This window comes from Nicotiana tomentosiformis, chromosome 8, assembly GCF_000390325.3.
Source record: "Nicotiana tomentosiformis chromosome 8, ASM39032v3, whole genome shotgun sequence".
NCBI classification, from domain to species: Eukaryota; Viridiplantae; Streptophyta; class Magnoliopsida; order Solanales; family Solanaceae; genus Nicotiana; species Nicotiana tomentosiformis.
The window spans coordinates 87713936-87786024 of NC_090819.1; the positions used below are offsets into that span (position 1 = coordinate 87713936).

At 34.9% G+C, this 72089-nt stretch overlaps 7 protein-coding genes, 1 non-coding gene and 1 pseudogene across 8 annotated transcripts; 2 read left to right on the forward strand and 7 right to left on the reverse strand.

The window, feature by feature from the left end:
- The first annotated feature begins 3380 nt into the window (after positions 1 to 3380).
- LOC117274796 (small nucleolar RNA R71) lies at positions 3381 to 3487 on the forward strand. The gene has a single exon (XR_004504986.1). It is a non-coding gene; the product is annotated as a small nucleolar RNA R71 (small nucleolar RNA).
- Positions 3488 to 14212: 10725 nt separating this feature from the next.
- On the reverse strand, positions 14213 to 15581 carry LOC138896683 (protein PXR1-like; annotated as a pseudogene).
- A 10019-nt stretch (positions 15582 to 25600) lies between these two features.
- LOC138897787 (uncharacterized) lies at positions 25601 to 26071 on the reverse strand. Its single transcript, XM_070183801.1, has one exon. It carries the CDS (start codon positions 26069 to 26071, stop codon positions 25601 to 25603), a length of 471 nt encoding a protein of 156 aa, XP_070039902.1.
- A 115-nt stretch (positions 26072 to 26186) lies between these two features.
- Positions 26187 to 26630, reverse strand: LOC138897788 (cilia- and flagella-associated protein 45-like). Its single transcript, XM_070183802.1, has one exon. The coding sequence runs from the start codon at positions 26628 to 26630 to the stop codon at positions 26187 to 26189; it is 444 nt and encodes a 147-aa protein (XP_070039903.1).
- A 3853-nt stretch (positions 26631 to 30483) lies between these two features.
- On the reverse strand, positions 30484 to 30954 carry LOC138897789 (uncharacterized). The gene has a single exon (XM_070183803.1). The coding sequence runs from the start codon at positions 30952 to 30954 to the stop codon at positions 30484 to 30486; it is 471 nt and encodes a 156-aa protein (XP_070039904.1).
- A 115-nt stretch (positions 30955 to 31069) lies between these two features.
- LOC138897790 (cilia- and flagella-associated protein 45-like) lies at positions 31070 to 31513 on the reverse strand. Its single transcript, XM_070183804.1, has one exon. The coding sequence runs from the start codon at positions 31511 to 31513 to the stop codon at positions 31070 to 31072; it is 444 nt and encodes a 147-aa protein (XP_070039905.1).
- A 6184-nt stretch (positions 31514 to 37697) lies between these two features.
- On the reverse strand, positions 37698 to 42582 carry LOC138897791 (uncharacterized). The gene is made up of 2 exons (XM_070183805.1): positions 42516 to 42582; positions 37698 to 39407 (listed from the first exon to the last, which is right to left on the reverse strand). The coding sequence occupies exons 1-2, from the start codon at positions 42580 to 42582 to the stop codon at positions 38194 to 38196; spliced, it is 1281 nt and encodes a 426-aa protein (XP_070039906.1). The 3' UTR covers positions 37698 to 38193.
- A 5676-nt stretch (positions 42583 to 48258) lies between these two features.
- On the reverse strand, positions 48259 to 49007 carry LOC138897792 (uncharacterized). The gene is made up of 2 exons (XM_070183807.1): positions 48951 to 49007; positions 48259 to 48873 (listed from the first exon to the last, which is right to left on the reverse strand). The coding sequence occupies exons 1-2, from the start codon at positions 49005 to 49007 to the stop codon at positions 48259 to 48261; spliced, it is 672 nt and encodes a 223-aa protein (XP_070039908.1).
- A 16098-nt stretch (positions 49008 to 65105) lies between these two features.
- LOC104088846 (aspartyl protease family protein At5g10770-like) lies at positions 65106 to 69629 on the forward strand. Its single transcript, XM_009593590.4, has 2 exons — positions 65106 to 65466; positions 68182 to 69629. Exons 1-2 carry the CDS (start codon positions 65196 to 65198, stop codon positions 69495 to 69497), a joined length of 1587 nt encoding a protein of 528 aa, XP_009591885.3. The 5' UTR covers positions 65106 to 65195; the 3' UTR covers positions 69498 to 69629.
- The last annotated feature ends 2460 nt before the right edge of the window (positions 69630 to 72089 follow it).

The window sequence follows — 72089 nt, forward strand, 5'->3', positions numbered from 1 at the left end:
CCTTCTTTTCAATTAGGTACTTGAGAGCAACATGGTCAGTATAAACAATTACCTTCGAGCCTATCAGGTATGACCTGAATTTGTCAAATGCAAACACCACTGCTAACATCTCCTTCTCGGTCACTGTGTAATTTAGTTGGGCACCATTCTAGGTTCTACTTGCATAGTAGATTGGATGCATGACTTTATATTTTGGTTGCCCAAGAACTGCTCCCACAGCATAGTCACTTGCATCACACATCACCTCAAAATGTTGCTCCCAGTCAGGTGCTACTATGATTGGTGCAGTCACCAGCCTCTTTTTCAATTCCTCAAAAACTACCCCGCAGTCATCAGAAAATACAAAGGGGTGATCTTTTTAAATCATTACATAAAGGGTTAGCAATTTTAGAAAAATCTTTTATAACCCATCTGTAGAAGCCGGCGTGACCAAGGAAACTTCTTATGGCTTTTACGGAAGTGGGTGGAGGTAACTTCTCAATTACATCAACCTTAGCACGGTCCACCTCAATGCCCTTACTTGACACTAGGTGTCCCAAGACTATACCTTCCTGTACCATGAAATGATACGTTTCAATACTCTTTTCAAGTTCATAAGGCAATTATTGAATGAGTTCCCCACCATTGAAAATTCATTCATGAAAACCTCCATTATGTCCTCTACCATATCTGTGAAGATGGCCATCATGCACCTTTGGAATGTGGAGGGTGCATTGCATAGGCCAAACGACATTCTCCGAAAGGCATAGATGCCATACGGACATGTGAATGGCGTATTCTCTCTATCTTCTGGGGCAATAAAGATCTGGTTGTACCCCGAGTATCCATCCAGGAAGCAAAAGTAGGACCTCCCTGCCAATCTATCTAACATCTGATGAATGAATTACAGTGGGAAATGGTCTTTTCGGACGACATTGTTCAACCTTCTGTAATCCATATAGATTCGCCATCCTGTGACTGTTCTTGTTGAGATCAACTCGTTGTTCTCATTTTGCATTACAGTCATTCCACCCTTCTTTGGCACACACTGAACTGGGCTGATCCAGTTGCTGTCAGAGATGGGGAAAATGATTCCCGCATCTAACCACTTGATAACTTCTTTCTTCACCACTTCTTTCATGTTGGGGTTCAACCTTCTTTGATGTTCTCTAGAAGGTTTGTGCCCATCTTTCAGTAGAATCTTATGCATACAAAATGTTGGGTTGATACCCTTTATGTCTGTAATGGTCTACCCAATTGCAGTCTTACACTCCTTCAGAACCTACAAAAGTTGTTCTACCTGCATATCTAACAAACCAGATGAGATAATAACAGGTAATGTCGAACTAGGTCCTAAGAAAGCATACCCGAGGTGAGAAGGTAGCAGTTTTAGCTCCAACTATGGTGGATATTCAATTGATGGCTTATATGAAAGGGGCATTTCTTTCTTCTAAGTGTAATGCTCGAATTTGAGCTCTCTTTTCGAGTACCCTTGGCCTTCAAGAGCCAAAACTCACTCCGCCAAGTCCTCACCATCTACCTCTTCTAAGTTCATGAGGCAGGCTGCTAGGGGGTCTTTTGCGTTCAGTGCCAAATCTTCCTCCCCAAGAATCACATCCATAACTTCAATTATAGAGCAATTAGCAAACTCACTGGGTCGCCGCATAGATTTTTGCACATTGAATATTATTTCTTCATCGTTTAGTCTCATATTTAGCTCCTGAGTTTCATAATCAATCAGAGCTCTCACTGTGGCCAAGAATGGCCTCCCCAAAATTATGGGAATCTCTTCATCAACTTGGTAGTCCAGAATGACAAAATCTACTGGAAATACAAACTTTCCAACCTACACAAGTACATCATCAAGTATACCTGATGGCCTTTTCACTGTTCGATCGGCTAGCTGTAGTAACATGGATGTGGGTCTTGCCCTTCCAATGCCTAACCTTTTATAGATAGACAAGGGCATCAAGTTTATGCTCGCCCCAAAATCACACAATGCTTTGGAAAAAGCATAGCTACATATGGTGCACAAAATTGTGAAACTCCTTGGGTCGGATAGCTTCTCCGCTATAGGTCTTGTCACAACATCACTACAGGTCTGAGTCAGTGTCACAGTTGCCAAGTCTTGAAAGTCGAACTAGCGAGACATCACGTCCTTTATCATTTTTGCAAAACCGGGCATCTCTCTTAAGGCATCAATCAGTGGAATGTTCCCCTAAATATGCTTTAACATATCCATGAATTTATTATATTGCTCATCCTTATGATATTTGGCCAACCTCTGCAGGAAGGGTGCTGGCGGTCACTTCTTTCCTATGACTTGAGTTAGATCTTGATCATACACTTTTTCTAATGCCTTTTCTTGCACTTTCTCAGTTTCCTTTGCAACCTCTTTTTCTTTGTTTAGCTCCTCTTGGGCTGGTTGCACTCTTACTTTAGTTAGCTTAGTTGACTCATCTACCTCAATTGGTAATGGCATAAGTATCTCAGTTGGTCGGCTTTCGCGAGCAATTTCTTGCTCTAGATCAAGATCTCTACCATTTCTCAGACTGATCACCATCAGTTGCTTCGGGCTCTGCACTTTCGGATTGACATGTGTGTCTGCAGGTAAAGTCCTTTGGGGATGATTGTTCAGAGCCATAGATATCTACCCTAATTGAATCTCAATGCCTTTTATCACTGAGTCATGTGCTTCCACCTTCTCTTACATTTTTCCATTGGACCCAATCAGTTGTTGTAGCATTCCTTTAATTTTAAATAATCCATCATCTTGTCTCACTATCTGTTGTTGAGGCTGTTGATAAGCTAGTTGTTGAGTTTGCTGATTGTACCCATGTTACCTTTGGTAAGGCACGACTTGACCCTGTGGTCACGTAACTCCAGGATTGTTGTTGTTATTGTATTGCTAGTTTGCTGGTATATATTGCTAATTTTGCTGACCCAAATTCTGATCACCTTGCCTCTGGCCTCTATAATTGCCCACATAGTTCATATTCTCTTGGTAGCTTTGATTGTCACTTTCATATTCACCACTCCACGAACACATATATGGTTGGTTAATGCATAGTATACATAAGCTCCCATTAGTCGTGTCAACTATGTGTACATGCTTCTGGCCCGATTCATCAATCTTCTTGGTGAGGATACTCATTTGCGTCATCAGAGTGGCCATATTCTCGGCTATGGATTTGTTTGGGTCTAAAGCTACTGAGTGAACTACATGAGTGATTGTAGAGTCTATTGTCATCCATCCTGAGTTTTGAGCCATTTTATCAAGTAAGACCTTACATTCCCTGAATGATTTGCTAAAAAATGCTCCACCTACTGAAGCATCAACATTGGCCTTCAAGCTGTCTGCCAATCCCATGTAGAACCTTTGTCCCAACATCTGATCTGGAATGCCATGATATGGACACTTAACCAGAATCCCTTTGAACCTCTCCCACGTTTCTTGTAATGTTTCAGCTGATTTCTGCCTGAAGCTCAAGATCTCATCAACTTGCTTGGCAGTCTTATTGGGTGGGTAGAATTTATTCAAAAACTGCTTGACTAATTTCTCCCAAGTAGTGATGGAGTTTATGGGGAGCGAATTTAGCCAAGTCTGAGCCTATCCCGTCACTGAGAATGGAAACAACAACAACCTTATTGCTTCCAGTGTCATATTTGGTTGCCTTTGCATGACTCAAATCGACATGAAAGTTTTCAGATGCTGCTGAGGATCTTCAATGTAAGACCCTGAGAACAGTCCCTTATTTTGCAACAAATGTAGCATGTTGTTTGTGATTTGAAATGATTCTGCTTATATCTAAGGGACTGCAATTGTGGTTGCTAGATTTTAAGCGGTGGGTTGTGCCCAATCATACAAGGCTGCTTCTGGAATAAGAGGTGCCACACCCTTATTGTTCGGGTCATTCGCAATGTTTCTGTTGTTTTTATTGTCATTGACGTCCCCTATGTCTAGTTCGATTCGTTATGTTGAGTTCTGATGTCGTTTGTCTTTCTTGTTTGCTCGATTTAGTGCCTTGAAAGCTTTCTCAGGGTCCGGTAATACTTCGTACAATTCACCAGTTCTTGAGAAGTTTCTAGGCATGGACCTGTAACACACAAGACTACAAACGTTAGAGTTTCAATATAATGAATTTCAAGTTGAGAAAGCTTACTAAACTACGAATTCTAGCTATTCTTCTAGCCGTAATTAATAACATCGTTAATTCCCGACAACGACGCCAAAATTTGATCACGACAAATTATGCCTCCTAAGAGGTCTAGCGGTCGTTGCAAATATAATCCAGTTTACAAGTCCGGAGTCGAATCCCACAGGGAATTAACCTACTAATCACGACCACTAGTTTCACCAGAATTCAAGTAATCAACCTTTAGAAATATTAAAATAATGGTTTGAGTGTTTACTAACTAAGAACAAAGCATTTAGAAAGTTGTAATTTTATTACTAACAAAACAAATATTGTAGACAAGATTGGAAAAGTCTAGGGTTTTGATCTCCCATATTGTCGGAATCTCCTCCGCTATGTTTCCTATATATTTACCCAAGAATTCTCTACCGATTGTGAGTACTTTAAGTGTCGTAGATCTCTCTCGAGCAACTACCATAATTTACTAGACGTATTATCTCGAACTACGCTAGCTGACACTAATTCACCGTTCACTATGACCGCACCAAGATTTAGTTCTCTTTAATCCCGCCTTTAAACCCTCCGTATTGATCTCTCAAATACGTTAGGAGTATTGTTGTTCAACAACTACTTAAATACGTATATTCTCTCGAGCAGTACACACTAAATAGGCACAGTCAATTGAGGGCCCTTCAACCAACAACAATAATAATATAGTTGAACAAGTAGAGAAAAACAAAGGGAAAATTTATATTAAACGCAGTGAAAAAATCATCCTTCCATAGGTTCCATCAAACCCTAGATGAGAATTTAGCTACTCATAGTTGTTTGCACAAATACAAGATTAGAATTCATAACAAGGGAAAATTAGGAAGAAAGAGGAAACAACGCGAAGTTGAATCCTTCTCCTTGCTCCAAGCGTGTTCTTGCCTCTCCAAAGTCTTCTCCCCCTTCAAAAAGTAGCTATCTTTCATATTTATATGGTTTAGGGTTGAGTTGGGCCGAATTGGCTTCTCCTAATTCGGATTAGAAAAGCTGAATTTTTCTGCTCCGGTCCTGGTCTGGCGAAGTGAACCTCACTTCGCTGTCCAGGACTTTTCTGGTTTCTTCTGCTCCGGTCCCGGTTTGGCGAAGTGAACCTCGTTTTGTTGTCCGAGACTTATCTCTTCAACTCTTTTATCACCAATTTTTCTCCCATTTGATCCTTTCCGGGCAAGTTTATACCTACACATAAGAAATACGTAATGAACATATTTTTACTTCAAAAGCGATGTGAACTTCCGCAACTCACATACGAAATAACACAGAAACACATTCAAAACATATATTTTTTTATCCTTTATTAGGAACACCTAGGCATACTTAGCTAAGAAAATATTTAAAATAAAAAAAAAACTTCCAATTCATTTATGTTCTATGGTCGACTAACTTTTTTGTTTCACATATGTTACTGTCACTTCACCAAAGCACATGGAAATGCGAATCAGCTGTTCTGAAGTATCTAAAAATAGGGGTGGTGGTAGTTTGGATAAACCAGAAATCCAAACTAAAATCCTAATTTTTTAGATTTTTCATTTGGATTTTCGGATTACGGATTTAATTTTTATTATTTTTGGATTTTGGATTGGATATTGGATTTGATACTTCGTTTTTTTGGATATTCGGAAATTCAATTTTTTTATATTTTATAGTCCGTTATCCGAAGGGGAGCCTTGGCGTAACTGGTAAAGTTGCTGTTATGTGACCAGAAGGTCACGAGTTCAAGTTGTGGAAACCGCCTCATGCAGAAATACAGGGTAAGACTGCGTACAATAGACCCTTGTGATTCGGCTCTTTCTCGGACCCCGCGCATAACGAGAGCTTAGTGCACCGGACTGCCCTTTTATATTTAGTCCATTATCCATATACAAATAGTAATAAGTTCAAATACCATACCCAATATATATTATCTCATATATTCAACATTAATCAGTAAGTTACTGTCATATATTAGTTTTAAAGGTCTACTTCCAACAAATTAAAAGTCGACTAACTTTTTTGTTTCACATATATTACTGTCACTTCACCATAGCACATGGAAATGCGAATCAGCTGTTCTGAAGTATCTAAAAATAGGGGTGGTGGTAGTTTGGATAAACCCGAAATTCAAATTAAAATCCTAATTTTTTAGATTTTTGATTTGGATTTTTGGATTCCGGATTTAATTTTTATTATTTTTGGATTTTGGATTGGATATTGGATTTGATACTTTATTTTTTTGAATATCTGAAAATTTAAATTTTTTATATTTTATATTTAGTTCATTATCCGAAGGGGAGCCTTAGCGTAACTGGTAAAGTTACTGCCATGTGACCAGGAGGTCACGAGTTCAAGTTGTAGAAACCACCTCATGCAGAAATACAGGATAAGACTGCGTACAATAGACCCTTGTGATTCGATTCTTTCCCGGATCCCGCGCATAATGGGAGCTTAGTGCACCAGACTGTCCTTTTATATTTAGTCCATTATCCATATACAAATAGTAATAAGTTCAAATACCATACCCAATATATACTATCTCATATATTCAACATTAATGAGTAAGTTACTGTCATATATTAGTTTTAAAGGTCTACTTCCAACAAATTAAAGGTCGACTAACTTTTTTGTTTCACATATATTACTGTCACTTCACCAAAGCACATGGAAATGCGAATCAGCTGTTCTGAAGTATCTAAAAATAGGGGTGGTGGTAGTTTGGATAAACCAGAAATTCAAACTAAAATTCGAATTTTATAGATTTTTGATTTGGATTTTCGGATTACAAATTTAATTTTTATTATTTTTGAATTTTGGATTGGATATTGGATTTGATACTTCATTTTTTTGGATATTCGAAAATTCAAATTTTTTATACTTTATATTTAGTCCATTATTCGAAGGGGAGCCTTGGCGTAACTGGTAAAGTTGGTGCCATGTGACCAGGAGGTCACGAGTTCAAGTTGTGGAAACTGCCTCATACAGAAATACAGGGTAAGACTGCGTACAATAGACCCTTGTGATTCGGCCCTTTCCCGGACCCCGCGCATAGCGAGAGTTTAGTGCACCGGGCTACCCTTTTATTTAGTCCATTATCCATATGCAAATAGTAATAAGTTCAAATACCATACCCAATATATACTATCTCATATATTCAACATTAATTACTAAGTTACTGTCATAATACTTTCTATTTGGACATGGTTTTACTATTGCTATTTCGTATCGGCCATATTATATCTCTATTACATTTTTTTGATAATAATTTCATTACTTGAATATATATTTGGATGATTGCAGTGAGAATGGGGAACTTTACAAGTAATTTACCATGAGTATTTCATTTGGATATTCATTTTTGTAAAAAGAAGAAGCATCTCAACTTATAAGCTCAAAATCAAAAATTTAAAATATCCAAACCGATTAATCCAAAACCGAATTTAAAAATCCGATCCAGTCCGAGCTTATTTGGATTGGATTTGGATTGTCATTTCTTCAATCCGCAAATCGAAAATCCAAACCGAAATTTTCATATCCAATCTGAACGGCCCGAACGCCCACCCCTGTCTTAGAATCTAACTTTTAATTTTGTAGTTTGAAAATCGAATATATTATTACTTTGAAATATAAAGACCCGCACACACGAAAAATTGCATAAATGTAGTCTTTCTGATATTATTTTTGTTAAAATGACAATATTATGACTAGATATCTATTCAGAATTGTTCCTAAAAGTGGAGAGGGGAGCCGAACTTGTTGAAGAGAACTTAAGAGAATATTTAACTAATGTTCTTTAGCCTTAATTGAATAGAAGTATAGAACTAATGGACAAAGACTCTTAATCCAATATCCATTGAACTCCTAATAATGGTAAGTGAAGTGAGCCGTGACCAATACTTCCTTTAACTTTCACCTCTCAACATCATTCTCTAAGGGTATGAAAGGGATAAATTTGCAACGTAATTCACGCCAAAGACATATCAATCAATTATAACAGAGATAAGGGACAATCCTTTCTTTTCTTGCAAAGAACAACAAGATAATGTACGCCTAAATGGCTAATCAACGAAGATTCGAGTCCCACGCAAAGCAATATTCCATTGCATTGTGAGAAAGCACGAAAATGACCTGAAATTTAGACCCACTGCCCATTTGTTTCCATCAAATTAGTTAGTGTTTATTTTAAGGAATCACCTAGTTAGAGTCTTGGATTGTTAGATGGTTTATTTTACTGATATAAAAATAAAAATTATACGATTGAAGCTGACATGGATTCTTACCTTCAAATGCTATATTAGTAGAATTGGAAGAGCCCCAACCCTCACATTTTTTCACAAGGGAATGCATAAAATTTAGATAAGGTGATCTGCTCTAAAACAAAAATCTAAATGGTGATGGGCAATATCAATCGTAAAATAGCCACGATTAATTTAATAGGACTGAACATTTTCCCTAAGGACCAATAGGCGAATCAATGTACAACGTGGCCAATTCTACAACATGCACACATAGAAGCCAAATTAAACCATGACCTTTGCATATATGTACGAGATGTCATCTATTAGTAGCTTCAAACGTAACATCCTCCGGCCTTCATATCAAAATAAAATAAAATAAAATAAATGAATTTAATTGATTATGAGTGCGCAAAACATGGTTAGTTGACCAAGTCATATATAGCCGCTTTATTCCTTAGCCTTTCCCAAGATGTACCATACATTCAGTAGTTTCACTTCCCACATTTCTATTCATCACATAAATGGAACTGTATTTCATTGAATTAAAAGCCAAAAAATGAAAACTAAAACCTCCAGCCAGTATTTTCCTTTCTAGATGGAATATTGGCTTGTTAGTGGGTAGGTCATGTGCCACTGACTAGTTGACCAAAAAGAAGGGAGGTGCAATTGACTGTTTGTGACTATGAGCAACTTAATTGATGAGATTTTCTCCATCTATTTTTTCTTTTTCATTTACTCTTGCAATTTATCATTGACTTTGAAGGTCTCCATTAAGAAGCTTCCCCTATTAGTTTATTCGATAGTATAATTTATGCACTTTTTCTGGTCCCACTAACCTAAAGATGCTGCCTTGGTTGTTTTTTTGGTTTTTGTTCTGGTTTGATGTTCGGTACTTGTATTGAAGCTCGATTATATTCGAATTTGTGTTGCATAGATACTCATTCGGGAGGAAGCGCTTCCTACCAAGGATTTTCTTCATACCCAGAGCTCGAACCCAAGACCTTTGGTTAAAGGAAGAGCAGTCCCATCCGCTACACCACATTCTTCGGTGCTGCCGCCTTGGTTGTGGCTGTTGCAGCTTTAGATTAATTTCTTTCTCTCCCTAATTTTTCTGTCTTATCTATTGTCTTCAGGCGCTGATGACTCTCAAATTAAGGTCGTTTTCCTATATTGGATTCTCGATCCCTTCTCATCCTGACCATTTTACACTTTGTTGAATCGGTCAACTAGGATCATAGGCAAACAATATGTAGAGGAAATGGTACGATATTATAACATGTTGCAATTTAAAATAAAAATATGATATTACAAAGTACTATTATATTATTGATCTCACCCGTCCAAACATAAAGATCTCTTGTGAAATAAGCCATAAAAGGCATATTGTTTCTGTAGTTATTATTTCACTTTCTTTAACTAGTTCTTTAGTTATATAATTGTCTTCTTGTCCAGTATTTATCATTATTAGGTATTTTCTTTGATCTATTACTCCTGTTATATAATAGTTGTGTAACTCCGGTTCTTTTATTAATCTTTGTGGGTTTGTATATTCTAATCTTGGTCATTAGTTCTAGTATTTCGTTCATAAGTAATTTGTCAAATATTATATTTTTGATATCATTATTTAGTGATCTAAGTATGTGTAAAATGGTTATTTTATATTCATCAGTGTTATCTAAGATGTAAGGATGATCCATTTTTATTTGATGTTTTGGCTAAAAATATTCCTTTAATCTCTTCGTTTATCATGTTTATCGTCATCCTATAACAAGTTATTAAGAACAATTCTTTTAGTCACTACCATGATTTTTTGCTTCAATCGTTTTACCCTAACAGCGCCTCAACTCTGGTTACTTCCCTACCACGGCCTTCTGCCTTACTGGTTTCACCCTTAGGATGGCATAGTCTGGGCTTAAACTACTCTCAGCATAATTATTCATGGCAAACTTACTAAAATTATTCTAAATAACAGTTATAACATGATAACAATTATGATAATCTAGAGATTTCAGGAATATATGTATTTAGCTATACATATTTTAAAAAAAACTTACTTGATACTGTATATCGGGGATTTCTTCTTTCATAGGTTTGGATTGCTCCATAGATTAAAGATGTTAATTTATTTCACTGAATAGATTTTTACAAGAGAGGTTACAAGAGAGTTTTTTCAGAAGGATGTGAAAGGGGTAAGGTAAGGTGTGTCCCTCTAAGCCTTAAGGGCTGTCTATTTATAACGGAAACTAATCCAAACATCGTCCTCCTAACTTTACACTTGGACGGTCTAAAATTAAAGTAAAAGACGCGTTCCCAACAGTTTTTCCACTGACAGTGGTAGTGATAAAGTGGGACTCACAACAACAACTTAAAAACTAAAAGACGGAAAATAATTTACATAAAGTCAAAAGTTGCTTTAATAATTACATAGCTTTTTTCTTTATGTCATTTTCTGCTTCTTCTTGGGTCCTGCCGATCCTGCTAGCTGTCCTTTTGTTTTTGTCTTGTAGCTTTTGTTGTAAGATTCCTTTGTCTCTTTCTTGATATTTTGTTGCGTATCTTTTTAGTTTTCTTCTTCTTCAAATTTGATTTCTGGAACTATGTTTTTCTCTCCTTGACATTTCGAACATATGTGCTCTGAGTAGATTGGACTAATTTGTTTGCAGTATCTTGTCATTAAGTTTTGAGAAATAAATTCTCCTCTAATAGCTCTTGTAATGGGTGCTTCTTCTGGTTGGATTAATATTTTAATCCATCTCCGTATCTCTTCCATGTCGTTTTCCCTTAGGTTTTTTGAATGGGTGTAGATCATCGTGTGTTCTCGGGATTGGTATCCCCAAATAGGTTTTTCTTCTACATAATTGTTGACTAGTTCACTTAGAATGGTTGATAGTCCTATAATTCTTTTGTTTGAGTAGAATGCTGGTATATCAGGTTTGGGTATTTCTGGTTGTATTTGTACATTTTCTGGGATAATCATTTCTCTAGTTAGTCCTAATTTAATAACTTGGATTATTGGTTTTATCTCGTTATAGAGTATCTCTGCTGGTGCTACATAAAATTTTATATAAAATAGGTCTCCTTTGGTGATTCTCTTGTAGGTAGTAAAGGCACTATATAGCTCTGGTATTGTAGCTATTTCTTGTCCGGTTTGTGTGTACACTGTACTTAATAGTCCGTAATTGTAACATGTTTTAACTAAATTTGCATTCGTCCCTGGTTGGGCAATCAGTCGGTTGTATCCTTGTAATGGTTGTGTTATATAGTCTGTTTTTGGGTTTTGGATTGTTTTTGATCTCGGATTTAGGTTTAAAAAGGTTTGAATCTTGTGGATATTTTGTATATAGCTGTTGGTAATATAATCGTAGGTTTGTTTTTCCTGGTTTAAGCTTTCTCTATAGCTAGTTGTTTGTGGTGATGGTGTCAAAGGATTTTGGGATTTTGGGGTATATGGCTTGTTGAACATGGCGTTCATATTTGTATTTGTATGTTTTCCTTTTCTTATTGCTGATGTTGATGTACCTGCAGCTGTATGTAAAATAGTGTTAGTTTGTAGGTTTTGGGTTTTTAGGTGTTTCCCAACGTCACCTCCTAGGTCCGCATGTTTTGAGCCATGCTGCTGGCTTAGTTCCGCATGTTTTGAGCCATGCTGCTGGCTTAGGTTTTTTGCTTCTATAATCTGCAACCTCTTTTCTACTTCCGTCATTTGTAGTGATAGTGTAGTAAGTATTGAAAATAGGTCTTGTGTAGTTTCTTCTTCATTTGTTTGTGTACTTTTGTCTTGATAAGTAATCTGCAATCACATTCTTGTCAGTAGGAATTATTTCTATTGTAAATGTGAAATTTAGTATATTTAATACGAGTCTTCGTATTTCTTTCGTTGTAACTGAGTCTTGTACCTTTTTGGTTATCCACCATTTAACTTGTGTGTTATCTGTTCTAACAATAAATTTGTTATATACTATATATGGTTCAAACGATAATAAACACTTATATAAAGCTAATAATTCTTTTCTATTTATTTCCCATTTTAACTGTGGTTCCGTAAATGATCCTGAATAATATCTACAGTGATGTTCTATTTTTTCATCCTTATATTTGTATTTAAGTACTCCTCCATAACTATGGTTACTTGAGTCTGTCTCTACTATATATATAAATTCTCTATTTTCATCTGGAAAATATAGTTTTGGTAATTTTTTACACATATCTTTTATTTTTTGTATATATGTTTTGTCTTTTTCATCAAAGTGATATTCTATATCTTTCTTTAATTTTTTCTGTAAAGGTTTTAAATTTTCTGCCAATTTAGGTATATATTCTCTAACTTGGTTAACTAATCCTAAGAATGATTGTAATTTCTTTTTTGTATCTAGGGTTTCATTTAAATTTATTATTTTTTGTACTATATGTGTTTGCATTTTAATTCCATTTTTATCTATTTGAATTCCTATCTTCTCGAGGTACTTGCTCTTGAAGATGTAGTTTGTGGGGATTCATAATTTATTCTTTTAGATGTGCTTAGTCTTTCTCTTACTATTTCTAAATCTCCTTCCATATCTATATCTTTGTAACTATAATCATTATTGTCTATGACTGATATTATACTATCAAATGGGTTTTCTATCTTTATTTTTTCAATCTTATTTCGTGCTGTTATTTTGTGATTGGTTGTTAATATATATAAATTTTTACATTTTGCTGTAAATATTTTACTTCCTGGTGCCAGCTCTATTCCTGACATTTTCCAGTACAATACTAGTGATTTATCTATATTAGCATCTTTTAATGCTACTGTATAGTTAGCACTAATTATAAATTTAAATTTTTGGTATATCAAATTTCCTTTTATTGCACAAATTATACTCTTTTCTATAGGTTGTACTATTCTATCATCTGCTAAATATATTTCTATTGGTGTATCTATCCCTTCTCTAAAACAGGCTTTTATAAGTATTTCTGTTCCTCCTAAGTGTACATATTTGATCGGATTTTTTGCTTTTATATTCTGAATTTCTTTATTTATTGTTCTTTTATTTATTATAGGTATTTTAGCTTTTCCTCTAGTATATTTACAATCTATTATATGTTCTTTTTGACTTATTACATAATATTCTTCTTTTTTAATTTTGAACCAGTTTTTTATTGTTGGTACTTCTAATATTTTACCGATGCTTAAATCTAAATCTTTTCCTTTTATTTTTTCAAAAATATCATTATCAAATATTACTTTTTGTTCACTTGATTCTTCATCCTTATATTCTTCTCTGCTTATTATTTGTATATCGTTTTCAGTCATTTTCCTCTATATCTGATAGTTCTTTTTCTGATTCTATTTCTGTTTCTAATTCAGGTTCTAATTCATAAATACTATCTTCACTATCTAATTCATAATCTATATAGTCTAGTTGCATGTATTCTTCATTATCAGTGTTAATTTCTGTTATTTGTTTCTTTTTAGGGTCTCTAGGTAATTTACAATCTTTGGCTAGGTGTCCGGTCTCTAGGTAATTTACAATCTTTGGCTAGGTGTCCTAATTTTCCACAATTGTAACAAGTACATTCGGATAACTTTTTCTTAATTCTATATGGTCTTTTTCTTTTGTAATTTTTTATATAATATCTTTTCCTCGGGTTTTTATACTTATATTTTAACTTATTTCTTCTATATTTTTTATATTTTCTTTTATAATTTTTCTTTTTATAATAATTATCTGTACATCCAAACTGGGGTGCAGTTTTAATTTTACAACATGTAAGGTTTTTTATCAGTGTTTTTTCCATTTTAATTTCTTCTTTATGTTTTTCACATAATTCTATAAACCAATTCTTTAAATATCTAATTCTAGCTCCTAAGGTATCTTCTAATCCTGCTTTTTCCCAATCTCTTATTATTTTAGAACTAAAAGGTTCTGGTAATTTTGTAAAGTATATTTTTCTGATTTCTTTTCCTTCTTCAACACTATATGTTCCTTTATAGTAATATTCTTTAAATGCACACGTATATTCGTCTATGTAACACATGTTACATATAGCTAGTTTGTTCATTAGATTTCTACTTACTGTTTTTTCTTTTTGTTGCTCTTCTATTTCTGTTGTCATACTACTAAATTCATTTCTTATAGCTAATTCATATTTTATTAATATGTCTATAGTTGTTGTAGCTGATTCACCATCGAATTTTTTATTACTTCTTAATGCTTTTATACTTTCATCATTTAGATTTTGTATCCATAATTTTACTGTTCCTATTATTGTCCTTTCTATATATCCTGGTGCTTCTGGAATTGGTATTTTATTATCTATTAATTGTTTTGATATATATCCTACCCATAGTTGTATTATTTTATTAACGTCTTCTACGCAATCTAAGTCCAAAAAGTTATATTGTTCATTTATTGTTTTTGGTGTCCATTTTCTGTTTAATCTTTTATCCCATAATACTTTACTTCTGTCACTTCGTTCATAATTATTATTGTAATATGTTGGTATTGTTTGTTTGTATTTTCTTTCTTTTGATGTACTTGGTTTTTCGCTTATATCTCCGGCATATATTTCTGGATTTATTATGTTATTTGTTTTAGTTATAAGTTCTGTATATGTTTCACTTATTTCTGAATCTTCTGAACTTTCTGTATTCTGTTCATTTTCATTATTAGTTTCATTTATTTCTTCAAGTTTTACTTCTATGTCCTCTTTTAATTTGTCCTCTTTTAATTTTTCCCTAAATTTTTCTATTTCTTCCTTCAATCTTTCTTCTTGCTCTAATTCTTTTTTCTTTTCTCTTTCTCTCTGTTTGTTTTCATACAATTCTTTTAATATTGCTAATTCTTTTTCTAATTCCATTATCCTGGTGTTTTTGTTTTCTTCCACTTGCTGTAATTCTTTTTTAGCTTGTTGCCTAATTTTTTCAATTTCATTTTTCCTATCAATTTCTTCATTTTCTTTTATTATTCTTGTCATTGCTGTTAAACTATCTTCTAATCTTGCAGTTTCTTTTTCTAACATTAAATATATGTTTTCTCCTACTTTCTTATATCTTCTTCCTATATTTGAAGTTATTATTTTTATTTTTAATCCATCCAAATTTTCGTATGTTTTTTCGTCTACCGCAAATTCTTCTTTATTCATATTTTATGTTTAATCTTAAGTTGTAAGATATACTTATATTCTAGTTTTGACATTTTGTTTATTAATTTGTCCTTTTTCGTGGTTTTATATTCTTTATATAATTCCTGTAATTTTGTTATTGTTTTCTTTTCTTTTTTAGGATTTTTACTTGTTAATTTTTTATTATTTTTATCAATTATAATTGGTATATTATATTTATTTGTTATAGCTCTGATACCATTTTGGGGGGTTTGTGGGTCGGATTTAGCTCCGATTAGCTTTTGTTCATAAATCTTCATAAGTCTGAATATTCTTCTACCAAATCGTATGTATTTTGTGGGTCTTCTACTTCTTTTTCGTATTTAAGTATTTTTTCCCAAATATCTATTTTTATGTCAGTAGGTTTTAATTCTTTGATAAAATATAGGACTAGTATTTTATATTTTTCTAGCATTCTTTTTGTCATGTAAGTAGTTATTCTGTATTTTTCTATCATTCTTTAAAAGTGGTTCAGATTATATTTTTGTTTAGTCTTTAGTGGATTTGTTGTATTTATGACTATTTTTATATTGTAAATATTTTATTGTAATATTCTGTTTGTAACGGTTTTATTTTTAATATTTCCGTTATGTCTTGTTGTATATTTATCAGAAGGTCTATATCCTTTGTTATTAAGTAAGTATTGATTGTTAATTTTAGTTGTTGTTCTAAAGCTTCTATTTTTTCCGTAATTTCTATCCAGTATGATAAATATTCTTGATTTATCATGCTTAATCATAATATTCTCTTATTATAGATTCTAATTTTGATATTTCTATTTTACAATTTGTTATATATTCTACATATTCTATTTCTCCTGTTTCTATATATTCGTTTATATTAATTTTTTGGAGTTGGAAGAATGTTATTAATTTGTTTATATTTAGTTTTTCTAGTTTATCCTTATTATGTAGTTCTTTTAATTGTTTTATATTATCTCTTATATGTTCTAAAAAGATTAGATCTTTAGATTCTTGATATAATTGCATATTTTGATGTAATCTATGTTCTTGTAATTCTATTATTTTTCGGGTTTCTGTTAGGTTCATCTAGTCTGAATATATATCCTCTGTAAGTATATCAAATTCAGATAGGCTTATTGTATTCTCTTCTTCTAAGTCAGATAATTCTGCTAAATCATACCATTGTTGGGTCATTAGTTCTAGTATTTCGTTCATAAGTAATTTGTCAAATATTATATTTTTGATATCATTATTTAGTGATCTAAGTATGTGTAAAATGGTTATTTTATATTCATCAGTGTTATCTAAGATGTAAGGATGATCCATTTTTGTTTGATGTTTTGGCTAAAAATATTCCTTTAATCTCTTCGTTTATCATGTTTATCGTCATCCTATAACAAGTTATTAAGAACAATTCTTTTAGTCACTACCATGATTTTTTGCTTCAATCGTTTTACCCTAACAGCGCCTCAACTCTGGTTACTTCCCTACCACGGCCTTCTGCCTTACTGGTTTCACCCTTAGGATGGCATAGTCTGGGCTTAAACTACTCTCAGCATAATTATTCATGGCAAACTTACTAAAATTATTCTAAATAACAGTTATAACATGATAACAATTATGATAATCTAGAGATTTCAGGAATATATGTATTTAGCTATACATATTTTAAAAAAAACTTACTTGATACTGTATATCGGGGATTTCTTCTTTCATAGGTTTGGATTGCTCCATAGATTAAAGATGTTAATTTATTTCACTGAATAGATTTTTACAAGAGAGGTTACAAGAGAGTTTTTTCAGAAGGATGTGAAAGGGGTAAGGTAAGGTGTGTCCCTCTAAGCCTTAAGGGCTGTCTATTTATAACGGAAACTAATCCAAACATCGTCCTCCTAACTTTACACTTGGACGGTCTAAAATTAAAGTAAAAGACGCGTTCCCAACAGTTTTTCCACTGACAGTGGTAGTGATAAAGTGGGACTCACAACAACAACTTAAAAACTAAAAGACGGAAAATAATTTACATAAAGTCAAAAGTTGCTTTAATAATTACATAGCTTTTTTCTTTATGTCATTTTCTGCTTCTTCTTGGGTCCTGCCGATCCTGCTAGCTGTCCTTTTGTTTTTGTCTTGTAGCTTTTGTTGTAAGATTCCTTTGTCTCTTTCTTGATATTTTGTTGCGTATCTTTTTAGTTTTCTTCTTCTTCAAATTTGATTTCTGGAACTATGTTTTTCTCTCCTTGACATTTCGAACATATGTGCTCTGAGTAGATTGGACTAATTTGTTTGCAGTATCTTGTCATTAAGTTTTGAGAAATAAATTCTCCTCTAATAGCTCTTGTAATGGGTGCTTCTTCTGGTTGGATTAATGTTTTAATCCATCTCCGTATCTCTTCCATGTCGTTTTCCCTTAGGTTTTTTGAATGGGTGTAGATCATCGTGTGTTCTCGGGATTGGTATCCCCAAATAGGTTTTTCTTCTACATAATTGTTGACTAGTTCACTTAGAATGGTTGATAGTCCTATAATTCTTTTGTTTGAGTAGAATGCTGGTATATCAGGTTTGGGTATTTCTGGTTGTATTTGTACATTTTCTGGGATAATCATTTCTCTAGTTAGTCCTAATTTAATAACTTGGATTATTGGTTTTATCTCGTTATAGAGTATCTCTGCTGGTGCTACATAAAATTTTATATAAAATAGGTCTCCTTTGGTGATTCTCTTGTAGGTAGTAAAGGCACTATATAGCTCTGGTATTGTAGCTATTTCTTGTCCGGTTTGTGTGTACACTGTACTTAATAGTCCGTAATTGTAACATGTTTTAACTAAATTTGCATTCGTCCCTGGTTGGGCAATCAGTCGGTTGTATCCTTGTAATGGTTGTGTTATATAGTCTGTTTTTGGGTTTTGGATTGTTTTTGATCTCGGATTTAGGTTTAAAAAGGTTTGAATCTTGTGGATATTTTGTATATAGCTGTTGGTAATATAATCGTAGGTTTGTTTTTCCTGGTTTAAGCTTTCTCTATAGCTAGTTGTTTGTGGTGATGGTGTCAAAGGATTTTGGGATTTTGGGGTATATGGCTTGTTGAACATGGCGTTCATATTTGTATTTGTATGTTTTCCTTTTCTTATTGCTGATGTTGATGTACCTGCAGCTGTATGTAAAATAGTGTTAGTTTGTAGGTTTTGGGTTTTTAGGTGTTTCCCAACGTCACCTCCTAGGTCCGCATGTTTTGAGCCATGCTGCTGGCTTAGTTCCGCATGTTTTGAGCCATGCTGCTGGCTTAGGTTTTTTGCTTCTATAATCTGCAACCTCTTTTCTACTTCCGTCATTTGTAGTGATAGTGTAGTAAGTATTGAAAATAGGTCTTGTGTAGTTTCTTCTTCATTTGTTTGTGTACTTTTGTCTTGATAAGTAATCTGCAATCACATTCTTGTCAGTAGGAATTATTTCTATTGTAAATGTGAAATTTAGTATATTTAATACGAGTCTTCGTATTTCTTTCGTTGTAACTGAGTCTTGTACCTTTTTGGTTATCCACCATTTAACTTGTGTGTTATCTGTTCTAACAATAAATTTGTTATATACTATATATGGTTCAAACGATAATAAACACTTATATAAAGCTAATAATTCTTTTCTATTTATTTCCCATTTTAACTGTGGTTCCGTAAATGATCCTGAATAATATCTACAGTGATGTTCTATTTTTTCATCCTTATATTTGTATTTAAGTACTCCTCCATAACTATGGTTACTTGAGTCTGTCTCTACTATATATATAAATTCTCTATTTTCATCTGGAAAATATAGTTTTGGTAATTTTTTACACATATCTTTTATTTTTTGTATATATGTTTTGTCTTTTTCATCAAAGTGATATTCTATATCTTTCTTTAATTTTTTCTGTAAAGGTTTTAAATTTTCTGCCAATTTAGGTATATATTCTCTAACTTGGTTAACTAATCCTAAGAATGATTGTAATTTCTTTTTTGTATCTAGGGTTTCATTTAAATTTATTATTTTTTGTACTATATGTGTTTGCATTTTAATTCCATTTTTATCTATTTGAATTCCTAAGAATTCCACCTGATTTTTAAGTATTTCTGCCTTATTTTTACTAAGGCTAATTCCTGAGGATTCTATTATATGTATGAATTTTTCTAATAATTTTATATGTTGATCTTGTGTCCTTGAGTATAGTAGTATATCGTCTATGTAGATTATACAGTTTTCTAATTGATTAAAATAGCTATCCATAAAATGTTGGTATCTTCCTGGTGCATTTTTATATCCAAATGGTAAAACGTTCCATTCATAAAATCCTTGTGGTACTGTAAAAGCTGTTAATTTTTTAGATTCTTCTTCTAATTTTAGGTGATAAAATCCTGATTTACAATCGAATTTACTGAAGTAATTATATCCTTGTACTTGCCTTATTTTTAATATTTTATTTGGTATCGGGTAATTATATGTTTTTGTTTTTGCATTTAAATTCCTATAATCTATTACCATTCTACTTTTACCTCTTTTTTGCTCATTATGTTTATTTACTATAAATGCTGGGCTATTATGTTTACTATTACTTTCCTGTATATAATTATTTTTTAATAGTTCTTTTATATGCATTTTGAATTCTTCTAGATCATTAAAATTATATTTTAATGGTTTCTGTGTTATTATACTATTTTCATCTATTAATTCTATTTTTACTTTCGTTTTATGTTTATCCCATCCTTGAAGGGGATTTTCATTATATAATGATTCTAATTTGTCTTGAATTATTTTTATCTTATTTATAGCAAATATTATTAATTCTATTTGTTGCTCATTTATTTTTTCATTTTCTAATTTTTGGGTTACCTTTTCACTTCCTTTAATCCACGGTGTTGTTTTTCTTATTTTATTTCTTACTCTTTTTGCTCCTATTTTTTGTTTGCATGGTGTAGTAAACCACCAATGAGTTTTTGTTATTATATGTGGGTATAATTTATCTAAAAAGGGCATTCCTATTAATATATCTTTATTTGTAAATTCATAACTATATATTTCATCCATAGTTAGTATTTTATCCCATATTTGTATTTTTATATTTTTTGCTTTTTGCGTTATCAAGCTTCCTTCATTGTTAAATCCTGTTACCACAATAGGTGTTAATAATTTTTCCCATTTATCTTCAGGTAAACAGTTATGTCTGCATACATTTACTCCTGCTCCTGTATCTATCATGGGTGTATAATATCTGCTGTAATATCCTTCTATTATTATTTTTGCTAGTATATATATTTTTGTCATGTTAAGGTTCTTTCAATTGTTATTTTCTTATTTTTATATGTTATTATAAGATGTCTATCTCCTAGGTTATATGGTTTAACTGTTTCTAACCATTTTATTCCTAAGGTAATATTTTCATTTCCTTGGTAAATATTAAATTCTATTTCTACTGGGATTCCTCCAATAATTAGTTCCTTCTTTGTTATTTCTTCTGTTCCTACCAAATTTTTAGGTAATCCTGGGCATATTGTTTCTGTAGTTATTATTTCACTTTCTTTAACTAGTTCTTTAGTTATATAATTGTCTTCTTGTCCAGTATTTATCATTATTAGGTATTTTCTTTGATCTATTACTCCTGTTATATAATAGTTGTGTAACTCCGGTTCTTTTATTAATCTTTGTGGGTTTGTATATTCTAATCTTCTCGAGGTACTTGCTCTTGAAGATGTAGTTTGTGGGGATTCATAATTTATTCTTTTAGATGTGCTTAGTCTTTCTCTTACTATTTCTAAATCTCCTTCCATATCTATATCTTTGTAACTATAATCATTATTGTCTATGACTGATATTATAGTATCAAATGGGTTTTCTATCTTTATTTTTTCAATCTTATTTCGTGCTGTTATTTTGTGATTGGTTGTTAATATATATAAATTTTTACATTTTGCTGTAAATATTTTACTTCCTGGTGCCAGCTCTATTCCTGACATTTTCCAGTACAATACTGTTAGGGTAAAACGATTGAAGCAAAAAATCATGGTAGTGACTAAAAGAATTGTTCTTAATAACTTGTTATAGGATGACGATAAACATGATAAACGAAGAGATTAAAGGAATATTTTTAGCCAAAACATCAAACAAAAATGGATCATCCTTACATCTTAGATAACACTGATGAATATAAAATAACCATTTTACACATACTTAGATCACTAAATAATGATATCAAAAATATAATATTTGACAAATTACTTATGAACGAAATACTAGAACTAATGACCCAACAATGGTATGATTTAGCAGAATTATCTGACTTAGAAGAAGAGAATACAATAAGCCTATCTGAATTTGATATACTTACAGAGGATATATATTCAGACTAGATGAACCTAACAGAAACCCGAAAAATAATAGAATTACAAGAACATAGATTACATCAAAATATGCAATTATATCAAGAATCTAAAGATCTAATCTTTTTAGAACATATAAGAGATAATATAAAACAATTAAAAGAACTACATAATAAGGATAAACTAGAAAAACTAAATATAAACAAATTAATAACATTCTTCCAACTCCAAAAAATTAATATAAACGAATATATAGAAACAGGAGAAATAGAATATGTAGAATATATAACAAATTGTAAAATAGAAATATCAAAATTAGAATCTATAATAAGAGAATATTATGATTAAGCATGATAAATCAAGAATATTTATCATACTGGATAGAAATTACGGAAAAAATAGAAGCTTTAGAACAACAACTAAAATTAACAATCAATACTTACTTAATAACAAAGGATATAGACCTTCTGATAAATATACAACAAGACATAACGGAAATATTAAAAATAAAACCGTTACAAACAGAATATTACAATAAAATATTTACAATATAAAAATAGTCATAAATACAACAAATCCACTAAAGACTAAACAAAAATATAATCTGAACCACTTTTAAAGAATGATAGAAAAATACAGAATAACTACTTACATGACAAAAAGAATGCTAGAAAAATATAAAATACTAGTCCTATATTTTATCAAAGAATTAAAACCTACTGACATAAAAATAGATATTTGGGAAAAAATACTTAAATACGAAAAAGAAGTAGAAGACCCACAAAATACATACGATTTGGTAGAAGAATATTCAGACTTATGAAGATTTATGAACAAAAGCTAATCGGAGCTAAATCCGACCCACAAACCCCCCAAAATGGTATCAGAGCTATAACAAATAAATATAATATACCAATTATAATTGATAAAAATAATAAAAAATTAACAAGTAAAAATCCTAAAAAAGAAAAGAAAACAATAACAAAATTACAGGAATTATATAAAGAATATAAAACCACGAAAAAGGACAAATTAATAAACAAAATGTCAAAACTAGAATATAAGTATATCTTACAACTTAAGATTATAAATAGACAGCCCTTAAGGCTTAGAGGGACACACCTTACCTTACCCCTTTCACATCCTTCTGAAAAAACTCTCTTGTAACCTCTCTTGTAAAAATCTATTCAGTGAAATAAATTAACATCTTTAATCTATGGAGCAATCCAAACCTATGAAAGAAGAAATCCCCGATATACAGTATCAAGTAAGTTTTTTTTAAAATATGTATAGCTAAATACATATATTCCTGAAATCTCTAGATTTTCCAGTACAATACTAGTGATTTATCTATATTAGCATCTTTTAATGCTACTGTATAGTTAGCACTAATTATAAATTTAAATTTTTGGTATATCAAATTTCCTTTTATTGCACAAATTATACTCTTTTCTATAGGTTGTACTATTCTATCATCTGCTAAATATATTTCTATTGGTGTATCTATCCCTTCTCTAAAACAGGCTTTTATAAGTATTTCTGTTCCTCCTAAGTGTACATATTTGATCGGATTTTTTGCTTTTATATTCTGAATTTCTTTATTTATTGTTCTTTTATTTATTATAGGTATTTTAGCTTTTCCTCTAGTATATTTACAATCTATTATATGTTCTTTTTGACTTATTACATAATATTCTTCTTTTTTAATTTTGAACCAGTTTTTTATTGTTGGTACTTCTAATATTTTACCGATGCTTAAATCTAAATCTTTTCCTTTTATTTTTTCAAAAATATCATTATCAAATATTACTTTTTGTTCACTTGATTCTTCATCCTTATATTCTTCTCTGCTTATTATTTGTATATCGTTTTCAGTCATTTTCCTCTATATCTGATAGTTCTTTTTCTGATTCTATTTCTGTTTCTAATTCATAACGGAAACTAATCCAAACATCGTCCTCCTAACTTTACACTTGGACGGTCTAAAATTAAAGTAAAAGACGCGTTCCCAACAGTTTTTCCACTGACAGTGGTAGTGATAAAGTGGGACTCACAACAACAACTTAAAAACTAAAAGACGGAAAATAATTTACATAAAGTCAAAAGTTGCTTTAATAATTACATAGCTTTTTTCTTTATGTCATTTTCTGCTTCTTCTTGGGTCCTGCCGATCCTGCTAGCTGTCCTTTTGTTTTTGTCTTGTAGCTTTTGTTGTAAGATTCCTTTGTCTCTTTCTTGATATTTTGTTGCGTATCTTTTTAGTTTTCTTCTTCTTCAAATTTGATTTCTGGAACTATGTTTTTCTCTCCTTGACATTTCGAACATATGTGCTCTGAGTAGATTGGACTAATTTGTTTGCAGTATCTTGTCATTAAGTTTTGAGAAATAAATTCTCCTCTAATAGCTCTTGTAATGGGTGCTTCTTCTGGTTGGATTAATGTTTTAATCCATCTCCGTATCTCTTCCATGTCGTTTTCCCTTAGGTTTTTTGAATGGGTGTAGATCATCGTGTGTTCTCGGGATTGGTATCTCCAAATAGGTTTTTCTTCTACATAATTGTTGACTAGTTCACTTAGAATGGTTGATAGTCCTATAATTCTTTTGTTTGAGTAGAATGCTGGTATATCAGGTTTGGGTATTTCTGGTTGTATTTGTACATTTTCTGGGATAATCATTTCTCTAGTTAGTCCTAATTTAATAACTTGGATTATTGGTTTTATCTCGTTATAGAGTATCTCTGCTGGTGCTACATAAAATTTTATATAAAATAGGTCTCCTTTGGTGATTCTCTTGTAGGTAGTAAAGGCACTATATAGCTCTGGTATTGTAGCTATTTCTTGTCCGGTTTGTGTGTACACTGTACTTAATAGTCCGTAATTGTAACATGTTTTAACTAAATTTGCATTCGTCCCTGGTTGGGCAATCAGTCGGTTGTATCCTTGTAATGGTTGTGTTATATAGTCTGTTTTTGGGTTTTGGATTGTTTTTGATCTCGGATTTAGGTTTAAAAAGGTTTGAATCTTGTGGATATTTTGTATATAGCTGTTGGTAATATAATCGTAGGTTTGTTTTTCCTGGTTTAAGCTTTCTCTATAGCTAGTTGTTTGTGGTGATGGTGTCAAAGGATTTTGGGATTTTGGGGTATATGGCTTGTTGAACATGGCGTTCATATTTGTATTTGTATGTTTTCCTTTTCTTATTGCTGATGTTGATGTACCTGCAGCTGTATGTAAAATAGTGTTAGTTTGTAGGTTTTGGGTTTTTAGGTGTTTCCCAACGTCACCTCCTAGGTCCGCATGTTTTGAGCCATGCTGCTGGCTTAGTTCCGCATGTTTTGAGCCATGCTGCTGGCTTAGGTTTTTTGCTTCTATAATCTGCAACCTCTTTTCTACTTCCGTCATTTGTAGTGATAGTGTAGTAAGTATTGAAAATAGGTCTTGTGTAGTTTCTTCTTCATTTGTTTGTGTACTTTTGTCTTGATAAGTAATCTGCAATCACATTCTTGTCAGTAGGAATTATTTCTATTGTAAATGTGAAATTTAGTATATTTAATACGAGTCTTCGTATTTCTTTCGTTGTAACTGAGTCTTGTACCTTTTTGGTTATCCACCATTTAACTTGTGTGTTATCTATTCTAACAATAAATTTGTTATATACTATATATGGTTCAAACGATAATAAACACTTATATAAAGCTAATAATTCTTTTCTATTTATTTCCCATTTTAACTGTGGTTCCGTAAATGATCCTGAATAATATCTACAGTGATGTTCTATTTTTTCATCCTTATATTTGTATTTAAGTACTCCTCCATAACTATGTTATTTGTTTTAGTTATAAGTTCTGTATATGTTTCACTTATTTCTGAATCTTCTGAACTTTCTGTATTCTGTTCATTTTCATTATTAGTTTCATTTATTTCTTCAAGTTTTACTTCTATGTCCTCTTTTAATTTTTCCCTAAATTTTTCTATTTCTTCCTTCAATCTTTCTTCTTGCTCTAATTCTTTTTTCTTTTCTCTTTCTCTCTGTTTGTTTTCATACAATTCTTTTAATATTGCTAATTCTTTTTCTAATTCCATTATCCTGGTGTTTTTGTTTTCTTCCACTTGCTGTAATTCTTTTTTAGCTTGTTGCCTAATTTTTTCAATTTCATTTTTCCTATCAATTTCTTCATTTTCTTTTATTATTCTTGTCATTGCTGTTAAACTATCTTCTAATCTTGCAGTTTCTTTTTCTAACATTAAATATATGTTTTCTCCTACTTTCTTATATCTTCTTCCTATATTTGAAGTTATTATTTTTATTTTTAATCCATCCAAATTTTCGTATGTTTTTTCGTCTACCGCAAATTCTTCTTTATTCATATTTTATGTTTATATCTCCGGCATATATTTCTGGATTTATTATGTTATTTGTTTTAGTTATAAGTTCTGTATATGTTTCACTTATTTCTGAATCTTCTGAACTTTCTGTATTCTGTTCATTTTCATTATTAGTTTCATTTATTTCTTCAAGTTTTACTTCTATGTCCTCTTTTAATTTGTCCTCTTTTAATTTTTCCCTAAATTTTTCTATTTCTTCCTTCAATCTTTCTTCTTGCTCTAATTCTTTTTTCTTTTCTCTTTCTCTCTGTTTGTTTTCATACAATTCTTTTAATATTGCTAATTCTTTTTCTAATTCCATTATCCTGGTGTTTTTGTTTTCTTCCACTTGCTGTAATTCTTTTTTAGCTTGTTGCCTAATTTTTTCAATTTCATTTTTCCTATCAATTTCTTCATTTTCTTTTATTATTCTTGTCATTGCTGTTAAACTATCTTCTAATCTTGCAGTTTCTTTTTCTAACATTAAATATATGTTTTCTCCTACTTTCTTATATCTTCTTCCTATATTTGAAGTTATTATTTTTATTTTTAATCCATCCAAATTTTCGTATGTTTTTTCGTCTACCGCAAATTCTTCTTTATTCATATTTTATGTTTAATCTTAAGTTGTAAGATATACTTATATTCTAGTTTTGACATTTTGTTTATTAATTTGTCCTTTTTCGTGGTTTTATATTCTTTATATAATTCCTGTAATTTTGTTATTGTTTTCTTTTCTTTTTTAGGATTTTTACTTGTTAATTTTTTATTATTTTTATCAATTATAATTGGTATATTATATTTATTTGTTATAGCTCTGATACCATTTTGGGGGGTTTGTGGGTCGGATTTAGCTCCGATTAGCTTTTGTTCATAAATCTTCATAAGTCTGAATATTCTTCTACCAAATCGTATGTATTTTGTGGGTCTTCTACTTCTTTTTCGTATTTAAGTATTTTTTCCCAAATATCTATTTTTATGTCAGTAGGTTTTAATTCTTTGATAAAATATAGGACTAGTATTTTATATTTTTCTAGCATTCTTTTTGTCATGTAAGTAGTTATTCTGTATTTTTCTATCATTCTTTAAAAGTGGTTCAGATTATATTTTTGTTTAGTCTTTAGTGGATTTGTTGTATTTATGACTATTTTTATATTGTAAATATTTTATTGTAATATTCTGTTTGTAACGGTTTTATTTTTAATATTTCCGTTATGTCTTGTTGTATATTTATCAGAAGGTCTATATCCTTTGTTATTAAGTAAGTATTGATTGTTAATTTTAGTTGTTGTTCTAAAGCTTCTATTTTTTCCGTAATTTCTATCCAGTATGATAAATATTCTTGATTTATCATGCTTAATCATAATATTCTCTTATTATAGATTCTAATTTTGATATTTCTATTTTACAATTTGTTATATATTCTACATATTCTATTTCTCCTGTTTCTATATATTCGTTTATATTAATTTTTTGGAGTTGGAAGAATGTTATTAATTTGTTTATATTTAGTTTTTCTAGTTTATCCTTATTATGTAGTTCTTTTAATTGTTTTATATTATCTCTTATATGTTCTAAAAAGATTAGATCTTTAGATTCTTGATATAATTGCATATTTTGATGTAATCTATGTTCTTGTAATTCTATTATTTTTCGGGTTTCTGTTAGGTTCATCTAGTCTGAATATATATCCTCTGTAAGTATATCAAATTCAGATAGGCTTATTGTATTCTCTTCTTCTAAGTCAGATAATTCTGCTAAATCATACCATTGTTGGGTCATTAGTTCTAGTATTTCGTTCATAAGTAATTTGTCAAATATTATATTTTTGATATCATTATTTAGTGATCTAAGTATGTGTAAAATGGTTATTTTATATTCATCAGTGTTATCTAAGATGTAAGGATGATCCATTTTTGTTTGATGTTTTGGCTAAAAATATTCCTTTAATCTCTTCGTTTATCATGTTTATCGTCATCCTATAACAAGTTATTAAGAACAATTCTTTTAGTCACTACCATGATTTTTTGCTTCAATCGTTTTACCCTAACAGCGCCTCAACTCTGGTTACTTCCCTACCACGGCCTTCTGCCTTACTGGTTTCACCCTTAGGATGGCATAGTCTGGGCTTAAACTACTCTCAGCATAATTATTCATGGCAAACTTACTAAAATTATTCTAAATAACAGTTATAACATGATAACAATTATGATAATCTAGAGATTTCAGGAATATATGTATTTAGCTATACATATTTTAAAAAAAACTTACTTGATACTGTATATCGGGGATTTCTTCTTTCATAGGTTTGGATTGCTCCATAGATTAAAGATGTTAATTTATTTCACTGAATAGATTTTTACAAGAGAGGTTACAAGAGAGTTTTTTCAGAAGGATGTGAAAGGGGTAAGGTAAGGTGTGTCCCTCTAAGCCTTAAGGGCTGTCTATTTATAACGGAAACTAATCCAAACATCGTCCTCCTAACTTTACACTTGGACGGTCTAAAATTAAAGTAAAAGACGCGTTCCCAACAGTTTTTCCACTGACAGTGGTAGTGATAAAGTGGGACTCACAACAACAACTTAAAAACTAAAAGACGGAAAATAATTTACATAAAGTCAAAAGTTGCTTTAATAATTACATAGCTTTTTTCTTTATGTCATTTTCTGCTTCTTCTTGGGTCCTGCCGATCCTGCTAGCTGTCCTTTTGTTTTTGTCTTGTAGCTTTTGTTGTAAGATTCCTTTGTCTCTTTCTTGATATTTTGTTGCGTATCTTTTTAGTTTTCTTCTTCTTCAAATTTGATTTCTGGAACTATGTTTTTCTCTCCTTGACATTTCGAACATATGTGCTCTGAGTAGATTGGACTAATTTGTTTGCAGTATCTTGTCATTAAGTTTTGAGAAATAAATTCTCCTCTAATAGCTCTTGTAATGGGTGCTTCTTCTGGTTGGATTAATGTTTTAATCCATCTCCGTATCTCTTCCATGTCGTTTTCCCTTAGGTTTTTTGAATGGGTGTAGATCATCGTGTGTTCTCGGGATTGGTATCTCCAAATAGGTTTTTCTTCTACATAATTGTTGACTAGTTCACTTAGAATGGTTGATAGTCCTATAATTCTTTTGTTTGAGTAGAATGCTGGTATATCAGGTTTGGGTATTTCTGGTTGTATTTGTACATTTTCTGGGATAATCATTTCTCTAGTTAGTCCTAATTTAATAACTTGGATTATTGGTTTTATCTCGTTATAGAGTATCTCTGCTGGTGCTACATAAAATTTTATATAAAATAGGTCTCCTTTGGTGATTCTCTTGTAGGTAGTAAAGGCACTATATAGCTCTGGTATTGTAGCTATTTCTTGTCCGGTTTGTGTGTACACTGTACTTAATAGTCCGTAATTGTAACATGTTTTAACTAAATTTGCATTCGTCCCTGGTTGGGCAATCAGTCGGTTGTATCCTTGTAATGGTTGTGTTATATAGTCTGTTTTTGGGTTTTGGATTGTTTTTGATCTCGGATTTAGGTTTAAAAAGGTTTGAATCTTGTGGATATTTTGTATATAGCTGTTGGTAATATAATCGTAGGTTTGTTTTTCCTGGTTTAAGCTTTCTCTATAGCTAGTTGTTTGTGGTGATGGTGTCAAAGGATTTTGGGATTTTGGGGTATATGGCTTGTTGAACATGGCGTTCATATTTGTATTTGTATGTTTTCCTTTTCTTATTGCTGATGTTGATGTACCTGCAGCTGTATGTAAAATAGTGTTAGTTTGTAGGTTTTGGGTTTTTAGGTGTTTCCCAACGTCACCTCCTAGGTCCGCATGTTTTGAGCCATGCTGCTGGCTTAGTTCCGCATGTTTTGAGCCATGCTGCTGGCTTAGGTTTTTTGCTTCTATAATCTGCAACCTCTTTTCTACTTCCGTCATTTGTAGTGATAGTGTAGTAAGTATTGAAAATAGGTCTTGTGTAGTTTCTTCTTCATTTGTTTGTGTACTTTTGTCTTGATAAGTAATCTGCAATCACATTCTTGTCAGTAGGAATTATTTCTATTGTAAATGTGAAATTTAGTATATTTAATACGAGTCTTCGTATTTCTTTCGTTGTAACTGAGTCTTGTACCTTTTTGGTTATCCACCATTTAACTTGTGTGTTATCTATTCTAACAATAAATTTGTTATATACTATATATGGTTCAAACGATAATAAACACTTATATAAAGCTAATAATTCTTTTCTATTTATTTCCCATTTTAACTGTGGTTCCGTAAATGATCCTGAATAATATCTACAGTGATGTTCTATTTTTTCATCCTTATATTTGTATTTAAGTACTCCTCCATAACTATGTTATTTGTTTTAGTTATAAGTTCTGTATATGTTTCACTTATTTCTGAATCTTCTGAACTTTCTGTATTCTGTTCATTTTCATTATTAGTTTCATTTATTTCTTCAAGTTTTACTTCTATGTCCTCTTTTAATTTTTCCCTAAATTTTTCTATTTCTTCCTTCAATCTTTCTTCTTGCTCTAATTCTTTTTTCTTTTCTCTTTCTCTCTGTTTGTTTTCATACAATTCTTTTAATATTGCTAATTCTTTTTCTAATTCCATTATCCTGGTGTTTTTGTTTTCTTCCACTTGCTGTAATTCTTTTTTAGCTTGTTGCCTAATTTTTTCAATTTCATTTTTCCTATCAATTTCTTCATTTTCTTTTATTATTCTTGTCATTGCTGTTAAACTATCTTCTAATCTTGCAGTTTCTTTTTCTAACATTAAATATATGTTTTCTCCTACTTTCTTATATCTTCTTCCTATATTTGAAGTTATTATTTTTATTTTTAATCCATCCAAATTTTCGTATGTTTTTTCGTCTACCGCAAATTCTTCTTTATTCATATTTTATGTTTATATCTCCGGCATATATTTCTGGATTTATTATGTTATTTGTTTTAGTTATAAGTTCTGTATATGTTTCACTTATTTCTGAATCTTCTGAACTTTCTGTATTCTGTTCATTTTCATTATTAGTTTCATTTATTTCTTCAAGTTTTACTTCTATGTCCTCTTTTAATTTGTCCTCTTTTAATTTTTCCCTAAATTTTTCTATTTCTTCCTTCAATCTTTCTTCTTGCTCTAATTCTTTTTTCTTTTCTCTTTCTCTCTGTTTGTTTTCATACAATTCTTTTAATATTGCTAATTCTTTTTCTAATTCCATTATCCTGGTGTTTTTGTTTTCTTCCACTTGCTGTAATTCTTTTTTAGCTTGTTGCCTAATTTTTTCAATTTCATTTTTCCTATCAATTTCTTCATTTTCTTTTATTATTCTTGTCATTGCTGTTAAACTATCTTCTAATCTTGCAGTTTCTTTTTCTAACATTAAATATATGTTTTCTCCTACTTTCTTATATCTTCTTCCTATATTTGAAGTTATTATTTTTATTTTTAATCCATCCAAATTTTCGTATGTTTTTTCGTCTACCGCAAATTCTTCTTTATTCATATTTTATGTTTAATCTTAAGTTGTAAGATATACTTATATTCTAGTTTTGACATTTTGTTTATTAATTTGTCCTTTTTCGTGGTTTTATATTCTTTATATAATTCCTGTAATTTTGTTATTGTTTTCTTTTCTTTTTTAGGATTTTTACTTGTTAATTTTTTATTATTTTTATCAATTATAATTGGTATATTATATTTATTTGTTATAGCTCTGATACCATTTTGGGGGGTTTGTGGGTCGGATTTAGCTCCGATTAGCTTTTGTTCATAAATCTTCATAAGTCTGAATATTCTTCTACCAAATCGTATGTATTTTGTGGGTCTTCTACTTCTTTTTCGTATTTAAGTATTTTTTCCCAAATATCTATTTTTATGTCAGTAGGTTTTAATTCTTTGATAAAATATAGGACTAGTATTTTATATTTTTCTAGCATTCTTTTTGTCATGTAAGTAGTTATTCTGTATTTTTCTATCATTCTTTAAAAGTGGTTCAGATTATATTTTTGTTTAGTCTTTAGTGGATTTGTTGTATTTATGACTATTTTTATATTGTAAATATTTTATTGTAATATTCTGTTTGTAACGGTTTTATTTTTAATATTTCCGTTATGTCTTGTTGTATATTTATCAGAAGGTCTATATCCTTTGTTATTAAGTAAGTATTGATTGTTAATTTTAGTTGTTGTTCTAAAGCTTCTATTTTTTCCGTAATTTCTATCCAGTATGATAAATATTCTTGATTTATCATGCTTAATCATAATATTCTCTTATTATAGATTCTAATTTTGATATTTCTATTTTACAATTTGTTATATATTCTACATATTCTATTTCTCCTGTTTCTATATATTCGTTTATATTAATTTTTTGGAGTTGGAAGAATGTTATTAATTTGTTTATATTTAGTTTTTCTAGTTTATCCTTATTATGTAGTTCTTTTAATTGTTTTATATTATCTCTTATATGTTCTAAAAAGATTAGATCTTTAGATTCTTGATATAATTGCATATTTTGATGTAATCTATGTTCTTGTAATTCTATTATTTTTCGGGTTTCTGTTAGGTTCATCTAGTCTGAATATATATCCTCTGTAAGTATATCAAATTCAGATAGGCTTATTGTATTCTCTTCTTCTAAGTCAGATAATTCTGCTAAATCATACCATTGTTGGGTCATTAGTTCTAGTATTTCGTTCATAAGTAATTTGTCAAATATTATATTTTTGATATCATTATTTAGTGATCTAAGTATGTGTAAAATGGTTATTTTATATTCATCAGTGTTATCTAAGATGTAAGGATGATCCATTTTTGTTTGATGTTTTGGCTAAAAATATTCCTTTAATCTCTTCGTTTATCATGTTTATCGTCATCCTATAACAAGTTATTAAGAACAATTCTTTTAGTCACTACCATGATTTTTTGCTTCAATCGTTTTACCCTAACAGCGCCTCAACTCTGGTTACTTCCCTACCACGGCCTTCTGCCTTACTGGTTTCACCCTTAGGATGGCATAGTCTGGGCTTAAACTACTCTCAGCATAATTATTCATGGCAAACTTACTAAAATTATTCTAAATAACAGTTATAACATGATAACAATTATGATAATCTAGAGATTTCAGGAATATATGTATTTAGCTATACATATTTAAAAAAAAACTTACTTGATACTGTATATCGGGGATTTCTTCTTTCATAGGTTTGGATTGCTCCATAGATTAAAGATGTTAATTTATTTCACTGAATAGATTTTTACAAGAGAGGTTACAAGAGAGTTTTTTCAGAAGGATGTGAAAGGGGTAAGGTAAGGTGTGTCCCTCTAAGCCTTAAGGGCTGTCTATTTATAACGGAAACTAATCCAAACATCGTCCTCCTAACTTTACACTTGGACGGTCTAAAATTAAAGTAAAAGACGCGTTCCCAACAGTTTTTCCACTGACAGTGGTAGTGATAAAGTGGGACTCACAACAACAACTTAAAAACTAAAAGACGGAAAATAATTTACATAAAGTCAAAAGTTGCTTTAATAATTACATAGCTTTTTTCTTTATGTCATTTTCTGCTTCTTCTTGGGTCCTGCCGATCCTGCTAGCTGTCCTTTTGTTTTTGTCTTGTAGCTTTTGTTGTAAGATTCCTTTGTCTCTTTCTTGATATTTTGTTGCGTATCTTTTTAGTTTTCTTCTTCTTCAAATTTGATTTCTGGAACTATGTTTTTCTCTCCTTGACATTTCGAACATATGTGCTCTGAGTAGATTGGACTAATTTGTTTGCAGTATCTTGTCATTAAGTTTTGAGAAATAAATTCTCCTCTAATAGCTCTTGTAATGGGTGCTTCTTCTGGTTGGATTAATGTTTTAATCCATCTCCGTATCTCTTCCATGTCGTTTTCCCTTAGGTTTTTTGAATGGGTGTAGATCATCGTGTGTTCTCGGGATTGGTATCCCCAAATAGGTTTTTCTTCTACATAATTGTTGACTAGTTCACTTAGAATGGTTGATAGTCCTATAATTCTTTTGTTTGAGTAGAATGCTGGTATATCAGGTTTGGGTATTTCTGGTTGTATTTGTACATTTTCTGGGATAATCATTTCTCTAGTTAGTCCTAATTTAATAACTTGGATTATTGGTTTTATCTCGTTATAGAGTATCTCTGCTGGTGCTACATAAAATTTTATATAAAATAGGTCTCCTTTGGTGATTCTCTTGTAGGTAGTAAAGGCACTATATAGCTCTGGTATTGTAGCTATTTCTTGTCCGGTTTGTGTGTACACTGTACTTAATAGTCCGTAATTGTAACATGTTTTAACTAAATTTGCATTCGTCCCTGGTTGGGCAATCAGTCGGTTGTATCCTTGTAATGGTTGTGTTATATAGTCTGTTTTTGGGTTTTGGATTGTTTTTGATCTCGGATTTAGGTTTAAAAAGGTTTGAATCTTGTGGATATTTTGTATATAGCTGTTGGTAATATAATCGTAGGTTTGTTTTTCCTGGTTTAAGCTTTCTCTATAGCTAGTTGTTTGTGGTGATGGTGTCAAAGGATTTTGGGATTTTGGGGTATATGGCTTGTTGAACATGGCGTTCATATTTGTATTTGTATGTTTTCCTTTTCTTATTGCTGATGTTGATGTACCTGCAGCTGTATGTAAAATAGTGTTAGTTTGTAGGTTTTGGGTTTTTAGGTGTTTCCCAACGTCACCTCCTAGGTCCGCATGTTTTGAGCCATGCTGCTGGCTTAGTTCCGCATGTTTTGAGCCATGCTGCTGGCTTAGGTTTTTTGCTTCTATAATCTGCAACCTCTTTTCTACTTCCGTCATTTGTAGTGATAGTGTAGTAAGTATTGAAAATAGGTCTTGTGTAGTTTCTTCTTCATTTGTTTGTGTACTTTTGTCTTGATAAGTAATCTGCAATCACATTCTTGTCAGTAGGAATTATTTCTATTGTAAATGTGAAATTTAGTATATTTAATACGAGTCTTCGTATTTCTTTCGTTGTAACTGAGTCTTGTACCTTTTTGGTTATCCACCATTTAACTTGTGTGTTATCTGTTCTAACAATAAATTTGTTATATACTATATATGGTTCAAACGATAATAAACACTTATATAAAGCTAATAATTCTTTTCTATTTATTTCCCATTTTAACTGTGGTTCCGTAAATGATCCTGAATAATATCTACAGTGATGTTCTATTTTTTCATCCTTATATTTGTATTTAAGTACTCCTCCATAACTATGGTTACTTGAGTCTGTCTCTACTATATATATAAATTCTCTATTTTCATCTGGAAAATATAGTTTTGGTAATTTTTTACACATATCTTTTATTTTTTGTATATATGTTTTGTCTTTTTCATCAAAGTGATATTCTATATCTTTCTTTAATTTTTTCTGTAAAGGTTTTAAATTTTCTGCCAATTTAGGTATATATTCTCTAACTTGGTTAACTAATCCTAAGAATGATTGTAATTTCTTTTTTGTATCTAGGGTTTCATTTAAATTTATTATTTTTTGTACTATATGTGTTTGCATTTTAATTCCATTTTTATCTATTTGAATTCCTAAGAATTCCACCTGATTTTTAAGTATTTCTGCCTTATTTTTACTAAGGCTAATTCCTGAGGATTCTATTATATGTATGAATTTTTCTAATAATTTTATATGTTGATCTTGTGTCCTTGAGTATAGTAGTATATCGTCTATGTAGATTATACAGTTTTCTAATTGATTAAAATAGCTATCCATAAAATGTTGGTATCTTCCTGGTGCATTTTTATATCCAAATGGTAAAACGTTCCATTCATAAAATCCTTGTGGTACTGTAAAAGCTGTTAATTTTTTAGATTCTTCTTCTAATTTTAGGTGATAAAATCCTGATTTACAATCGAATTTACTGAAGTAATTATATCCTTGTACTTGCCTTATTTTTAATATTTTATTTGGTATCGGGTAATTATATGTTTTTGTTTTTGCATTTAAATTCCTATAATCTATTACCATTCTACTTTTACCTCTTTTTTGCTCATTATGTTTATTTACTATAAATGCTGGGCTATTATGTTTACTATTACTTTCCTGTATATAATTATTTTTTAATAGTTCTTTTATATGCATTTTGAATTCTTCTAGATCATTAAAATTATATTTTAATGGTTTCTGTGTTATTATACTATTTTCATCTATTAATTCTATTTTTACTTTCGTTTTATGTTTATCCCATCCTTGAAGGGGATTTTCATTATATAATGATTCTAATTTGTCTTGAATTATTTTTATCTTATTTATAGCAAATATTATTAATTCTATTTGTTGCTCATTTATTTTTTCATTTTCTAATTTTTGGGTTACCTTTTCACTTCCTTTAATCCACGGTGTTGTTTTTCTTATTTTATTTCTTACTCTTTTTGCTCCTATTTTTTGTTTGCATGGTGTAGTAAACCACCAATGAGTTTTTGTTATTATATGTGGGTATAATTTATCTAAAAAGGGCATTCCTATTAATATATCTTTATTTGTAAATTCATAACTATATATTTCATCCATAGTTAGTATTTTATCCCATATTTGTATTTTTATATTTTTTGCTTTTTGCGTTATCAAGCTTCCTTCATTGTTAAATCCTGTTACCACAATAGGTGTTAATAATTTTTCCCATTTATCTTCAGGTAAACAGTTATGTCTGCATACATTTACTCCTGCTCCTGTATCTATCATGGGTGTATAATATCTGCTGTAATATCCTTCTATTATTATTTTTGCTAGTATATATATTTTTGTCATGTTAAGGTTCTTTCAATTGTTATTTTCTTATTTTTATATGTTATTATAAGATGTCTATCTCCTAGGTTATATGGTTTAACTGTTTCTAACCATTTTATTCCTAAGGTAATATTTTCATTTCCTTGGTAAATATTAAATTCTATTTCTACTGGGATTCCTCCAATAATTAGTTCCTTCTTTGTTATTTCTTCTGTTCCTACCAAATTTTTAGGTAATCCTGGGCATATTGTTTCTGTAGTTATTATTTCACTTTCTTTAACTAGTTCTTTAGTTATATAATTGTCTTCTTGTCCAGTATTTATCATTATTAGGTATTTTCTTTGATCTATTACTCCTGTTATATAATAGTTGTGTAACTCCGGTTCTTTTATTAATCTTTGTGGGTTTGTATATTCTAATCTTCTCGAGGTACTTGCTCTTGAAGATGTAGTTTGTGGGGATTCATAATTTATTCTTTTAGATGTGCTTAGTCTTTCTCTTACTATTTCTAAATCTCCTTCCATATCTATATCTTTGTAACTATAATCATTATTGTCTATGACTGATATTATACTATCAAATGGGTTTTCTATCTTTATTTTTTCAATCTTATTTCGTGCTGTTATTTTGTGATTGGTTGTTAATATATATAAATTTTTACATTTTGCTGTAAATATTTTACTTCCTGGTGCCAGCTCTATTCCTGACATTTTCCAGTACAATACTAGTGATTTATCTATATTAGCATCTTTTAATGCTACTGTATAGTTAGCACTAATTATAAATTTAAATTTTTGGTATATCAAATTTCCTTTTATTGCACAAATTATACTCTTTTCTATAGGTTGTACTATTCTATCATCTGCTAAATATATTTCTATTGGTGTATCTATCCCTTCTCTAAAACAGGCTTTTATAAGTATTTCTGTTCCTCCTAAGTGTACATATTTGATCGGATTTTTTGCTTTTATATTCTGAATTTCTTTATTTATTGTTCTTTTATTTATTATAGGTATTTTAGCTTTTCCTCTAGTATATTTACAATCTATTATATGTTCTTTTTGACTTATTACATAATATTCTTCTTTTTTAATTTTGAACCAGTTTTTTATTGTTGGTACTTCTAATATTTTACCGATGCTTAAATCTAAATCTTTTCCTTTTATTTTTTCAAAAATATCATTATCAAATATTACTTTTTGTTCACTTGATTCTTCATCCTTATATTCTTCTCTGCTTATTATTTGTATATCGTTTTCAGTCATTTTCCTCTATATCTGATAGTTCTTTTTCTGATTCTATTTCTGTTTCTAATTCAGGTTCTAATTCATAAATACTATCTTCACTATCTAATTCATAATCTATATAGTCTAGTTGCATGTATTCTTCATTATCAGTGTTAATTTCTGTTATTTGTTTCTTTTTAGGGTCTCTAGGTAATTTACAATCTTTGGCTAGGTGTCCTAATTTTCCACAATTGTAACAAGTACATTCGGATAACTTTTTCTTAATTCTATATGGTCTTTTTCTTTTGTAATTTTTTATATAATATCTTTTCCTCGGGTTTTTATACTTATATTTTAACTTATTTCTTCTATATTTTTTATATTTTCTTTTATAATTTTTCTTTTTATAATAATTATCTGTACATCCAAACTGGGGTGCAGTTTTAATTTTACAACATGTAAGGTTTTTTATCAGTGTTTTTTCCATTTTAATTTCTTCTTTATGTTTTTCACATAATTCTATAAACCAATTCTTTAAATATCTAATTCTAGCTCCTAAGGTATCTTCTAATCCTGCTTTTTCCCAATCTCTTATTATTTTAGAACTAAAAGGTTCTGGTAATTTTGTAAAGTATATTTTTCTGATTTCTTTTCCTTCTTCAACACTATATGTTCCTTTATAGTAATATTCTTTAAATGCACACGTATATTCGTCTATGTAACACATGTTACATATAGCTAGTTTGTTCATTAGATTTCTACTTACTGTTTTTTCTTTTTGTTGCTCTTCTATTTCTGTTGTCATACTACTAAATTCATTTCTTATAGCTAATTCATATTTTATTAATATGTCTATAGTTGTTGTAGCTGATTCACCATCGAATTTTTTATTACTTCTTAATGCTTTTATACTTTCATCATTTAGATTTTGTATCCATAATTTTACTGTTCCTATTATTGTCCTTTCTATATATCCTGGTGCTTCTGGAATTGGTATTTTATTATCTATTAATTGTTTTGATATATATCCTACCCATAGTTGTATTATTTTATTAACGTCTTCTACGCAATCTAAGTCCAAAAAGTTATATTGTTCATTTATTGTTTTTGGTGTCCATTTTCTGTTTAATCTTTTATCCCATAATACTTTACTTCTGTCACTTCGTTCATAATTATTATTGTAATATGTTGGTATTGTTTGTTTGTATTTTCTTTCTTTTGATGTACTTGGTTTTTCGCTTATATCTCCGGCATATAAGCAAAGGCACGAATTATACGGGGTCAGAATCAAAGCCGGAACGTCTCGTACTAAGGTCCGGATGGAGTGGTCGTCACCGGACTTGATAAGACATTACTTCTCCGATCCCGAAACGAGTTCCGAGACCTCGGAAGACACGATAATGGTTACCCACGACCAACAGAGGACCGCGATATCCGCAACCCATCAGATATCACGGCGCAGATCTCGGCCCGTATCGATATCGGATCAATGATTAGCGAAAAAGAAGATTTTTACCTTTTTTAGAATTGTATTAGACGTGAAACTCTCCTACTATATAAATAGGGTAGTTTTTATTGAATGAACACATGGTAACATGCATATCAAAGCAATACAATTTTATTTTTACTGCTCTCTAGCTATAGCAAAATTGTTACTTTACTGTTCATTGTTTATTCTCTAATGGCTCCGAATTTAGGGTCTGATCGAGGGCAAAACTATTGTACAACCTAAGTTTCAGCTGAGCTATAACATTACAACTGGTTTGATTATTCGTTTTATCTTTCATTTATTTATCTAACATCCTCAATTACTTGTATTGAATCAATCCACATATCCTTAAAATCGCATATAAATTTAATTGTTATCTACTTTAAGGATAAACATCATGTAGTTTGAAATTTTTGAACCAAGCAAATTAAACTCAAATCAGTTGGAAATGAAGACACTTTTTTTTAGGTCCAAACCAATAAATTGTCACTTTTGACAAATTAAAATTTTTTCCAATAGGCGCATGATAAGATTAATGATGGAAAGTTCATTCAATTTCTTCCATTATTCTACCTAAGATGATCAGCGAATAAGACAAATAGCTAATGCACAATTAGTTCAAACAAGTTGGCAACAAATAACTTTATCACTACACAGCTTCCAAACTAGGCCAGCCCGTGTATTTATTTAGAATTAATTAGGATAAACTGCATATATTATTAAGTAGGACCTATAGGGTCATTTTCGCCCCCAAAAAAAATTGTTTTCGGAAAAGGAAAAACCAAAAGGAAAATAGCTAATAATCAAGTTTTCATGATTTCGGTTTAGACAAAGCTTTATTGAATTTTTTCTTCTCCACTGAACGAACAATTATAGCTTCCTGTTATATAATTTGCGTTCGCCGTTCGGTACATAAGAACAAAAATCATTTTCATATTAAAATAGTTTGTTTCTCAGTTGCAAGTTGACAGGTTTTATCAGTACACGTATTGGCCCCACTAAACCAACGCGTGAAGAGTTTACTTTGACAATGATGGAGTATTAGTTTATACTTTAAAGTTTTCTCAATTCTATTTTTCTTTTCTTATGAAATTATTTTGCTGAGACCATTTATTTTACACAGTTAATTTACTTTTAAGCAATTTGAGACATGCAGTTTGTGCGTAATCCAAAACACAAAGCATACAAGTACAGCAACAATAACAACAACAAAAAAATTCAATATAATCTCTAAGGTGAAGAGAAAGTATACAAGTATGACCACTAATTTAGAAATTGGAATTATAAGGAGATTATAATCTGCATACGGGTAGAACCGAGCTCGATGCTTGATCGAATATCTGGAATGATAGACCAGGCTCAGCACATCTGTAAGAGATCGAAGTTACAGATGAAATCGAGGTCGATATCGAGGTTCGAAGTTTGACAGGACCATCAGATTTGCCCTCAGGTTTATCGAAGGCATGACCGATCCTGCTTCTAACGACCTCGGGGAAAAAGTTTGCCAACTCAACCGATAAGGATCCGTGATTCTCGCCATTAACCAATCATTGTGGCGAAAATTACGGGATTAAGTAAAAAAGGGAGCCAACGGTCTACATAATTCCTTATAAAATAATGTCTTAAAAGCTTCATCTCCCTGGATATATAAAGGGAACTGAGTAATTCATTAGGGACATTAGAATATACATAAAAGAACGACATACTGTCTTTTCCAGCCTTGCTCATATTGTTTTGGCTTTAATTATATTTTGGCTCTAATAATATCACTCCTAGATTCGAAGGAAGTTAACCTTGCGAGGCTTAAGTTGTTCAATTTGCATGATTTGCATTTATTTTTCTACTTATTCTTCCATATTAAATGTGATTTCTCAACTTGTATCAAATTAGATGACATATCCTTAAAACCGCGTATAAATTCAATTGTTATCCTATTTTGGGGTAAACATTTTGGCGCCCACCGTGGGGCTAAGGATAATAGTAGTTATTTGATACAAATCTCTGTAACACACACTGCTTTACACTTGCTCTTTGAAGTGTCTTTGATTTCAGGCTAAAAATGACAAACTCTCAATTAACACCTCTATATATCAACAACGAGTTCGGTCATCAAGGTGAGAATAACAACATGGCGCCCGAAAACACAGGGCCACCCGCTGATGTCGTTGGAATTCAGACCGCAAATCTGATTGATGTAAATTAGCATGTGGCCATTGAAGAAAACTTGTCTACCGACCCTGAAAATAGCGTCCGCGGTGGAGCCCGGTCGGCAGCTCGAAACACACAAAATATTGAAGAAGACGGGATCAGCCTACGCATGATCTTTGAAATGGTGCAAGTTCAACAGGTGGCGATAGCTCATTTGCAGAGCCAAACCCAAGCACCGAGCAGGGTTGAACCCGATCCTCCCCAAGAAGTCACTCGCGGAACGGAAACGGCCGTGATAAGATCGAATGAACGAGAGCCGGGGACTAATCCCAAAATTATAAAAATGCTCGAGGAGCTGACAAAGTGGGTAGAATCAGGGGAAAAGAAGATTAAAGCGAAAGATAAAAAGGTCGAAATATATAATTCCAGGATAAATCAAATCCTAGGAGCACCCCCGATATTGAAGGGACTGGATTCCAGAAAGTTCATGCAAAAACCTTTTCCTCCAAGCGCGGCCCCAAAACCGATCCTCAAGAAACTTTGTATGCCCGAAATACCTAAGTACAATGGAACGGACGATCCAAATGAGCATGTGACCTCTTATACATGTGCCATCAAAGGAAACGACTTGGAATATGACGAAATCGAGTCTGTTTTGCTGAAAATATTTAGGGAGACCCTGTCGAAGGGAGCCATGATATGGTATCACAACTTACCTCCTAATTCTATTGACTCATTTTCTATGCTTGCAGACTCTTTCGTAAAAGCACATGCCGGTGCCATCAAGGTTGAAACCAGGAAATCAGACTTTTTCAAAGTCAAACAGAAGGAGAACGAGATGCTCAGGGAGTTCGTGTCTCGTTTTCAAATGGAACGAATGGATTTGCCGCCGGTTGCTGATGATTGGGTTGTTCAGGCTTTCACTCAGGGACTCAATATTCGAATCTCGGTGGCTTCGCAATAATTAAAGCAAAACCTGATAGAATACCCTGCCATTACCTGGGCCGATGTACACAATCGGTGTCAATTGAAAGTCAGAGTCGAAGATGACCAACTCGTGGCACATTCGGAGTCTATATATCCCGCCAGGACTCTCGACAAAGCCAAGAGGGACATCGATCGTGAACCAGGATCAAACAAGGATCGATATCGGCCCTATAATGGAGAGCGGGGGAACAATGGGTCCGGGCGGAACCCTATAAGAAATGAAAGAAGAAACAAAAAAGTTCGAAACAACCGAGGGCCAATGACCAAAAACGGTTTTTACAGGCCCACCGGGCCTAAAGAAGCGCCGAGGCTATCGGAGTACAACTTTATTATCGACGCGGCTGCCATCGTATCAGCCATCGGGCGACTCAAGGATACCAAATGGCCTCGACCCCTGCAATCCGATCCAGCTCAAAGAGATCCCATCCAGGTATGCAAGTATCATGGAACTCACGATCATAGAATGAAAGACTGTCGACAACTGAGAGAAGAAGTATCCCGACTATTCAACAACGGGAACCTTCGAGATTTCTTGAGCGACCGGGCCAAGAATTATTTCAGAAACAGGGATTCTAACAGATAGATGGAACAAGAAGATACCGAACCTCAACACATAATTAATATGATCATCGGTGGAGTCGATATCCCACAGGAGCCAATGTTGAAACACACCAGAATCTCCATCACCAGGGAGAAACAGACTCGAGATTACTTACCGGAAGAAGTCTTTTCCTTCAACGATGAGGATGTGAAAGGGATCATACAACCTCACAATGATGCGTTGGTAATATCTATACTCGTAAATAAAACTAGAATTAAATGTGTGTTAATCGATCCAGGTAGGTCGGCCAACATTATTCGGTCGAAGGTCATAGAACAGCTCGGTCTACAAGACAGGATCGTGCCAACAGTCCGAGTCCTAATTAACATAGATTGTTTTGCTTGGTCCCATCTTGATATGATAGGGATCCCACTAGAAATAACCACTCACAAACTAAGCATGGACGCCCAAAAATTAATTCGGTCAAGCAGAAGAGGAGGCCCCAATCCGAGGTCAAACATGCTTTCATCAAGGACGAGGTATCTAAACTCCTAAAAATAGGGTCCATTCGAGAGATTAAATACCCGGATTGGTTAGCAAACATAGTGGTAGTCCCTAAAAAAGGGAATAAACTAAGAATGTGTGTAGATTACAAAGATTTGAATAAAGCATGCCCCAAAGACTCTTTTCCTTTGCCCAACATCAATCGTATAATCGATGCCACGGCCGGCCACGAGATCCTCAGCTTTCTCGATGCCTATTCCGGGTACAACCAAATACGGATGGACCCGAGTGATCAGGAAAAAACCTCCTTCATCACTAAAAGCGGCACATACTATTATAATGTAATGCTGTTTGGATTAAAAAATACCGGTGCCACATACCAACGCCTAGTGAATCCGATGTTCGAAGAACAAATAGGAAAATCGATGGAAGTTTATATTGACGATATGTTGGTTAAATCCCTGCGAGCAGAGGACCATTTAAAGCATTTGCAGGAAACCTTCAGTATATTGAAGAAGTATAACATGAAGCTGAATCCGGAAAAATACGCGTTCGGAATCGGATCAGGTAAATTTCTCGGGTTCATGGTATCCAACCGAGGAATCGAGATCAACCCCGACAAGATTAAAGCTATCGAAGATATCATGATAGTGGACAAGGTGAAGGCCGTGCAAAGGCTAACCGGGTGCATTGTCGCCCTAGGGCGATTCATCTCGAGGTCTTCCGATAAGAGTCGTCGATTTTTCTCGTTGCTGAAAAAGAAAATCAACTTCACATGGACCCCGGAATGCCAACGGGCCTTGGAAGAACTTAAGCGGTATTTATCGAGCCCGCCACTGCTTCACACACCGAGAGCAGACGAACAATTATACTTGTATTTGGCAGTATCAGAGATAGCGGTAAGTGGAGTTCTAGTTCGGGAAGAACAAGGTATGCAATTTCCGATTTATTATGTTAGCCGGACCTTGGGTGAGGCCGAAACTGGATACCCCCACCTAGAAAAATTGGCGCTCGCTTTGCTAAGTGCCTCGAGGAAGCTAAAACCATACTTCCAATGTCACCCCATATGTGTCGTAACTACTTACCCGTTAAGGAACATTATGCATAAACCCGAACTATCGGGCCGATTGGCCAAATAGGCCATGAAAGTAAGTGGGTACGATATTGAATATCGACCTCGGACAACCATTAAGTCCCAAATATTGGCAGACTTCATGGCCGACTTTACACCGGCCCTGATACCTGAGGTCGAAAGAGAGTTATTGGTTAACTCAGGGACATCTTCGGGAATCTGGACCCTCTTTACAAACGGGGCCTTGAACGCCAAAGGGTCCGGACTTGGTATCGTACTAAAGCCATCAACAGGTAATATAATTAGACAATCTATTAAGACTATGAAATTGACTAACAACGAGGCTGAATATGAGGCCATGATTGCAGGCCTTGAATTAGCCAAAAACTTGGGAGCATATGTGATCGAAGCCAAATGCGACTCCCTCCTTTTGGTAAACCAAGTTAATGGAACATTCGAAGTCAGAGAAGAACGGATGCAGAGATACTTAGACAAGTTACAAGTGACATTACATCGGTTCAAAGAATGGACTTTGTAACACGTACCTCAGGATCAAAACAGTAAAGCCGATGCCCTCACTAACTTGGGATCGTCGGTCAAAGATAACGAGTTCAATTCGGGAAAAGTCATGCATCTTATGAGATTAGTGGTGGAAGAAGGCCACGCCGAGATAACTCGACGAGCCTAACTTGGGACTGGAGGAACATGTACGTGGAGTATATTAGGACCGAAAAATTGCCCTCGGGCCCAAAAGAATCAAGGGCCCTGCGTACAAAAGCAGCCCGATTTAGCCTGGACGAAGACGGAACCTTGTTCAGAAGAACATTCGATGGTCCACTTGAAAAATGTATAGGGCCGGGGGATACTGAGTATGTTCTGAGGGAAATCCACAAGGGTACTTGTGGAAATCATTCGGGCACCGAATCACTGGTGAAAAAAATAATTAGAGCCGGCTACTACTGGATCGACATGGAAAAAGATACAAAGGAGTTTGTTCGAAAATGTGAAGGATGCCAAAGGCACACTCCGATGATCCATTGACTTGGGGAGCCACTGCATTCGGTTTTGTCACCATGGCCTTTCATGAAATGGGGGATGGATATCGTCGTCCCCCTCCCTCGGGCACCCGGTAAGGCTTAGTTTATTTTATTTATGACAGACTATATTTCTAAATAGGTAGAACACAGGCATATGAAAAGGTTAGAGAAAAAGAAGTCGTCGATTTTATCTGGGACCACATTGTATGTCAATTCGGAATACCGACCGAGATTGTGTGCGACAACGGGAAACAGTTTATTGGCAGCAAAGTAAGCAAGTTTCTCGAAGACCATAAGATTAAAAGACTCTTATCCACTCCTTACCACCCTAGTGGGAACGGAAAAGCAAAATCCACCAATAAAACCATAATCCAAAACCTCAGAAAGAGGTTGATTGACGCCAAAAAAAAATGGAAGGAGATGCTACCTGAAGTCCTGTGGGCATATCGTACAACCTCGAAGTCCAGTACCGGGGCCACCCTATTTTATTTGGTTTATGGCACCGAAGCTTTAATACCGGTCGAGGTCGGAGAACCGAGCCTCAGATTCTGACATACAACAAAGGAATCAAATGACGAGGCTTTGAGTAAAAGTCTGGAACTATTAGATGAAAGGCGCGAAGCAACCCTTGTCCGATTGGCCTCCCAAAAATAGCGAATCGAGAGATATTATAATCGAAGGGCCAACCTTCGGTACTTCAATACCGGGGACTTAGTACTAAGAAAAGTTACACTGAACACCCAAAATTCGAACGAAGGGAAATTGGGGTCAAGCTGGGAAGGACCATACCAAATTATCGAGATCACCAGAAAAGGATCCTACAAGCTCGGAACAATGAACAACGAGAAATTACCGAACAACTGGAATATATATCACTTAAACGATATTATTGTTAAGGTACGACCCCAATTCTTTCTTCTATTTTTTTTACATTTCAAACTGGCACTTACAGGCAACCTACAAAGGATGATATAAGATCCTAAGTCCATAAGCACACGTTGCACTCTTTTTTCCTTGAACCGGTTTTGTCCCAAATGAGTTTTCCGGCAAGGTTTTTAATGAGGCAGCAAGTAAATCATACTAACTTAGAATCGAAGGTCGACTACGAACCGGTGGCAAGGGTTACAACAGCATTCGAGGCTGCTCTTCAGTTAGCCAACACTGGGGGCAATACCCTCGGTTATCGACTCTTTTAAGAAAACTTCGTAATTAAGGGCCTCGATCAATAGGATTCATTGTAAGGGTCAAACGCTGAAAAGAACCTTGCCTACACGGACCGCTTGAGCCCCGACACAAAACGTGAATACATGTACAACATTTACGCACACGAATATAAGAGAAGATTCTTCCTTGTACATAAACATCTTGTCCTTTGAAAGATTTCTTACATATTTCAAGAAGCCAAAGATATCGAGCCCAAGGGCCACCTTAATCCGAGTCCGAACATTCACTTCACTCGGGGATTGTAGGCATTGCATAAATATAAAGGCTAAGGCTGTTCCGAGTTAATAAAACTCGAGGGCATGGAGCTTATTTGGCATTGCTCGAATTAAAAGGATAAGGCCATTTTCGAGTTAATAAAATTCGAGGGCATGAAGCTTATTTGGCATTGACCGAATTAAAAGGCTAAGGCCGTTCCGAGTTAATAAAACTCGAGGGCATTAATCTTATTTGGCATTTTCCGAATTAAAAGGCTAAGGCCATTTTCGAGTTAATAAAACTCGAGGGCATGAAGTTTGTTTGGCATTGCCCGAATTAAAAGGCTAAGGTCATTCCGAGTTAATAAAACTCGAGGGCATGAAGCTTATTTAGCATCGCCCGAATTAAAAGGCTAAGGCCATTTTTGAGTTAATAAAACTCGAGAGAATGAAGCTTATTTGGCATCGCCCGAATTAAAAGGCTAAGACCATTCCGAGTTAATTATTTCATGCTAAGACATTTCGACCATTGCTAAGATAAATAAAACATTAAGGGAAAAATTCAAGAGATGATGAAAGGAAAAAAGCCTTATACATATATATCAAAATTTATTTACAAGGGCTGGATAACCCCAATGCATGTTTTTACAACGGCCAAACGACCTCAACAAAAAAGTTAGTGCAAAAGACGAAAAATGTCCTAATCCTCATGGGGGCTACGTCGTCGCCTACGGGTTCTTCTTCACCACCAGACTCACCTGACTCTTCAGACACCTCAGAATTCTCCTCGAGAAAAGCTAGCCTCTGAGCATTGGGTTCGTATGTCTTGGCGTTCTCGATTTTGGTCAATATGTCAAAATTCTGAGCATGGACTCCCTCGAGGGTCTCCCTTCGTGATTCTCACCTCGCATGCTTCACCATGTTTTTTGCCTTCTCCTGGATAGCATCGACATCAACTTTGAGCCGAGCCACTTTTTTATCAGCTTCGTTCCGGGCCGTAATAACTCCTGACTTGGCAACCTCGAGCTCCTTGGCCAGATTCTCTTGACAAAAAATAGCCGAGCTCAGTTGAGATCTGAGTCCCTCGATCATTTTGGCCTGCGCCGAGTTCTTTTCCTTTGCAGCCCGAAGCTGATCCTCAGCATAAGCCAACTGTGTCCGTGTAGTCTCTTTCTCCGAGGCTATGCGATCCATATTTTTCTTACATTCTTCGATCTCGGCTTTGACCGTATCCACCTCCCTTCGGAGTTTCTCGATCATGTCAAGTTTTATTTGAACATGTGGGCAAGGATCATTAGCTACTAAGTTCGATTCATCATCACTAACTTCAAAAACTCTTCTTACCTGCTCGACCAGGTCAGAATGTTCCCTACAAGCCGCTTGCAGCTTAGCTTGGGATTTTTCATTAAGGAGCTTATAAGCATCCCTCTTTTCGGCAAGCTCCCAGGCCTCGGCCTCGAAACGTTTTGACTCCTCCCGGTATTGAAGAAAAGCCTTGTGATGAAGCACTAAGGCCTACAAACACAAAGGAAAAATGTTATGATTATTCATGATTAAAGCTAAGTACATAATAAAGGGACATACGAAATTACCCGATTCATCGCCTGTTGAGCTTTGTTGAATAGGTAGGATGCCTCTACCTCGTTCATTTTTCTTTGAACCTATTCGGTCACTAAGCACCGAAGGTAACTAGAAATCCCCACCGGGGAAGAAAGAACCCGAGCGTCCTTTGGGATGGACATACAAATTGTCCCTCTCCGAGTAGGGTTAACACTCGGAGCTGGGAACTGGTTCACTAATCATGGGATTGGAGAAGGACTACCGGCTTCCGGAGATGGTGTCCTTTTTGGTACCGGTAAGTCTCCCAACCCGGTAACATCCGCTGAGGCGGTAGAATCCAGGTCATCGAAGAAATGGTAAAGAGAATCTATTGCTCAATGGGCCCCCTCGTCGAGGTTACTTTTCAGTGTCTGGGCCTCGTTTATCATTGAATCAGTAAACGAAGGTGACCTAGAGAGGTCGATCACCCCAAGATCCTCCTTAGGAATATATCTTCTGACTAGGAAGTAACAGCCAAATTCCCTTTGTCAGCTTCCCTGGCTCGGAGAGAAATGGTCTCGACCCTTCTTGGTTCAGAGGCTTCGGCCGCTACTTTTTCTACAGCCTCCCTAACTTGAGGCAGTTCATAGCCACTTCTCACACGGGCCACCAAATTGGAATCTTCTTCTTCTTCTTCTTCGGACTCATTCCTCAACCGATTGAGTGAGTCCGATGAGAGCTCTCGGGCACTAACATCTTTGGTTTTACGCACCAGTCGCTTCCTCGGTTTTTTTCTTTTCTAGGTTCGAGGGACTCAAAGCTTTTCTTTTCTTCTTATCTTTGTCCTGTTTCGAAGAAGGGGGATCGGCATATATTATCTTCAGCTGATGGAGGCCTCATTTTGACATCTTTTGGTAAACCTGCAAAATAAAAATATAACGGATCAGAAACCGATGATGAGAACATAAGATCAGACATATTATTAAGGAAAAACTCTTACCATGATTACGAGCCTCCTATCGACCCTTCGAGAGATCACACCATAAGCACTCGAAGTAAGGTATTTGTGTCGCGATGCCCTCGACCCACTCTTAAAGTTCAGGAATGGGGTTCGGTATTCGGGCGACATCTGCATCCCATAACATCGATGAGAAACCAACGGAATGAAAAGCAATAAAAGAAATATCGAAGGCAAAGCTAAACTTACGTTTTGTGTTCCATTTCTCAGGAAATGGCATGTCCACAGCCGGGATTAAGTACGATGAAGAAGGTGAAATTTTCTTAGAACACAAGAAGAATTTGAGTGTAAAAGTTCTAATAGATGGATTAAAAGGGTATTTATAGGTTTCTCAAGCGACGGTTCACCTCCCGAGGTAGCCGACCATCAACTGACACACATTTAATGTCTCGAAGACTGGACTGACGGGATATTTCCACTATTCTTATCACCTACGTCATGTATATATTGTCATGATTTATCGAAGTGGGGACCGAGGGTTCATATCATTTTTCATCGCTTACTCTCCCAAAAAACGAGGGGACTATCTGTATACGGGTAGAACCGAGCTTGATGCTTGATCGAGCATCTGGAATAATAGACAAGGCTCGGCACATCTGTAAGAGATCGAAGTTATAGATGAAATCGAGCTCGATATCGAGGTTCGACAAGACCATCAGATTTGCCCTCGGGTTTATCGAAGTCACGACCGATCCTGCTTCTAACGGCCTTGGGAAAAATCTTTGCCAGCTCAACCGACAAGGATCCGTGATTCTCGCCATTAACCAATCATTGTGGCAGAAATCATGGGATTAAGTCAAAAAGGGAGCCAATGGTCTATATAATTTCTTATAAAATAATGTCTTAAAAGCTTCATCTCTCTGGATATATAAAGGGAACTGAGTAATTCATTAGGGACATTGGAATATCACTCAGCCTTGCTCATATTGTTTTGGCTTCAATTATATTCTGGCTCTAACAATATCACTCCTAGATTCGAAGGAAGTTAACCTTGTGAGGCTTAAGTTGTTCAATGTGCATGGTTTGTATTTATTTTTCTACTTTTTCTTCCATATTAAATCTGATTTCTCACTTTGTATCAAATTAGATCACATATCCTTAAAACCGTGTATAAATTTAATTGTTATCCAATTTTGGAGTAAACATAATCAAAGTCTTATTAGAAATATGCAAATTATATTTCAAAAATTAAACAAGTAATGATGACTAAATTAAACATAGAAGACATTCTAATATCTAAGGTGATAGAAAAAAGTTGTTACTTGTAATGTAGAATGGAAAAGTACGTGTCTTTGACCAAGACTTGCTCTTAATTTTTGACTGTTTTCAAAGAATAATTTGTAAATGAGGAGTAAGTGAAAATACCTTATAATTTAAGTGGTAAGTGGGGAATAGGTAAAGAAACTTGAAAGAAAATTATTTTCTTAGTAATACTGTAACATAAGAATAGAATTAATCGAATTACATACAGAACTATTCTAAGTGTTTACCCGAAAAATGGATAAAGTTAAATTTATACGTAGTTCCAAGGATACGTGGCGCAACTTAACACAAATTGTAAGGATAAATAGAAATGTAAATATGGATTGCAAAGAATATGAAATAGATAAGGTCGTAAAGAAAATGAATCTTAGGATTCAACAAGTAGAAACAATTTAAGAAGCCTGAAAGAACGATGCTTTACTATGGGAGAATATAGTGTTTTTATTACAATGTAAGCCTGAAAAAACTTGTCTTTACAGAAATGATAACCATGCCCTTTTATAATGGAGGGACTTTGCTCTAAGTATAATAAAATAAACACTCAGTGGGAGACCCATGATAAATCAATTTTACCACAATTTCTGTCAAGATTCTCTCTAGTGGGATTGCAACGGCTTTTGTCTGCGAGCTCGATCTTGCTTAGAGCTCTCGATTTTGGTTTGAGCTCGATTTTGACTCGAGCTCTCGATCTTGGCTCAAGCCCGATTCTGGCTCGAGCTCTCGAATTGATTCAGGGTCAATGTTGGTTGGTCTCTGAATTATAAGCATGATAGATTTCCTTTGCATCATAGTTCGATTTGGATTCGAGCTCGATAACGATGTCAAACTCGACATGGATTGGCCCCCCGGGTTCGAGGCTTGTTTGTTCCATCTTCGGAATCTTACTTCGATCGATAATCGTTCGAACTCAATCGGATGTGCGAATGTCAAAATTTATTTCGACCGTATACAGATAGTCCCCTCGTTTCTCAGAAAGAATGTGGTGAGAAATGATATGATTTTTTAACAGCTCGATCGGATTATACCCTAACGTTTCCATCGTGTTCGACCATGATGCATGTGATAGTTGTACCGTCGGTTTAGTCTTTCAAGGTATTTAATGCATGTCAGGTGGTGGTTGGCCACCGCTGATACTGAACCGCCATCGCTTGAACCTATAAATAACCCTTCCTTTTATCATTTACCACTTTTACATCTTCTATCTTCCAAATTTCCAAGTCCCTTTTCGTATTCTCTAACTTACCCGTATATCTGTGATTTCTTTTTGCAAAAGCCCCTCTTTAATTCTACCAAATCTTTATCACTTTCCTCTAATCCTCACCTCTGAATTCGAAAATGGCGAAAACGTCACAAACCATTTCTCAGAAAGAAAAGGCTTCATCTTCACAATGTGCCGCCGATGATACACCGGCAGAACCACGGCCTGAAGAGTGCGTTCCCGGGGCGTGCGTCCTTACTTCTGATTTGAAGGTCGATAAAGACTCATCGGTCCCTGGCCGATGTGAACCAGTATCGAGGTACATATGTTCGATAACCGAGAAGCACCTCCAACAACTAAAGAAATATTGCAATTGGGATAAAAAAGAAATAATGATTCCTTCTTCTGACAAAGATATCACTTCTTACGTGAAAGGGTTTTTGAATGTGTATACTTACCCTTTCACGTTAGGTCCCCTTGATTCCGTTATTATTGACTTCTGTCATCAATACAAATAACCCTAGGCCAGGTCCATCCTTCATTTTGGCGGATCGTTATCCTGATCCGATATTTCGTGAGCAAAATCGAGGGGATGCCGTTCACCCTCGACCATCTTATCCGATTGTATCGTCCCCGAGGTTTTCGAGGAGGGTTAATAAAACTTCAGCGTCGGGCTTCCAAGGCTCTATTCTCGAGTATTGACAAGGACAAGGATCGGGGTTAGATGGGCAGGTCCGTTCGAGTGAAGACTTCGGACCTGATTCCGACCGAAAAGATGCCTTTTCCTGAGGAGTGGAATATGAAATGTAAGTGTGATCCTGTTGTTGCTTCTATTTTGTTCTTTCATTTCTTTTCTCATCAACACTCTTCTTTTTGTGATGTAGCGGTTCCCTGGATGACCGGAGCAGTTCCCGATATCAAGAACTGGGTACGAGCTCTTGTCTCGACCTCCACATACGCCGAGTGCTCATGGCGCGATTTGTCAAAGGGTCGGTGGGAGGCCAAAAATCATGGTAAGCCCCTTTCTCGTACTCTTTGATAGTTAGAACGAGGTAGTTTTCGAATATTTTAACAAAATATTCCATATGCAGGTCTGGGTAAAGATGCGGTTTTGAGGCCCCTGTCCAACGAGGCAAAAACATTGGCCTTTGTCCCAAAGCCGGCGAAGGGAAATAAAAGGAAAAGAGCCACCGTTCCCGAAGATCCAAAACCGAAGAAGAGGACGGCTCGTAAGCCGAACAAGAATGCCATTCCTTTGACCGTGGAATCAGTTCTGCGTCTAAGGGATGAGGATGATGATGAAGAAGAAAATGATGGGTCCGCGCTGGTGGCCCAAACGAAGAGAACCACCGATGCCCCATCGGCTACTGGATCGATGAAGCTTCATGAGGCTTCGCCTCGAACTGAGGATATACCGGAGAAAAGATCGGGTGGAATCCCTGAATTATCGGAGATCGAAGACTCATCTCATTGGAGCCAACAGATGGGGGATATTTCTGAAAGGGCCCTCGGATCCCTTCGAACCAAAGAGAATGCTCCAAGTGATTCTTTTGGGGCAGCAGCAATCAAAAATTCGCCCACCTTTCCCGTTTTTTCCAAAGGGGTGATTCGAAAAGCTCAAGCTCTAGGGGACCTCGATCTAGACAGGCCTCACGATAGAGAGGATCCCTTTCGTGACATGTTTACCGGTGTCGAGGACGTTGCCGGTACTAGTGATGAACCAAATCTTTTTCATGGGGTGCGGCAGGCTTTGAATCAGGCAAGCCTTAAAATTATTTTGTCGGTACTATCTTCATGTTTACTTTTCGTTAACTTCGTTTCCTATTTATTTTGTAGGCAGTGACAGTTCATCGAGAAACATGTTCTCGGTCCCAAAACGAGCTGTGTCGATACGAGGCCGACCTTCAACGGGTTACTGATGAGAGGAAATCCTTAACACTTCTCTTAGGGCAGAGAGATGAGGAAATAAAAGACCTCCGAGCTGAGTTGGCGAAGGCTCATCGAGATCAGATTGACTTGTCTGAGCAGGTAATGATACTTTTAAAAGCCTATAGGCTTGATACTGGAACGATGGCTAAATTTTCGGTCTCACAGTTGCAGCAAACAAATTGAGATGATCGGGAAGCTTCGTGAGGAGGTCGACGTGATAAAAGCGGAGTCTTTGCAGTGAAAAAAAGGTATGGACCACTTTACTGCAGAGAAAGAAACTGCTCGAGCCCAGTTATCATCGGCCGAAACCCAACTTCAAAGAATGAATGAAAAAGGCCTAGTTCAAGCAAGAAGAATAGAGGAACTCGAGGCTCGGTTGGCCTTTGTACTTGCAAAGGCCGAATCTGATGCCAAAAAGGCAAAGGCCGATGCGGATGCACTCGTGGCCGTCTATCAGGCCGATGCTGAGGCTGCCCAGGTCCAAGCAAGAGAGGCAGCCGAGACCCCCGATGCTCGAGCACATTGGGTTGCCGAACTTGCTAAGTGCCGATCTCGAAGGGAAACCCTTGAGGAGATCCATGCTCGTGGTTTTGATCTCGCTGAAGAGATAAAAAGGTCCAAAGAACTTGAAGCCGATGCTGAAGCCCTGGTTTCCGATGGCGATGATGATGACAATGATGATGATGATGGGAGTGAGAGCAGATCCGAGAACGGGGGGGAGACCGATATAGAAGAGACCGCTCCTGAGGATGACCAGGAAGCTTAGTTCTTAATTTTTACGTTGTAATCAATCATGTAGACTAATTTGTATATAGACAATTTTGCCGACTTGCTTCTTTTTTGTGAAAACATTCATACTTAATCAAATTTGGACTTCGTAGTCTCTATAATCGAGCGAGAACTTGAAGTGATGTAACCTTTAGGCTTATTAGTTGAGTCAATGATTCGAGCTCATTGTAATGTAGCCCGTAGGCATAATGGTCGAGTGAGTTCTTGCTCGAACTCGAAATACAAGTAGCCCGTAGGCTTAGTAGTCGAGTAAATGATTCGAATTCGATGTAATGTAGCCCGTAGGCATAATGGTTGAGTGAGTACTTGCTCGAACTCGATCTAAAAGTATCCCGTAGGCTTATTAGTCGAGTGAATGATTTGAACTCTATGTAATGTAGCCCGTAGGCATAATGCTCGAGTGAGTGCTTGCTCGAACTCGATCTAAAAGTAGCCCGTAGGCTTAATAGTTGAGTGAATGATTCGAAATCGATGTAATGTAGCCCGTAGGCGTAATGGTCGAGTGAGTGCTTGCTCGAACTCAATCTAAAAGTAGCCCGTAGGCTTAGTAGTCGAGTGAATGATTCAAACTCGATGTAATGTAGCCTGTAGGCGTAATGGTCGAGTGAGTGCTTGCTCGAACTCGATCTAAAAGTAGCCCGTAGGCTTAGTGGTCGAATTTATCTTAATTCTGTTTGCGAAATAAATCTCCAAATAGAGGAATTTTTCTTGGATATAAGATGTCGGTAAAGAACTTTCTTTGCAAGTCACTGTACATGTGTTCATGTTTCGCGCCTGGGTTAGGGCCAACTACGTGATCATGGTTTGTCTTGACCATTTGGCTCTTACAACCTTTCCTATTGGAACCCCGTTGTTTGCGAAATAACTTTCTTGCATCGGAACTTGATATATTTGAGGGCTAATGCCCCCCCAGTATTCGAGGTCGGTTGTAAAGAGGCCTCAGATACTGTTGTAAGTGTAGCACGATCATTGGTTGCCTCGTTAAAAACGTTGCCGAAAAACCTATTTGGGATAAAACCGGTCTAAGGAAAAAAGAGTGCAACGCGTGCTTTCAGATCTATGGCTTTGTATCGAAGGATCCATCTTAGCTCCTGCTCGGACTTCTGCAGGGGTCAGTTTTGAAATGTAAATGAATATAGAAGGGTTGTACCTTAGCAATAATATCATTTTAGATGTGACACATTCCAATTACTTGATAGCTGTTTGCCGTTTATAATGCCGAGCTTGTAAGATCCCATTTCGACGTTCTCGAGAACCTGGTATGGTTCTTCCCATTTCGGTCCTAGTTTTCCTTCGTTCGGATTTCAGGTATTCAGGGTGACTTTTCTTAGCACTAAGTCCCCGGGCTTAAAATGGCAGAGTTTGGTTCTTCGATTATAGTATCTTTCGATTCGTTGCTTTTGGTCGGCCAATTGGACGAGAGCAGCTTCTCGTTTTTCATCCGATAATTCGAGGCTAGTGTTCATAGCCTCGTTATTTGATTTTTCTGTTGTGTATCGAAATCTGGCACTGGGTTCGCTGACTTCGACTGGTATCAATGCTTCGGACCCATATACTAAGGAGAACGGGGTTGCCCCTGTACTAGATTTTGCGTTGTTCGATATGTCCAAAGGACTTCGGGTAGGATTTCTCTCCACTTTCCTTTAGAGTCGTTCAGCCTCTTCTTTAGGTTTTGAATGATAGTTTTGTTCGTTGATTCGGCCTGTCCGTTCCCACTGGGGTGGTACGGTGTTGATAATATCCTTCTTATTTTGTGATCTTCGAAGAATTTCGTCACTTTGCTGCCTACGAATTGTTTCCCGTTGTCACACACTATTTCGGAGGGTATCCCGAATAGACATACGATATGATCCCAGATAAAGTCTATAACTTCTCTCTCTTATTTTCTCGAACGCTTGCGCTTCAACCCATTTAGAGAAATAGTCAGTCATAAATAAAATGAATTTGGCTTTACTTGGGGTCGATGGAAGAGGACCGACGATATCCATTCCTCATTTCATGAATGGCCATGGGGATAAGACTGAGTGAAATTGCTCTCCGGGTTGATGGATCATTGGCGCAAACCTTTAACATTTGTCACATTTTCGAACAAATTCCCTTGCATCTTTGCCCATATCGATCCAATAATACCTTGCTCTGATTATTTTTCGGACTAATGGATCGGCATCGGAGTGATTCCCACAAGTGCCCTCGTGCACTGCACGTAGGATGTAATCGGTATCTCCCAGACCCAAGCATACTGCCAATGGTCCATCGAATGTCCTTCGGTATAGTGTTCCATCTGAAGCCAACGTGAATCAAGCAGCTTTAATCCGTAGGACCCTTGAATCCTTAGGATCCGATGGGAGCTTTCTGCTTTTTAAGTATTCAATATACTTATTTCTCCAATCCCAGGTTAAGCTCGTAGAGTTTATCTCGGCGTGACCTTCTTCGATCACGGACCTTGAGAGTTGAACGACAGTCCCCGAGCTCAAGTCACCTTCCTCGACCGACGATCCCAAATTCGCAAGTGCATCAGCCTCACTGTTTTTCTCTCGTGGAACATGCTGTAAAGTCCATTGTTTGAAATGGTGCAAAGTGACATATAGTTTGTCCAAATACCGTTGCATTCTATATTCTCGAATTTCGAAGGTTTTGTTTACTTGGCTTACCACCAGAGAAGAGTCACAATTCGCTTCAATGACTTCTGCTCCCAAGTTTTTAGCTAGCTCGAGACCTGCAATTATGGCCTCATACTCGGCCTCGTTGTTAGTCAACCTGGTAGTTTTAATAGATTGCCTAATAGTGTTACCCGTGGGTGGCTTCAAAACTATGCCAAGCCTGGACCTCTTCACGTTCGAAGCTCCGTCCGTAAAAAGGGTCCATACCCCTGATGACGTACCCGATTTCAACAGGAGTTCTTTTTCGACTTCGGGTACGAGGGTTGGCGTGAAATCGTCCATGAAGTCTGCTAAAATTTGAGACTTGATGGCCGTACGGGGTTGATACTCGATATCACAACCACTGAGTTCGACGACCCATTTAGTTAATCGGCCCGATAGTTCGGGCTTGTGCAAAATATTATGAAGCGGGTAAGTGGTTAATACGCATATGGGGTGACATTGAAAGTACGGTCTTAACTTTCTAGAGGCGCTTATCAGTGCAAGTGCCAGTTTTTTTAGGTGCGGATATCTAGTCTCAGCTTCTCCTAAGGTCCAACTTATATAATAAATGGGAAATTGCGTACCTTGTTCTTCCCAAACTAGGACACCGCTTACTGCGATTTCCAATACTGCCAAGTACAAGTATAGTTTTTCGTCTGTTTTTGGAGTGTGAAGTAGTGGTGGGCTCGATAGATATTGTTTCAGTTCCTCTAATGCCTGTTGGCATTCCGGGGTCCAAGCGAAATCGTTCTTCTTTTTAAGTAGAGAGAAAATTTTTTGACTTCGATATGATGATGTCGAAATGAATCGGCCTAAGGCTACAATCCGTCATGTTAGCATTTGTACAGCTTTCACGCTGTCCATGATGGTGATGTCTTCGATGGCCTTGATTTTATCAGGGTTAATATCGATTCCCTGATTTGACACCATGAAGCCGAGAAACTTGCCTGAATCGACCCCGAAAGCACATTTCTCGGGGTTGTGCTTCATGTTATATTTCCTCAAAATCTCGAACGTTTCTTGCAAATGGGTCAAATGGTCCTCTGCGCGCATGGACTTAACTAGCATATCATCAATATAAACTTCCATTGATTTACCTATTTGTTCTTCGAACATTTTATTCACTAGGCGTTGGTAAGTAGCCCATGCATTTTTTAGCCCGAAGGGCATCACATTATAACAATATGTTCCATATTTGGTGACAAATAAAGTTTTTTCCTGGTCTTCCGGGCTCATCTGGATTTGATTATATCCGGAGTAGGCATCTAGAAAAGTGAGGATCTCGTGGCCGGCCGTGGCATCGATCATACGATCGATGTTGGGCAGTGGAAAAGAATCTATGGGGCATGCTTTGTTCAAATCTTTATAGTCCACACACATTCTAAGTTTGTTCCCTTTTTTAGGCACTACAACTATATTGGCTAACCATTCGGGATATTTCACCTCCCGAATGGACCCTATCTTGAGGAGTTTGGTTACCTCGTCCTTTATGAATGCGTGCTTTACCTCGGACTGGGGTCTTCTCTTTTGCTTTACCGGTCTGAACCTAGGGTCCAAGCTTAGCCGATGTATTGTTATGTCTAGTTGGATCCCTGTTATATCCAAATGGAACCAGGCAAAGCAATCAATGTTATCGATAAGAAATTGAATAAGTTTCTACCTGAGTTCGGGGCTCAACCCTGTTCCCAGGTATACCTTCCGTTCGGGCCAGTGTTCGATTAGTGTGACTTGCTCCAGTTCCTAAATCATTGATTTGGTGGCGTCGGAGTCATCAGGAATCACGAAGGATCGAGGGATCCTTCGATCATCATCTTCTTCGATCTTCCAGTTATCTGGTTGGGTCAAAGCCGATATCTGTGATTGCTATTTGGTATCTCGCCTTTTCTGGCGAAGGCGAGGATATTGGTTTCGCTTCCTCGATGGCGAACATTTCTCTTGCGGCTGGTTGTTCTCTGTATACTGTTTTGATTCCACTCGATGTTGGGAATTTGAGGACCTGGTGTAGGGTCGAAGGTATAACTCTCATGTTGTGGATCCATGGCCTTCCGAAAAGGGCGTTGTATCTCATGTCGCCTTCGATTACGTGAAACTTTGTTTCCCGGATGGTTCCGGCCACGTTTATTAGTAGAATTATCTCGCCTTTGGTGGTTTTACATGCCATATTGAATCCGTTTAGAACCAAGGTTGCAGGTACGATCTGACCCTGCAGACCGAGCTGTTCTATGATCCTTAATCTGATGATGTTAGCCGAGCTACCTGGATCAATCAACACACGCTTAATTTTAGTTTTATTCATGAGTACAGGTATTACCAGTGCGTCGTTATGAGGTTGTATGACTTCTTATGCATCTTCATCACTGAAGTACAACGTTCCCGTGGGTGTGTAATCTTGAGTTCGAGATCGCTTTTCTCTCACAATCGAAGTCTTAGTGCGCTTAAGCACTGGTCCCTGAGGGGTATCGGCGCCGCCGATAATCATGTGAATGATGTGCTGTGGTTCTTCTTGTTCTATGTGCTTGCCGAAATCCATGTTTTTAAAATGTTTCTTCGCCCCATCGCTTAAAAATTCTCGAAGGTGCCCTTTGTTGAATAACCGGGCTACTTCCTTTCTTAGTTGCCTGCAATCTATCGTTCTGTGGCCATGGGTGCCATGATATTCGCACATTTGATTGGGATTCCTCTGGGTAAGATCGGTATGCATGGGTCGAGGCCATTTAGTGTCTTTGATGCATCCGATAGCCGATACGATGGCGGATGCATAAATGCTGAAGTTATACTCCGATAACCGAGGTGCTTCCTTAGATCCGACAGGCCTATCGAACCTATTTCTGTTCATCAGCCCCTGGGACCCTTCACCTTTGTTATTTTGCCTGAGGTTATGTCTCGATCCATTGACTCTGTGACTTCCGTTGTACGGTTGGTATCGATCCCCGATCGGGCCTCGTTCTCGATTAGTATCCCTTCGAACAGCAGGTTCCGATCCCAATTGATCATCTTCGACTCTAATTTTTGATTGGTACCGATTGTGCACGTCGGACCACGTGATAGCTGGGTATTCGATCAGGTTATGCTTTAATTGCCGTGAAGCCATCGAACTTCGTTCGGTCAAACCTTGAGTGAAAGCCTGAACATCCCAATCGTCTGTGACTGGTGGTAAGTCCATTCGTTCCATTCGAAAACGAGATACAAACTCCCTCAGCATCTCGTTATCCTTTTGCCTTACCTTGAAGAGGTCCGATTTCCTTGTTGCCACTTTTATGGCGCCGGCATGTGCTTTCACAAAAGAATCTGCTAACATGGCGAACGAGTCGATGGAATTTGGTGGTAGGTTGTGATACCAAACCATTGCCCCTTTCGAGAGGGTCTCTCCTAATTTTTTCAACAACACAGATTCGATTTCATCTTCTTCTAAATCATTGCCCTTGATGGCGCATGTGTAAGAAGTGACGTGCTCGTTGGGATTAGTTGTTCCGTTATATTTGGAAATTTCGGGCATACGAAATTTTTTGGGGATTGGTTTTGGGGCTGCGCTCGAGGGAAAAGGTTTTTGCACGAATTTTTTCGAATCCAACCCTTTTATCAATGGTGGAACTCCCGGAATATGATTGACCCTAAAGTTGTAAGTTTCTATTTTTTTTATCATTGGCTTCGACTCACTTTGTGAGTTTTTCGAGCAATTTAGCAATTTCGGGAGTAGTCCCCGATTCTCGCTCATTTGACTTCACTATGGCTGGCTCCGTTCTGTGGGTGATTTCTCGAGGTGGATTGGACTCCGGCCTGCTTTGTAACTGGGTTTGGCTCTGCAACTGAGCTAAAGCTGCCTGTTGGGCTTGCAATATTTCGAAAATCACACGCAAGCTAACGCCGTTTTCCTCGACGTTGTGGGTATCTCGAGCTGCAGACCGAGTGCCACCATGGATGCTATTTTCGAGTTCAGCATGCAGGTTCGCCTCAATGGCTATATGCGAATTGATGTATATTGGCTCTCCGATTCGAGCTCCAACGGTGTTTATGAGTGGTCCTTCAATACCGGGTGCCAAGTTGTTGTTTTCGTCCTGAAGACCGGCCCCGTTGTCGATTGGTGAAGCCATTTGATTGATGGTTAGTCGTGGCTAATCCGAAATTCAAGATATTTTTGGAGACAAGCGCAAAACACAATGGCGTGTCTTTTCAGATTCGTATCAAATAACCACTGTTATTCTTGGCCCCACGGTGGGTGCCAAACTGTTTACCCGAAAAATGGATAAAGTTAAATTTATACGTAGTTCCAAGGATACGTGGCGCAACTTAACACAAATTGTAAGGATAAATAGAAACGTAAATATGGATTGCAAAGAATATGAAATAGATAAGGTCGTAAAGAAAATGAATCTTAGGATTCAACAAGTAGAAACAATTTAAGAAGCCTGAAAGAACGATGCTTTACTATGGGAGAATATAGTGTTTTTATTAAAATGTAAGCCTGAAAAAACTTGTCTTTACAGAAATGGTAAACATGCCCTTTTATAGTGGAGGGACTTTGCTCTAAGCATAATAAAATAAACACTTAATGGAAGACCCATGATAAATTAATTTTTTCACAATTTCTGCCAAGATTTTCTCTAGTGGGATTGCAACGGCTTTTGTCGGCAAGCTCGATCTTGCTTAGAGCCCTCGATTTTGACTCGAGCTCTCGATCTTGGCTCAAGCCCGATTCTGGCTCGAGCTCTCGAATTGATTCAGGGTCAATGTTGGTTGGTCTCTGAATTATAAGCATGATAGATTTCCTCTGCATCATAGTTCGATTTGGAGTCGAGCTCGATAACGATGTCGAACTCGACATGGATCGGCCCCCGGGTTCGAGGCTTGTTTGTTCCATCTTCGGAATCTCATTTCGATCGATACACGTTCGAACTCGATCGAACGTACGAATACCGAAATCTATTTCGACCGTATGCACCGAGAATAATTAATTTTTTCTGAAAGAACAAGATTAAAAACAAAGCGAAATAAGACTGAACGAAGTTTTCTCGTAAAAGACTTGGGGAACTGCATTTAGACAATGACTTCATGATTTGAGTCTTGATGTCAAGAGTAAGCGTCATCGGGATGATTTATTTGCAAACTTCAGTACGAGGAGTACGGATGGGTTCTAAAAATAAATGAACAAGCTTTTATATGAGTATATTGCAACGACCTCAACCTCTTCTTATTTTGTATTTTTTATATTTCCTTCTTTACGAACTAGAGAGTTATAAAGATGAAATACAGCACCGCGCAACGACTTCAAGTCTTTGTTATTTGAATAAAGATTGAAAGCACAAAAGATAAAGGTAAATAATTTCGAATAAATTGATTCAGAAGTTTTTGAGCCAAAAAGAAAAGATTTAAACAAGAAGTTAGGAAAAAAAAAAAAATTGGGGACTCGAAACAAGAAATTTGGTACTATGACTTCTCTTGAGGGTATTCATTAAGAGATGAACAATAGATAAGGAATAGTAAAATAAAATTTTGAATTAAATTTTGCATATAGTTTCTGATAAATTATTATTATTATTATTATTATTATTATTATTATTATTATTATTATTATTATTATTATTATTATTATTATTATTATTATTCTTCAGGAATAAAAAATTCTCAGTAACTTTTTAATTCGGGATAATTTCAAAAATCGCTTCTAAAGTTTCCTTTGTAATATTCACAATCCCTAATTTTGTATTTTTTGTAACAGTCTAACTTTAATTAATAAAATTTCTAAAAAAAACGGTTGGCCCTCTAATGACATTTTTTTAAATAAAAATAAGGTATTTAACCAAACTAGAATATATGAATTTTAAAAATCAGCCATCATATTTAATTTCTTATTAATTGTATATGCAGTCAGGAGAGGACTAAAAAGTATATTATTCTTAAAGAGATTCTGCATCAGATGATGAAATCTAACAAAACCAAATATTACTGACAGATTTCAATATATTTAAGAGCGAGAAAATTTAAAAATATGAGACTATAAAATCTTAAGATATATTTGTTTCTAGAAAAGAAAAAAAGCTCATTTTGATCAAAAGAGAGCAATATATTATACCAATTATTCCTATAACAATTATATGTACATGCATAATGTAGTTCTTGCTTTAATTATAAGAACGAACCTCCCCCCTCCTCCCCCCAAATCCCTTTTGTGGAAGCAAGAAAGTATCTTTAGGAAGCAACACAAGTAAGAATTGAAGCACAATCATCATATATATACATCAAAAGCTTTGAATGGGGTGATTGTCAAAACATAAGGAAAGTAAATATTACAAAGGTAGATCTTGAGAGAGGTTTCTAAAATAATTCTTTTTAATTTTTATTCATCTAATAGTTCCACTAAAAAGGAAACAAATAAAGGGTGCACCCTAACCCTCCTCCTCTACACAACAGAAAAGAAAAAAGAAAGAATGTAAGAAAGAGCAAACATGAAACAAAGACATTGAGTTGTCAGATATCTATTATTGGTTGGTGGATATATGACTTGTTCATTCTTTAGAAAAGCTTTCACATTTTTCCAACATTCCAACTGTTATTTCATTTTCTAACTAGTAATTACGGTTAATGACATTCCCAAATTCCCATAACAATTAAAGGAGGAAGTTAATATTGGATGTTAAGCGTTAAGGTTTAATTTGGTTATGTCTATGTCATACTTTATACTATAAGTGTGACCAAGGGAGGTTTGAGTTATAAATAAATTGTTTGGTTATAATTGAATTGGTTTGCTTAGTGGGAACAACCTAGTGATAGTAAAGTTTTTATTTTGGATCGTGACAAAGGACTGTTATGATCATCAAGAAAAATTTATTTTCTCTTCATTGTAATTAGCTAAGATATTCATTTTAATTAATTTCGAACGGTACAACACGCTAAAGAATAGATAAAGAGAAGTCCTTCCACATGAGTACAAAATTATAAATTGATTGTACCTATCAAGGAAACTTCATTACATAGTGTATTTTTTCTCCTACTCTAAATAATTAGTTATGTAGTCTACACGCAAGTAAAATAGCTAAAATAAGTCCTTTTGAAAATATAACATGCATATAATTTTAATTAATCAACTTCATAATGATTTAAATTAGATAATTAAATATTTAATTTCATTTTCATCTCATTAAGATCCTTGGCGTTATTAAATGCAAAATTACCTAGATTTTCCACTTTCACATACTAAACTGATTTCCTAATAAGAGAAATAACTCCACCAACCGTGGCGGAGCCACTTATAATTGGAAATTTATATTATTTAGTTAGGTATGTTGACTCTCCTTATTTTCTTCATGTGTTTTATTTTTTTATATTTTAATACTCCTTAGTAATATTTCTAGTTCTGCGCCACTGTCCACCACCCCACCCTAGCATCACCTACCCACTCACCCTCCACCCCCCTACACCCCATCCCAGAATATAGATACAGAAAAAAATAGTTATCTAGTGGATGACGAGTAAGATCCAAAATCTATATAATAACCATAGGATGAAAGGAGTTGTTGCCAAAACCAATTTATTGTTAGAGATGGAACATTCACTAATGTCCACTGGAAGTTACTTTTTGCTCTTCTCTTCTTCTGCGTTTCTTCTCATTTTGCTTTCATTCTCTGTGGAGAAAAGCCATGCTTTGGAAACAAGAGAAACCATTGAATCCCATTTCCACACTCTCCAACTCAGCTCTCTGCTTCCTTCCTCTTCTTGTAACCCTGCAACCAAAGGTAATTAACTCTCCTTATCCTCATAATATTTACTACTAACTCAAATAGATAACATAATTCACGTATGTAGATTTTTTTTTTTTTTTTTTGGTGTGTGTGTGTGAATATAGTATGTTTGTCTATTTTTAATTTGTTGTACATTCCGATCACCATTTTCATTTTAATTTTAAATCTTCATCCTTGATTTTCTTTGGTGGGTGTGGTGGCCTGAGGTTGAATGAGTGGAAAAGGGGAGGGGATTATTTTGTAATTATCTATTCTATTTAACGTAACAGTTTTTCTTTTTTAGTTCAAAAATGATACTCATATCTTTTTATATTTAAAAGCACTTTAGTTCAGACTTTTCATTTTATCTTTAATTAGACACTCTTATATTACAACATGTTTAAAATTACAAGTTTAAATAATACTTTAGGTACATATTCAAAGTTTTTCTTTATTTTTAGTGATGAAATATATTTTACATAAATTATTTTTTTTCTTTTTCGTTTTGCTTGTTTGTTACTTGGTTGTGAGATTGGGGTTGGGGTTGCGGTGAGAAAAAGCAGGTCAACGAATTATTTGATAATTTGCTTTTCCAAAAGTTATAAGGTGAAAGTAACGCAATAATCCACATGATTGAACATAGCGTTTTCACTTGTTCCCTTTTGTTTTTACTATATAGAAGAACTTTAACAACAAACAAGAAAAAAAAAAATGTAACCATAATCATATATTATATGATTCGAACTAAAATTACTTTTACCCTAAGATATTACATTTTATATGATGGGGACCAAAGTTTTGCCAGTATAGATTTTTAATGGAGCGAATAAGTGTGAATTTTCTAACAAATTCACGATAGTATCGGAAAAAAGTACAAACTGATTGATAAGTTTTAAATTAAAATCCTACCGATGTAATAACTCTTTAAAAGGATATTGCTTTCATCAGCACTAAACTTTGTACCTGCATTGCACGTTAGTTTGCAATTATTGATGGTTTCATCTTCACTATTTGCTATTTTATTTCATTTCTTGTCTGTCTCACTTTCATACCCATTTCTAGCTCCAGCCTGTCATGCAAGTTTCTGGAAAATTAATAATTGAATATTTTGGTAAATAAAGTAGAAAAGAGGAAGAAAGTAAAATATAATACCATAACTCACTAATGGTGAAGATTAAAATAAAAGAAGAAGAAGAAAACAATTTGGTGAAGATTTCTCCAAGCTACATCCTAACAACTAGTCAAAATGTAATTAATATGTTTTATGATTTATTATGTGCAATTAGTCAAAGTTATCTCAACTTACTTAAACTTCTTAAAGATATTTTAAATTACTAATTGTTGTGAGTTATACTACTTTTGATGTATTTTTCAAATATATAAATTTTAATTTCAGAAAACTTGAAAAATCTATGTCTAAATTCACATAAAAAATTAAGTAATTTAATTTTAGTACTCTGAATCCCGCTACATGAAATGAAAAGGGATGTGCGCAAGGTGCACTAATATTTGTACTTGATTATTTTCGTCAATTTTCCCATTGGATGGCGGATATATGTCTATTTATTCAAAAACTTTATAAGTGGATTGATCTTCATAAATGCTAACAGCTTTTACACTGATTATACCATATATTCCAGTCAACTTAATTCCTTTTTCAAACCATAAAAGTTAGGATAGGAATTAGGAAGAGAACGAGTAGCTAGAAGTTTCTTTACCGAACTATCTTGATGTGAAAGTGTGAAAATGAGGACTTATTTCCTCAGTATAATGATTTTTTTTTATATCACTAGTGTTTTAACTCGTGATAACTGGTTACTTATTATTTATTAAAGCTTACAAATTGTTTCAATTTAAAATAATTACATGCAATTAATTTTTAAGTAATATAATTATATAAATATTTTAAACTGTTAGTACACAGAACTTATAGAGTTACTCCATAAATCAAAGCAATGTTATTTAGAAAAGCTACCTACAATCATCTTTTCCCCTTAGCTTGTTTGGATGGTAGACAAGAGAAGGAAGAAAATTTGAAAAAAAGCGTTTTATTTTTTTTGTATAAGAAAATGAATAGAATAAGCAGAGAAAATAATTTCTTTCAAGACCTTGCATAATACTACAAAGCAAGAGAAAGAAAATTTCATTTACTATTATTTTCCCTTCATATCATATCTATTAATCTCTCCACCATAAACACAAAGCATTGCACTTACGAGTGAGAGACAGCTGTAGATCTAACTTTACTTTGAGACAAATGATTAGAGCTGAAAACCATTGTCTTGTCTTTAATTTATTTACCAAATGATTACTTCAAAATACTTTAATGAAGTATGACTCGGGTCTTCTAAAACTTTTAAGGGAAAATTATTGCTTATGTTACCTGACTTTTCTTTGACCACCTTTTATATTTTAATCTACTTTAGAAAAGGACTTCATTTTGGTCTTGTTAATATATAGAGGCAATAATTCCAACATAAACTTTACGCACATACTTGTTCTTTTGTTATTATTGGACATTATTTTTGAACTTTCTTTACACAAGGAAAAGATACTTCCTCCGTCTCCCTCAAAAAAATATCATTAAACATGTGGTCATAAACATTTCACAATATTTTTATGAATATAAACATATCTCATTAAGAGTAAAAGACTGACTATTTTCGAATTTAGTATATAACTTTTGATTCAAATAATTACCCTATTTCTTTTCTTAAATAATATTTTCAGGTAAAAGAAGAGGGGCATCATTGGAGGTCGTCAACAGGCAAGGCCCGTGTACCTTACTCAACCAAAAGGGAGCAAAAGCCCCAACTCTGACCGAAATCTTAGCCCACGATCAAGCCCGAGTGGACTCAATCCAAGCCCGCATCACAGACCAAAGCTACGACCTCTTCAAGAAAAAAGACAAAAAATCTTCCAACAAGAAGAAGAGCGTAAAAGACTCAAAAGCCAATCTCCCTGCACAATCCGGCCTTCCTCTCGGTACCGGAAACTACATCGTCAACGTCGGACTTGGAACTCCAAAAAAAGACCTTTCCCTCATTTTTGACACTGGTAGTGACCTCACTTGGACTCAATGCCAACCTTGTGTCAAATCCTGCTATGCTCAACAGCAACCAATTTTCGACCCATCAACTTCAAAAACATATTCCAACATTTCGTGCACTTCCGCTGCTTGTTCTAGTCTCAAATCAGCTACTGGAAACAGCCCAGGTTGTTCTTCCTCTAATTGCGTTTACGGGATTCAGTACGGTGATTCCTCATTCACAATTGGGTTTTTTGCTAAGGATAAATTAACCTTAACACAAAATGATGTGTTTGATGGGTTCATGTTCGGTTGTGGGCAAAACAACAAGGGATTATTCGGAAAAACTGCTGGATTAATCGGTTTAGGCCGCGATCCACTCTCCATTGTTCAACAAACAGCTCAGAAATTCGGAAAATACTTCTCTTACTGCCTTCCCACTTCCCGAGGGTCAAATGGTCATTTAACATTCGGCAACGGTAACGGGGTAAAAGCTTCAAAAGCAGTAAAAAACGGCATCACGTTCACGCCGTTTGCTTCGTCACAAGGGACGGCATATTACTTCATTGACGTACTCGGTATTTCCGTCGGTGGAAAAGCTTTATCGATAAGTCCGATGTTGTTCCAGAACGCCGGAACGATTATAGATTCCGGTACGGTGATTACACGGTTGCCGTCGACGGCGTACGGCAGTCTGAAGTCAGCTTTCAAGCAGTTCATGTCGAAATATCCCACGGCGCCGGCTCTTTCTTTGCTGGACACTTGCTATGATTTAAGCAATTATACTTCCATTAGTATTCCGAAGATCAGCTTCAACTTCAACGGCAATGCGAATGTGGAATTGGACCCGAATGGTATTCTTATAACAAACGGTGCATCTCAGGTTTGTTTGGCTTTTGCTGGAAATGGAGATGATGATAGTATTGGGATTTTTGGGAATATACAACAACAGACATTGGAGGTAGTATATGATGTTGCTGGTGGGCAATTAGGGTTTGGTTATAAGGGATGTTCTTAAAGAACTTTGGTAAAGTTAAATTAAATTGTAATACTGCAAAAGTATTGGGAAATGTATATCCATACATTTACTATAGTTTATGAGAACAAATAATCTCAGCTACAATGTGGAGTAGCATTTGTTTTCCTTTTCCTTTCTGATATTATTTTTACTCTTATTCTCCCAATTTTTAAATTTTAAATCTGAACACATGCATATAAACAAAATATGATACTCTGAACGTGAGCGATCAAGTGCAGAATACCTAAATCTAAAGCATAACAATAAAGAGGTTTTGTAACCATTCCGGTTGCCCAGTTGGTTTGGACAGTGGTCATCCAAATCTGGGATCGAATCCCCCTCACTGTCGCGGCAGCAGGTTTCCCCTCTTGCCAAAAAAAAAAAAGATTTTGTGATAATTTTCAAGATTGTGAAATATTCTAGAATGATACTAGAACAACAAGCTATGTAACCAGATAATTTCAGGACGTCCCAATTTCTTCGCATTTAAGGGTTAATTGCTAGATCAATTTCTTCGCATTTAAGGATTAATTGCTGGATGTAAACCACTCAATCGCAAATACCATCACCAATGTAATCACATTGCAAATAATTATATTATTTGTCACCTACTACATTAAGCTACATTTCATGTTGGGTTAAAATATAATTTTAATCATTTAAATATTGGATGGTTATAATAGTTAAGACTTTAAAGTTAACTATGATTAAACTGGATATTTTACTCAATCCCCCAAGTATTGACGACAAAATTTAATACATAAGGCATGATTACTTTTGCAAGATCGAGAATAATAAGGAACTGAGGATTTAGTTGGGACTTAGGATGCATTTTTACTTTTGTTTTTACTTGGGATCTTGTTCGATCATAGTAAATCCTAGTCTTTGAAAATTTTCCCTATAATTTAATCGAAAATTTTCCCTATAATTTAATCGGCTAGCTGGTAGTGTATGAGGTGAAATTGGTTGATAACATAACAGGTGATCGAATGGTGAGGTGATACGTGGAACCGAAGATATGCAAAAGCTGAGTCAACAAATAACTGGCATCGGGTGTTGATTATGTAACCGGTACCAGATAGATCACGAAAGAAGCATAGCCGATAATAGTAATTCAAAGATTTGACATCAGATAACATTTAATGAGCAGCCGTTACAGAGAATATCTGCATTCAAAGACAACCGGTATGCACCCATCAATGGTGTTTTTATTCTCATTCAATAAGAGCTTGATTTTAGGATTTTATCTCCCTAAATAGAGCTGTAAATAGCAGGATTAACAACCATGATAGGAGAGGAAATATTCCGCACTCAAAAGCTATAACCAAATATCTTGTTACGCTCAAATTGAACTATTTTATAATTGCTTTTACTTTTGTTCTCGGAAAGGCTAAGTTGGGAGTCGGGCTTGTTATCTCCTGTATATTTAGTCGTTAATCTAATTTTCGTTCTTACTTATTTATCGCTTTTGGATCAAATCGATTCGCTTGTCTATAAACCGCGCTATAAATTCAACTGTATAATTTTACGGGTAAACAATTTGGTACTGTAATGACTCGGCCGGTCGTTTTTGAGTATTGTAGTCCCGTTCCCCCATTTATTGCTTATTCTATGTTCGTTTGTTATTATGTGGCTTGACAGGGTGGTTGGTTTGGTTCCGGGGATGTTTCGAAATGAATTGAGATACTTAGTCCAAAGATTGGAAGCCTAAGTTGAAAGAGTTGGCCGGATATTGACTTATGTGTAAATGACTCCGAAACAGAGTTTTAATGGTTCCAATAGCTTCGTATGGTGATTTTGGACTTTAAAGTGGGTCCAGATTTTGATTTGGAGATCTTAGGTCATTTTGGCTTGAATTGGCGAAAATTGGAAAAGTTGAAGTTTGGAGAGTTGATAAGTTTGACCGAAAGTTGATTTTATTGATACCGGGCTCGGATTTTAGTTCCGAAAGTTGGAATAGGTCCATTGTGTCATTTATGACTTGTGTCACAAAATACGTAGTTATTTTGTGATTGTTGGCTTGCCTAGTTCTGTGATAGGCGCCACCATAACATGTTGAGATTTGGGCCGTGAGAAGTTGGTATCAGAGCCAGGTTAGAGTCATGAGTAGGTTTAGTAGAGTCTTGCGGATCGGTATACAGATGTCTGTACTTATTTTCGTGAGGATGCCGAACCATTAGGAAACTTCACTTTCTTGTATTCTTGTTGTGCGGATTTGTTGATTCCGGGAAATTAAACTTCTATTATTCTATTCTCTCACAGATGGCGAGGACACATGCTACCGGATCGGGCGGACGACCACCGGTACCACCAGCTAGGACCACGAGAGGCCGGGGTCACGGTAGAGGCCGAGGTGCAGCTCGTACAGCAGCTAGAGCAACACTTGTGGAACCATCACTTGCTCCAACTCAGGAGCAGATAGCGAAATTCTATTTTTTTACCGTAAAACGAAAGGAAACGAGGAACGGTCATGGCAGGGCGGTGTCTATAGTTCCTTAGGTCATATTTGATAGCCCGGAAGAATTTTAGCCGATCAGGGCTGGGGGCCCGGACTCACTTGGAAAGTGTGGGCTATAGCACACGAAAATATGA

What these genes read in the sequence shown, in the direction of transcription:
- LOC138897791 (XM_070183805.1), bottom strand. Translation starts at nt 42,582, where the DNA reads ATGGCACCGGCATGTGCTTTTACGAAAGAGTCTGCAAGCATAGAAAAT. An exon ending in TGAGTCAATAGAATTAGGAG is followed by an intron (nt 39,408 to 42,515) that starts GTAAGTTGTGAT and finishes TATATGCCGGAG; the next exon opens with ATATAAGCGAAAAACCAAGT.
- LOC138897788 (XM_070183802.1), bottom strand. Translation starts at nt 26,630, where the DNA reads ATGACAAGAATAATAAAAGAAAATGAAGAAATTGATAGGAAAAATGAA.
- LOC138897789 (XM_070183803.1), bottom strand. Translation starts at nt 30,954, where the DNA reads ATGTTAGAAAAAGAAACTGCAAGATTAGAAGATAGTTTAACAGCAATG.
- LOC138897790 (XM_070183804.1), bottom strand. Translation starts at nt 31,513, where the DNA reads ATGACAAGAATAATAAAAGAAAATGAAGAAATTGATAGGAAAAATGAA.
- LOC138897792 (XM_070183807.1), bottom strand. Translation starts at nt 49,007, where the DNA reads ATGAACGAGGTAGAGGCATCCTACCTATTCAACAAAGCTCAACAGGCG. An exon ending in CTCAACAGGCGATGAATCGG is followed by an intron (nt 48,874 to 48,950) that starts GTAATTTCGTAT and finishes TTGTGTTTGTAG; the next exon opens with GCCTTAGTGCTTCATCACAA.
- LOC104088846 (XM_009593590.4), top strand. Translation starts at nt 65,196, where the DNA reads ATGACGAGTAAGATCCAAAATCTATATAATAACCATAGGATGAAAGGA. An exon ending in TTGTAACCCTGCAACCAAAG is followed by an intron (nt 65,467 to 68,181) that starts GTAATTAACTCT and finishes TAATATTTTCAG; the next exon opens with GTAAAAGAAGAGGGGCATCA.
- LOC138897787 (XM_070183801.1), bottom strand. Translation starts at nt 26,071, where the DNA reads ATGTTAGAAAAAGAAACTGCAAGATTAGAAGATAGTTTAACAGCAATG.